We start from the raw sequence: 72,089 nt of genomic DNA on the forward strand, positions 1-72,089 counted from the left end.
ATCTGAACCGGCAGTGGACCTTCTCTGGACCTCCCGAAGTCCACAACCAGTTCCTTAGTCTTTGAGGTGTTGAGTTGCAGGTGGTTTGTGTCACCTCCACCTGTATAAGATAAAGCCATAAATATGTGAGTCTGAGTCTCCTATCAAAAGTTACAGCTATTTATATGAAGTTGTACAAAAACGCTTTATTTCGTCAAGACAGTGCGTTTCTCACTGTTACGAATGGGAAACTCGCCCGAAACAAAGTATAGGTTTTCATTATGTGAATAACTTGAAAATCTTAGCTCAAACAGCTGCAAAACCTGTTTGCCCAGCACGGGGATATTGAATTCTATAAGATGTATATGAAGTTGTACAAAAACGCTTTATTTCGTGAGGACAGTGCGTTTCTTGCGATTTCAATTCATTTGAATGGGGAACTCGCATGAAACAAAGTATACGTTTTCATTATGTGAAAAACTGGAAAATCTTAGCTCAAACAGCTGCAAAACCCAGCACGGGGATATTGAATTCTATAAGATAAAGCCATAAATATGTGAGTCTGAGCCTTCTATCAAAAGTTACAGCCAACTTCATGAAGTTGTACAAAAAGGCTTTATTTAGTTGCATTTAGTTGTTTTCTTGATAGCCGCCCGGGCTTCGCTGTCGTCGCCACTGCAAAATCGGTCATTACAGCGGCACGCCAGACGGGCTGTAAACTACAGATGGACCAGCAGGACCAGTCCTATATGTTTGCAAGTCTGACACGTTCTCACTCAGAGGAGCTGCTGCAAGGCCTCCAGCTCTTGCGGCAGGATCACGAACTATGTGACATTGTGCTGCGTGTGGGTGATGCCAAGATCCATGCCCACAAAGTAGTGCTGGCCAGCATCAGTCCTTATTTCAAGGCCATGTTTACGTGTAACCTGTCAGAAAAGGAGACCTCTGAGGTGGAGTTCCAGTGCATTGATGAAGCTGCCTTGCAGGCTATAGTGGAGTATGCTTATACCGGGACGGTGTTTATCTCCCAGGAGACAGTGGAATCTTTGCTACCCGCTGCCAACTTACTCCAGGTTAAGCTTGTACTTAAGGAGTGTTGTTCCTTCTTAGAGAGCCAGCTGGACGCTGGAAACTGTATAGGCATTTCCCGCTTTGCAGAGACTTACGGCTGTCATGACCTGTGCTTGGCCGCAACGAAGTTCATCTGTGAGAACTTTGAGGAAGTCTGTCAAACGGAGGAGTTTTTTGAACTGACGAGAGCCGAGTTGGATGAAATTGTGTCCAATGATTGCCTTAAGGTAGTCACAGAGGAGACTGTATTTTATGCCCTCGAATCATGGATCAAATATGATGTAACTGAGAGACAGCAGCATCTGGCTCAACTGCTGCACTGTGTTCGCCTTCCGCTGCTCAGCGTCAAATTCCTCACTCGCCTATATGAAGCCAACCATCTTATACGAGATGACCACGCCTGCAAGCATCTGCTCAATGAGGCCCTCAAATATCACTTTATGCCTGAACACCGGCTGTCCTATCAGACTGTGTTGTCTGCACGACCCAGGTGTGTCCCAAAGGTGCTGCTTGCAGTAGGAGGCAAGGCTGGACTGTTTGCCACATTGGAAAGCACGGAAATGTATTTCCCTCAGACGGATTCATGGATAGGACTGGCCCCTCTCAGTGTACCCAGATATGAATTTGGAGTGGCGGTGCTGGACCACAAAGTTTATGTTGTGGGAGGCATCGCCACACATATGAGGCAGGGCATTAGCTATCGGAGGCACGAGAGCACAGTCGAAAGCTGGGACCCCGAAACCAACACGTGGTCTTCAGTGGAGCGTATGGCAGAGTGTCGCAGCACTCTCGGTGTAGTGGTCCTGGCCGGAGAGCTGTATGCCCTGGGAGGCTATGACGGCCAGTATTACCTCCAGTCTGTGGAGAAGTATGTCTCGAAGCTGAAGGAGTGGCAGCCTGTGGCACCCATGACGAAGTCTCGCAGCTGCTTTGCTACCGCTGTCCTAGATGGGATGGTGTATGCTATTGGAGGCTATGGCCCAACACATATGAACGGCGTGGAGCTCCACGCTGTCATACCGCTCCTTGCTGGGAAATGGGCTACCATTTCCCAGCAAGGGATGGGATGCCTGGGATGCCTGGGATGCCTGGGAAATGGTAGCCCCCATGGCAGATAAGAGGATCAACTTCGGAGTAGGTGTGATGCTTGGATTTATATTTCTGACTATTACATGCATTTGAATGGGGAACTCGCACGAAACAAAGTATAGGTTTTCATTATGTGAATAACTTAACATCTTAGCTCACACAGCTCAGAACTGAAGAAGCTTCTCGGATGAGAGGTGAAACGTCTTCAAGTAACTTAAAGAAGTCCAGACGCTTTTCTTTGCAAGCTCCTTTGACTACGATGACCTGGATGACTGAGAACCTTCACAGACAGTGGGGCATAACAAATAACTGAAGACACCTAAACTGGGAGAACTAAAAAAATAACAGACCTGGGAGCATACGACAACGGGATGAGAAGCAGAGAGACGCAGACGCAGACGCAGACGAGGAACAGGACACCGTGGAACACAGACTGACACGGCGTAATACAGACAAACCGGCAACAGGCAGGAGAACACACAGGGCTTAAATACACACACCAGTAATCAGGGGATGAGAGACAGGAGGGCAACACAGCTGGGAGGAATCGGAGCTGACGGGACAGGGGAAATGTAAACTGAACACACTCACATCACACAGAGACCTTCACAATAAAGCAGGAAACTCAAACACAGGGAACCAAACAAGACACAGAACTAAACAGACAGCTTCACAAACAGACGGGTTGACAACATAGACAGACAGAGACACAGATGCAAGACTCAAAGGCAGACCGAATATAACACATAGAACTCAAACAATCATCATCATCATCATGAAAATGATAACAAACTAAAAGCGCTGGGTCACCGACCCAGGACCATGACAATAACAAACTAAAAGCGCTGGGTCACCGGCCCAGGACCATGACAGTACCCCCCCTCAAGGGCTGGCTCCAGACAGCCCAGCAGAAACACAAAAACGGACCAAAACAAAACAGAAAACAACCCGACCAGGGTGGGCGGAGGGGGCCCAGGACGGAGGGACAGAGTCCAAAAAGGCCCAGATGGCCAAGTTCAGGGGGCCGACAGCGCAGGAGGCCAAAACAGTGCAGTTCCGGAGGCCGACCATGCGAATGGCAGCAGCAGTGGGGCTGCACTGGCAGCGGCGGGAATGCAAGCCTGGAGGCCGGCCACGCCGTAGGCAGTGGCGTGGAAACAGTTCCGGGGGCCGACCGTGCGGACGGCAACGGCGAGGAAACAGTTCTGGGGGCCGACCGTGCGGACGGCAACTGTGAGGAAGCAGTTCTGGGGTCCGATCGTGTGGACGGCAACAGCGGCGGGAATGCAAGCCTGGAGGCCGGCCACGCGGAAGGCAATGGCGGCAACAGAAGTCCGGAGGGCGGCCATGGTGGCGATGATGCCCAACAAGCGGCCTGGCAGATGACCGACGATGTGGAGGTGGTATAAGGGGACCCGAAGGCTCCGTGGCACCTGCAGCACCAGGCGAAGCGGAGGTTGGACCAGACAAGGCAGAGGCTGAAGCCGAAGCTGGGCCAGGCGACGCTGAAGCGAATGCGGAGGCTGAATCAGGCGAGGCTGAAGCCGGACCAGGTGAAGACGAAGCTGATGCAGAGGCCACTGCAGGTGATGCGGGAGCCGGACCAGACGAGGATGAAGACACGGAGGCTGGACCAGACGAGGATGAAGCAGTGGCTGGACCAGACGACTCTGAAGTGGATGCGGAGGCTGCACCAAGCGAGGCTGAAGCGGATGCGGAGGCTGGACCAGGCGAGGCTGAAGCGGATGCGGAGGCTGGACCAGGTGAAGCAGATGAAGCTAAAGCAGACGCTGGACCAGGCGAAGCAGATGAAGCTAAAGCAGACGCTGGACCAGGCGAAGCAGATGAAGCTAAAGCAGACGCTGGACCAGGCGAAGCTGAAGCAGACGCTGGACCAGGCGAAGCTGAAGCTGAGGCAGAGGCTGGACCAGGCGAAGCTGAGCCAGAGGCTGGACCAGGCGACGTTGATGATGCTAATGAAGAGACTGCTGCAGGCAACGCTGATGATGCTGAAGCTGGACCAGGCGTGGGTGATGCTGAAGCTGGACCAGGCGAGGATGAAGCCGGAGCCGGACCAGGCGTGGAAGCTGGAGACGAAGGCGCTGCAGCAGGCGGCGGCATGGATGAAACTGCGTCTGCAAGCAAGGATGAGGCTGCTGGTGGAGCAGCTGGTGGCTGGACGGGCTCCTCGGGCCCTCCAGCTGACGATGCAAAAGGCTGGACGGGCTCCTCGGGCCCTCCAGCGAGAACAGTCTCAGGACCAGTGGGCACAGGGGCCCCTGGAACACACAGGACAAAACCAGCAGGTGCGGGGACCTCTGGCAGGAACAGATGGGAACCAGCAGGCACAAGGGCCTCTGGCAGGAACAGATCAGAACCAGCAGGCACACGGGCCTCTGGCAGGGACAGATCAGAACCAGCAGGCACACGGGCCTCTGGCAGGGACAGGACAGGACCAGCAGGCGCACGGGCCTCTGGCAGGGGCAGGACAGGACCAGCAGGCGCACGGGCCTCTGGCAGGAACAGATCAGAACCAGCAGGCGCACGAGCCTCTGGCAGGGACAGGACAGAACCAGCAGGCTCACGGGCCTCTGGCAGGGACAGGACAGGACCAGCAGGCGCACGGGCCTCTGGCAGGGACAGAACAGGACCAGCAGGCGCACGGGCCTCTGGCAGGAACAGGACAGAACCAGCAGGCGCACGGGCCTCTGGCAGGCACAGGACAGAACCAGCAGCTGCATGGGCCTCTGGCAGTGGATGAGGCTGCTGGTGGAGCAGCAGCCTCATCCACTGCTGTGCCTGCTGGTTCAGAACAGGACCAGCAGGCGCACGGGCCTCTGGCAGGGGCAGGACAGAACCAGCAGGCGCACGGACCTCTGGCAGGGGCAGGACAGGACAGGACCAGCAGGCGCACGGGCCTCTGGCAGGGGCAGGACAGAACCAGCAGGCGCACGGGCCTCTGGCAGGGACAGGACAGGACAGGACCAGCAGGCGCACGGGCCTCTGGCAGGGGCAGGACAGAACCAGCAGGCTCACGGGCCTCTGGCAGGGACAGGACAGAACCAGCAGCCGCACGGGCCTCTGGCAGGCACAGGACAGAACCAGCAGCCGCACGGGTCTCGGGCAGGGGCAGGACAGAACCAGCAGCCGCACGGGCCTCTGGCAGGGACAGAACAGGACCAGCAGACACGGTGGCTTCTGGCAAACACATAGCAGGCTGCATGTATTTGCAAGCAGCTGCAAACACATAGCAGCTGCTGGAAGAGTCGATGCCTGAGCATCAAGCATGCTCAGTTAAGAAGCCAGGTTAAGAACCCCTGGTTTCTTAACCTCCAGGGGTCTGGACCTCCAGGGGGTCCAGACCCCTGGCCCCCAGCAGACTGGGGGGTTTCAGCCCCCAGTCTGCTGAGGACTGAAACCCAGCCTCTGGGGGGGCCCTGGAGTGCATCACAGTCTCAAAACTGGTCAGCTGTTGAGGGATGATTACATTATTATTAGATTTCTCTCTGCTTGGAATGGATGGGCGAGGAACAGTGTCTTTCGGGTTGAATTGACTTGTATTGTTTTACAGGTGGAGCAACTGACACAGGATGCAGGGCTAGTGGCTGCTGAACAGGAGGCTGAACTGAGGGTGACTGACATAATGGTTGTGATGACAACGGACCTTCCTGAAGCACTTCCGCACATCCTCCTCAGACACAGTGTGCGCACTGATGTCATCCGCGGTGCGCACAGTGTCCGGTCTCATGGTGTTCGCTGTGTTGAATCTAGCGTAGAATACGTTTAGATCCTCAGAGAGGCCGTGGTCTGCGGTGTGCTGGTTTTCCCTCTAAAGTCTGCGATCGTGTTTAGTCCCTGCCACATACTCCGAGGGTTGTCAAACTGTTGCTCCACCCTGTCCCTGTACTCACGTTTGGCTGCTTTGATCGTCTTCTGGAGTTGGTAATGTGCGTGTTTGTAGTCCGATGTGTTTGTGGAGGCAAAGGCGGTGCTCCGTGCCGCCAGTGCCGCGCGAACATCTCCGTTAATCCAGGGTTTTTGATTTGGGAAGGATTTAACTGTTCTGGATGGGACGACATCTTCCACGCACTTCCTGATAAATCCGCAGACTGAGTCTGTACTCATCAATGTCCCTAGCAGCCACGTGAAACATTTCCCAGTCTGCGTGATCAAAACAGTCCCGCGGCGCAGACTCCGATTGGTCCGTCCAACAGTGCACCGCCCTCCGGGTTGGAGCTTCCTGTTTCAGCTTCTGCCTGTAGGCGGGCAGGAGCAGGATGGAGCGGTGATCTGATTGGCCGAATGGGGCGCGGGGGAGGGCTTTGTACGCATCCCAGAAAGAGGTGTAGCAGTGGTCAAGTAGCCGGTCTCCACGAGTGTTAAAATGGATGTGTTGGTGGAGTTTGGGTGAGACTTTCTTCAGGTTTCCCTTATTAAAGTCCCCGGTCGTGATAAACGCTGCCTCTGGGTGTGCGGTTTCCTCGCTGCTGATCGCGCTGTACAGCTCCCTGAGTGCTCGGTCAGTGTCGGCTTGTGGGGGAATGTAAACAGCCGTAATAATCACTGCTGTAAATTCCCTTGGTAGCCAGAATGGCCGGCACTTAATCATCAGGTACTCCAGGTCCGGTGAGCAGAAGGATTTGACCGGGTGCACGTTCGCATAATCACACCAGCTGTTGTCGATCATGAAACATACACCACCGCCTCTGCTTTTCCCAGTAAAATCCTGTGACCTGTCCGTGCGATGCACGGAGAACCCCGGTAGTTGTATTGCGGAGTCCGGTACCTTGTCCGATAGCCAGGTTTCTGTGAGGCAGATCACGCAGCAGTCCCGCATCTCTCGCTGGAATGAGATCCGTGCCCGAAGCTCGCACAGCTTGTTCTCCAGAGACTGCACATTAGCCAGTAATAAACTGGTCTGTTAGTGCGCCGTCTCAGTCGAACCAGAATGCCAGATCTTCTCCCTCTGTGTCGGCGTTTGCGGCCTCCAGGGCCAGAGAACAAAGGCGTCTCAGGTGAGATGAATGGGGGGTCTACAAACGGAGCGTCCGTGTTATAAGAAAGACCGTCTTTTATGTCCAGTAAGGTTTGTCGGTCGTACACAAGGAGACATGTGCTACTCCCGAAAAAATCAAGGAAAAGTAAAATTAAACACAGAAAAAAGCTGTTGCTTGGGGGAGCTCGCGACGAGGCTGCCATACTCGGTGCCATGCATATGAGAGCATGAGGGCGGGAATGGATGTTTGTATATGTGTGTGCCTGTATGTCTGTGTCTATATGTCAGGTTGGGTATCAGATGCCACCTCTCTGGGGACATCTCAGGCCCTCCAAGGTTTGGAGGCCTATCTCCCCCCACCACCACTTCCCCTGCCAGTGGCGGACTCCCTCAGACATCGGTGCGTTGGTGGTTCTTTGTGTCTGGGGATGGGCATCCAAGTACACAACGGCTCACTCCTTGGCGGCCGCTTATCGGGGCCTGGAGCCTGGGGCTCGCTCGGGCCACTTCGGAGGTGGGGTGCCCACGGCCTCTTGGCCTGGGGCTCGGTCACTCAGGCACGGCTGGCTGCCAGCGGAGCTCACGGGCACGTCACTGCAACCCCCCCCTGGCTTCTGCTCCGCGGCTGCTGAGTGAGCCCTCATCTGGGACTCTCCTCAGCTCTTTCTGGGACAGTGGCGCGGCTGCCCCTCTGTTGGTCTTCCTTGGTCTCTTGTGTTCTGGGGGCCTCTGGATGTCTGGAGTTTTGATCTCCTCCATACCTGCTTCATGCCCTGGAGGACGGGGCTGTGGCCCCCCCACAGCCTCTAGCAGATCATTACATGAAGGAACCTTTTAAAAAAAACAAGCGCGTCCATGCTCACAGGTGTACACACTGGTGATCACACCCACAAAAAAAAAAGAATTCAATATCCCCGTGCTGGGCAAACAGGTTTTGCAGCTGTTTGAGCTAAGATTTTCAAGTTATTCACATAATGAAAACCTATACTTTTTTTCGGGCGAGTTCCCCATTCGAATGCATGTAATAGTCAGAAACGCACTGTCTTGACGAAATAAAGCCTTTTAGCTCAAACAGCTGCAAAGCCTGTTTGCCCAGCACGGGGATATTGAAGTCTATAAGATAAAGCCATAAATATGTGTGTCTGAGTCTTCTATCAAAAGTTACAGCTACAGTTATGAAGTTGTACAAAAACGCTTTCTTTCGTCAACACAGTGCGTTTCTTACGATTACATGCATTCGAATGGGGAACTCGCCTGAAACAAAGTATAGGTTTTCATTACGTGTGTCATGTCATGTCAGAGATGAAGCGTGGAACTCACATTTCTCTGCCTTGACGTACAATCTGTTTTCGAGCAGCCGCTGTAGCACGCTCCTCACATGGATGTGATGTTCCTCGAGCGTTCTGGAAAAAACCAGGATATCATCCAGGTACACAAAAACAAACACGTTCAGGAAATCCCGTAACACGTTATTGACCAGGGCCTGAAAAACCGCCGGGGCGTTGGTTAACCCAAACGGCATCACTACATATTCGAAGTGCCCTAATGGAGTATTGAAGGCGGTCTTCCATTCGTCACCCTCTCGTATGCGAACCAGGTGATAGGCGTTCCGCAGGTCCAGCTTGGTGAAGACTGTGGCTTCCTGGAGTGAGTCGAAAACAGAATTGATTAGCGGGAGGGGATATTTATTCTTAACAGTGATGTCGTTTAAACCCCGGTAATCGATGCACGGTCGGAGCGACCCGTCCTTCTTTCCCACAAAGAAAAAACCCGCAGCGACGGGGGAGGATGACGGCCTGATTCTTCCTGCTGCTAGCGACTCTTGGATGTAATTCACCATAGTTTCTCTTTCGGGACGAGACAGGTTGTACAATCTGCTAGAGGGCAGCGAAGCTCCCAGGAGTAAATCAATGGCGCAGTCATATGGTCAGTGAGGTGGTAGTGAGAGCGCCTCGTCTTTACTGAACACCTGCCGTAAATCGTGATATTCGGGGGGAACGGAAGAGAGGTCTAGTGCTTGTGGCGGGACTGGAATCCGTTCCGCTGAGGCGGGGGGAACGGCTGACCCCAAGCAGTTCGCCAGACAAAACAAACTCCAGCTAGCGATTCTCTTTCCGGCCCAATCAATGTGAGGATTATGCCTCTGTAGCCAGGGGTAACCTAAGATAAGTGGGGTGTCAGGGGAGGGGAAAGTGAAAAAGGACAGCTGCTCCTTGTGGTTTCCTGATGTGACTAACTGTACTGGCGCGGTTTGGTGGGTGATAAAAGCAAACACCTGATTATTCAACGTAGACGCAGGGATGGGCGGTTCGAGCAGAGTAAGAGATACCTCTAACCTCTTAGCCAGTTTCTCATCCATGAGGTTCTGTTCCGCCCCGGAGTCCACCAGCGCGGGGCATGTAAAAGTCTGGTTATTAGTCACGATGGTAACGGACAGTAACAATCGGGGTCTAGTTGTGCTTAAAGTGCCGCCCACCCGTATCCCCGGACTTACCGGTGGGCCGGTTCGTTTGGGCGGACCGGGCAAACAGCGATGCGATGACCGGGCCTCCCGCAGTACAGGCAGTCCCCAGCCCGAAATCGGCGTTCCCTCTCCTCCGGAGAAAGCCGAGAGCATCCGATTTGCATGGGTTCGGGCGGAGGAGGCGATGGAGAACGCGCACATGCAGCCGTGGGTGGGGATGAAGAAACACGAATCCCGGGGCGCAATACGGAGCCCATAGGCTTAAGCCGCCGCTCGGCATCCCTCTCCCGCAGGCGTCTATCGATCCTGCGGGGGAGGGAAGCCAATTCTTCAAAGGATTTCGTTTCCTCGTGGAACGCTAGTTGGTCTTTCATCTGGTCGTTTAGCGAACGTAAAAAGACCCCACGGAGGGCCGAATCGGGCCAACCCACGGCCAACCCCTGGTACGAAACTCGACTATGTACTCAGCAATACTGCGCCGCCCCTGACGGAGCCCCAGCAATTTCTGTGCGTCGTCGTCCTCCGAGACTTGAGGGGAGAACGTCGCCTTGAACTCCTCCAGAAAATAGTCGTAATCGCAACCACGAATGGGGTGAGAGGTTAAATAAGCCTCAGCACATGCTAAAGCTCGTCCCCGTAACAACCCCACAAAGTGGGAAATTTTAGCAGCATTCGTGGGGAAGGCATGCGGCGTACGGCTGAAGAATAAGGAGCACTGGAAAAGGAACCCCCCACAGAGGTCTAACTCCCCGTGGAAGGGCTCCAGCGGCGGAGGTGAAACGTTGTGGTGTACGGGGTCGGGCTGCTTGGCTCGCAGCTGATCCTGAGTGTCACTAAGCTCCTGGTAACGGTCTTGGAGTGATTGGAGCTGCTGATCGTGGCGACCGAGAATAGCGCCCTGTTTGTTAATGGCGGAGCGGAGTGGGTCTGCTGGGTCCATACTGGCCAGTCCGTACTGTCATGAACCAAAGTTCAGCGCACAAGCTGGACCCAGAAGCAGAGCCAACACACACAGGAGTATGAGAAAATAAACTTTATTTTAACTGAAGGTGTCCCGGGAGGGTAGAAGGAAAACACGCGTGAAACTAGAGAAACCAAGGGACCGGGAGATGAGTCGCGCAGGAACGCCGAAAACGGGACTGTGGGAGGCTGCAACAAAAAAAGGAAAAGAATTATTGGGGCGCAGGGAAATAGCAGCATACGTGGGGGAAGAGTATGAGTCTTACAATGACTGGGGCCGTGGGAGCCGGAGGGAGGGGTGAGGGTCCGCGGGGGAGCTCCAGGAAAGTCGAGGTGGCAAGTACTGAAGGCGATCCAAATTCCAGACGGGTGGGTGGACAGGCAGGTGGCTCAAAAAACACGCCGAGTTGTTATCTGAGTGCACAGGACAGAATAAGCGCTAGTTCAGACAGATGAGTTTTCACAATCGCTTTCCCGCAGGTGTACGTTACCGCTGTGAGATGACTACGGACTGGCGTGGAGCAGCAGGCTGGGCTGGATCAAATGGTCCACCTGATGATTGCCTGGGATGGGGTGCAGGTGTGGAGTTAACAGCCACGCCCGTGGGCGTGGGCATCCCATCAGCACCTCAGACGCCGGGCCGCGGACCATGACAACGTGAATAACTTGAAAATCTTAGCTCAAACAGCTGCAAAACCTGTTTGCCCAGCACGGGGACATTGAAGTCTATAAGATAAAGCCATAAATATTTGTGTCTGAGTCTTCTATCAAAAGTTACAGCTATTTATATGAAGTTGTACAAAAAAGCTTTATTTCGTCAAGACAGTGCGTTTCTCACTGTTACAAGCATTTGAATGGGGAACTCGCCCGAAACAAAGTATATGTCATGAATCGCTGTGCGGCAGGCAGGAGTTGGACCCAAAAGGCAAGCACTCAGGCACGAAGTTTAAACACAAACAACTCGGCTTTATTCGCTGGCAGGAGAAAGTCAAACAAAGCAAACTAAACTGGAAACTCACAAACTAAACCCACAGAGAGACACAGGGAGATCCACACAGCATGAGGGACAACGCGACACTGACTCAGAGAAACACAGGGTTTAAATACACTGGGAAGTAACGAGGGGAATGAGACACAAAAGGAGGGCAGAGCTGGGAGAAATCAGGACTGACGAGACAAGCAAAGCAGGACACATTCACATAAGACACGGACCATCAAAGTAAAACAGGAAGTATCATACAGAGACGCAAACTTGACACAGTGGAGACAGCAACTAAGAAACACAGAGACATAAACCATAAGGCAGAGGACTCTAAGAACCGAGAGACACAGAGGGGAACTCAAACATGCAGACACAGACTACACTGTCAGGAGTTGACATTAGTTCAAACACAGATAAGAGAAATGAGACAACTGCAGACCGACTCAGAGAGTAATTAGAAAACGTGCGCACGGGTGAATGTCTCTAAGAAGACACACACACTGAGCGCAGGCTTGGTTCTTTATTTATAGTGAAAGTAAGTTACATAGTACTTCCTCTTTTAACTGTAAAGGGAGAGGTCAGGCATTATCTCAGCTTATCTGACCTTGCACACATACACTGAAAATAACAATGCAGAAGTATATCATGCTTATCTGACATCACACACTGAGGTAAGGAATGCATTATGTTCTCTTTAACAATAAGCTTGGTTATGTGAAAATATATGAACACACAAAATATAAGGCATACTTCGTTAGAATATAAGGCACACTTGATTATATTGTATTATAGAGATTTGGTTATAATGTATAATGTAGAAAATCTCTTAACATTTCCCTCCTGATGTTAATATATTTCACAGGTTTATATCAATGCATAGTCACTTGTTAAATCACATTTTCAACTTGCATGTCATTCAGTGAAGTATTTAAACAACAGCTCCTAATAAGAATAGAAATTCTCCACTCTTTCCTCCATGTTTAGCATATCATACTGGCGAAAGGGATCCTCAACATTTCTCTGGATCAAGACATAATTTCCTAAAGTATGGTTAAACATATTCATCACCATGCGTCTCAGACAAGGGATAATGCAAGCAGCAAAAATGCAAAATAGTAACATCATACTGCAGAGGGCCAACAGTCCTTTAATCAGCAAAGATTTCCAGGAGCCGTTCAGCAACCAGTCCCACCAGCCTTGCTCATCGGTTACGTAGTCCTGTTGCTGAGCGTCTCTCAGTTGTTTCAGAACATTCAAAGCATTTGTCATGTTTAATGAGTGTATGTTGTCAGGTATGTAAGTGCAACATGTCTTGTTAAACAATATGCAGAGACCTCCTTTCTCTGCAAGAATAATGTCTAAAGCTACTCGGTGTTGCATGACAGTGATGCGGATTGCATCAATTTCTTCATTCTGTGATTTGTCAATGCGGGTGGAAGCATTCAAAAACAGTCCAAAACGATAGTCTAAAGTCTCTATTCGTAGTGCGTGCTTTCCTACTCCTGTCCAGGGAAACAGAGCGTGGACTACCTTCTCGCCGGTGTTCCAGAGTTTGAAGTTCTCTGGAACGTCAGTTCCAAGGATTGAATCATGAGGCTTGATTTCTACATCGCGCTTAACTCTGGTCTTGTTGTGCACTGTTATCTTAAAAGTGTGATCTGAAATGAAGATAGGTGCACAGCATCCTGACCAATTGGGTGGCAGCATAAAGTATGCACGCTGTCCGCACAGCCATGCCATACCTTGTACCCAATAAGTACCATTTACCTGTCGATGTAGTTTGACTGTCCCGTATGGTACTGTTCCATAGGTTGTGTTGCAGTTGCTGGTCTGGCCCAGGGGGTGGCGTCCTTGCTCTGCTGCTTGGTAGAAGCACAGAGGATGCTGCTTCTCTGTAGGGGTTATAAAAACAGGGAAAGGGACAGAAGCATTTCTGTTTTTTACTGTCATATCTACCCAGAATTTGTCGTCACAGGTTCCATCCTTCAGGCCTTTTGCCCATGGGAGTGAAGCTCCAATTCTGATTGCATAATGTTGTCTTCCAATGCTGGCGAAACTTGCTGCACATTCACTTTGCCAGTGACTGTTCGTCATGCGACCATATATGGTGGGGTAGACTGAAGTACTAGGCATGTGAGAACAGACATAACAGTCTTTTTCTTCTATTGTATTGTATAGGTATCGGTACCAGGCATTGTTCATCCAAGGGTGAATGTGATCTTGGGTCATTTCGGTCAGATGGGAATTGTCATGGGTCCACCTCTTGAGACGGGGAATAGTTGGTGCTGTTCTGTGGGCTCTTCCAGGTATCAGCCAGAAGAGCATCATCACTAAGATGACGGCCATCAGACAGATCAGGCGGCACATGAACCGTTTCCGTTCAAAGTGACAAGCACTTAAGCATAACAGCTTTGGGGCTGGGGCTGGTGGCTCTTCTTCTCCTAGATTCATTGGGCTGGTTTCCTCTATTTCAGGCGTCCCCGGTGTTGTCATTGGTTCTTCTCTTTGGTGGGATGGGTCACTCTTTATTATGTTTGTTCTTCAGGGCGACCAGGCACACCCGGGCTCCAGGTGAGTAGACCACTGGCGAGAAGGTAAAAGGCGGGATATACCCAATCAGCCTTTCCCTCCACCAGGGGACACCAAAGAGTCGGGGGAACCGGCGTCTTATTGTGGTGCAAACACTTTCTTCACGTGACTTTAATGGATCCACGAAGGTCTTTCAGCTATCTTACAAGCTGTCGGTGTAGTCAGCAACACCTGGAATGGACCCTCCCACCGCGGAGCACTCCAGTTTTTCCGCTGGAGGACTTTAATCAGAATCCAATCACCGGGGTTCAACCTGCAAGAGACTGGAGATGGATCACACGGCAGCTGATTGTTCAAAATCACTTCTTTATTCTCAAACAGTTTTGTCATCCATTCTGCCATTGTTGTTTCGGCAATAGATTTATTAATTGGCTCACTAGTTATGGGGAGAGGGAAGGGTCTGCCATGTACAACCTCAAATGGTGTTAGACCACCTGCTCCCTGAGTTATTCTCATCCATAGCTTAACTAAGCTTAGACATTCAGGCCATGGTTTTTTAGTTTCCTCCATACATTTCCTCAATCTCTGTTTAATTGTGCCGTTAGTTCTCTCGACTAATCCTGCACTTTGTGGATGATAAGAACAGTGATGTTTTATGCTGAAACCTAAAGCTTCAGAAACTTTACTTATTACTTCATTTACAAAATGTGTACCATTATCTGATCTTATCAGAGACGGAATGCCATATGTTGGAATGAAATGGTTGCACAAACATTTTGCTACTGAGATTGCATCTGCTTTTTTCACTGGGTATATTTCTGGCCACTTGGAAAATACATCTATTATCACAAGTGCATACTTGGAGGACTGAGATTCATTTAGTTCAATAAAATCCATGTGGATAGTGTGAAATGGGTGTGGCGGTATAGGAAACCGGCCTCGCTTTGGTCTTAAATTGCCCTGAGCATTGTGTTTTTGGCAAATCATGCATGTTCTAATAAACTCTTTTGCTGAACTTTCAAAATTTTTTGTATAGAATTGTTTATTAAGTATAGAAACCATCCCTCCTGATGACACATGAGTCTTGGAATGTGTCACTAAGGCGGCAGTTTTATGCAAAGATTTTGGAAGAACTGGTTTGCCATTGCACATCATGAGATTGTCTTTTAATTCTGCTCCATCTTTCAACCAAGATTTTTGTTCACTCAGTGATGCTGTCTTTTGTGCATCTGCTAGTATTTGTAATGGTATTAAATCTATGGTTTCTGTTGTTAAAACATCAATGTGTTTTTCTGCAGCTGCTTTGGCTGCTTTGTCAGCAAAGTTATTTCCTTTTGTTATTTCTGTGTCATCTTTCTGATGAGCTGCACATTTGCATAGTGCTAATTCTTTTGGCAATGTTATCACTTCTAATAGCTTTTTTAGAAGGTTTGCATGTTGAACTGGGTTGCCTGAGGAAGTTGTCATTCCTCTGTTTTGCCATATTTTCGCAAAATGGTGAACTGCTGAATAGACATATTGGCTGTCTGTGTGTATATTGACACTTTGACCTTCGTACAGTGTACATGCTCTAATGACCGCGGTCAGTTCTGCGCTTTGAGCAGAGTTTGAGGAACTGAGAGCTTTTGCCTCTACCACTGTATCAACAGTTGTGACCGCGTAACCCACACAATTTCTACCGAAAATGTCTTTTGACGCTGAGCCGTCTACAAAAACATTACTGAAACTGCTCTGGGGGGAACTATGTATATCAGTGCGAGGTTTTGTGTCTTCCTCTAATTTTTTAATGCAACAATGTTGTTCTCCATCCAGAGGGGTCGGCAAAAGTGTGCTTGGGTTCAGCTGGCGACACTTCTCTATTGTTATGTGTGATTGCGAAAGTAAAATCCCCACATAAGAAAGTTGTCTGGCGTGTGTGAGGAAAGAGAGATTTGCTTGGAGCAAAATAGAGGTCACAGCATGTGGGACTTTGATGATCAACTTATGTCCCAGAACAATGTCTGCACATTTTTTAACTGCCTCTGCTGCTGCTGCGCATGCCTGAACACAGGTAGGTAATCCAGCAGCTACAGAGTCAAGTTTGCATGAATAGAAAGCTAATGGGCGTTGTTTTTCTCCAAAAGCTTGAGTTAAGACTGCTTTCATGTACCCTCCTGCACCATCAACATGGAGAATAAAAGGTTTTTCATAGTCTGGTAATGCTAAGACGGTACATGTTTGCAATGCTATTTTTAAATCAATGAAAGCTTTTTCTGCTTCTGGGGTCCACTGTATTTTGTCTTTTAATGCTAGGTCTTTACCATAAATGAGGTTCTGTAGTGGCTGGGCCAGCAGTGCATACTCTGGAATCCAGCATCTACAGAAATTGCACAGACCTAAATAACTCATCATTTGTTGTTTGGTAATTGGCTTAGGAGCATTTTGTACAGCTACTTTTCTGCTGTCTAACAGCTGCCTGCCTTGTCCTGTCAGTTTGTGGCCAAGGTATATCACTTCCTGGCTCCACAACTGCAATTTATGCTGTGAGACTTTATGGCCTTGCTCTGCTAGATGTTGCAAAACTGCCAGTATGTTTGCTTTGCACTCATCCTGTGTATGGCCTGTAATCAATATATCATCTACATACAGCAGGAATTGCACTGGAGCAGGGAGGGAGCAAGATGACATTGATTTTCTCAAAGCCTCTGCATAAAGAGTGGGGCTATTCTGGAATCCCTGAGGCAACCTTGTATAAGTATACTTTTGATTGTCAAAGGTGAATCCGAATAGCTTCTGTGAGTCAGGGTGTAGAGGCACAGAAAAGAAAGCATTGGACAAGTCTATTACAGAGAACCACTGTTCCTTTGGTGTTACTTGATTTAAAATTGTGTGTGGGTTAGCAACCACTGGAGGTATTTGCTCTGTTACCTCGTTTATTGCTCTTAGGTCATGAACTAGGCGATATTTTCCTGTATTAGCCTTTTTTACTGGAAAAATTGGTGTATTACTCGTGGCTTCATTAGTTTTCACGAGAATACCTGCTTTTTGCATGTCTGCTATGACTGGTCCAATTCCTTCTCTCGCCTCTGCACTCAAGGGATATTGTGGTTTCACAGGCCTGTATGTGGTTGTAGTTTTCACCACTACTGGATCTGCTCCTTTTATTAGGCCTACATCTGTGGGTCCTTGAGACCATAATGTTTGTGGTAGCTTTTCTAGTTCAGGGTATGTTTCAAATGTTAACACTTGTCATTCATCTTGTTCTGTTGTGGTTAAGTGTGTAGCCGGCGTGGTGGTTAATGGCCAGCATAAAGTATATCTCATGCAGCCTGTCCTGCGGCCTTTTTGCCAGCCATCACACTCTGTTTTGTCATATCTGTCCATTTCTACAGATCTCAGCACTGTACCCAACTCAGACGTTTGGTCGTTGCGTGCAACAGATACATGAGGGTTCAACATTTTGTTTATGCACTGCACTGCGTCTGTCTGTAACACTGAGCATACTGCATTGCCACTCTGTGTCACATACAGGTGTTGTAGGACTAATTTTTGTGGTCCCAATCTGTGTACTTGCTGATCATAAATTTTGTCTGGGCCTGGGACGTGTTTATACCACAGGGTGTTGTGGTATTTCGCTGGGTCCTGCCTGTGTGAGTGTTCAGGTAAGTACATATTAGCTTTGGCCTCTAGAGGTTCAACTTTTGGTAAATCTAAGGTCCAGTAATAATTTGGCTCACCTAAACCTTCACAAACAAAAATGTCTTCAGTTTGGCTCTGACTGTCAGAGAGTAGGAGTCTGGCTTGCATGCCACTTTCTTCAGGGATAACTCCTATTTTTAATTTTGTTAAAGCATCTCTTCCTAACAGATTCAGCGGACAAGATGGGTCATAGATGCACTGATTTTTGCAGCCACGGCCACTTTCTCTATGTGACATAAAGAGGGGGACAGTTAACTGCTGTTTTGTCACATGTCCTGAGGCTGATTTCACAATTAGAGTGTCTTTTGAAAAAGTTACATTTGGGACTTCTACTGTTAGAACAGATTTACACGCTCCTGTGTCGCAAAGGAATTTTACTGGGACACCATTCACGTGTACTATAACTGTTGGCTTTGCTTCTGATCCTAGCAGTAGTTGTTCGATATTGTAAACTTCCCCTTCATCTGTTTCACTTCCTTCCTCTCGTGCTAGTCATTCATCACGTCGTCTGCGCCTGTCATCGTCACTTTCCTGTTCTTGGCTTACACTTCTACAGTCTCGAGCAAAATGCCCGTTTTTACCACAGTTATAACATTTCATATCTCTTTTGTCTCTTCTTTGTCCTGCTTTTTGCTTTCCCTTACGTGGCTTATAGCCTGTTGTGTTTTTTTGCTGTCCTGAGAAAGCTATAAAGCCTGTCTCTGGGTCAATCACGAAAACTCCTTCTGTTTTTTCTTTCTTTCTTTGTATTTTTACTGCATGTTCCGCGTGCTGCAGAGCGTCGGGCAGTGTTCCCGTATTTTGAGTTACCCACTGTTTGTCTACTTGTGCTTTTATTTTGGGCAGTAGGCCATTCAGAAAAGCATTTTTTAATTGTTGTTGAAAAGCAGACTGTGGATCGGGATCATGATTCAGCCCTGAGTTTTGCCTGAAAACTGGGCGTAGGCGATCCAAATAGTCTGATGCTGTCTCTCCTTCCTTTTGTTTGCACTCTCCTATTTTTCCATAATCTGGCCTTGGGGCTAAATTAACTTCTACTCTGCCGTACAAGTCATTTAGTTCCTGTCCTAACTGAGGAGTGTCTGGTCCTAGCACGTCGCCGTTTTGGTCATTTCCTGTGTATTGGCCTCTGGCTCTAGGAAAACGTAAACCTAATAAATCTTGAAGAACTTGCAGCATTTCATGGCCGTTCAATCCCCAGCCATGTCGAATCAACTCTACTGCGTTTCGCCACGGCTGGAAACCTTCGTTAAGGGGTGGCACATCTTTTAGCACATTCTCTCTGTCCTTATGGGACCAGGGTCGGAATGCATATATCAGAGGCTCTCCATCTATTGGTATGTTTCCTTGGCCGTCTGCGGGCCCACAGGGTTGCCCAAACCTAGGATTTGATAAGGCAACCATTGGAAACTGACCTACAGTTCCTTCTTTTTTGTAGTGATTATGTTTAGTCATAAGATTAAGGTGATGTTTTGCCTCTGCATAGGGATCTGGAAGAAAAGGGTTGTGAGGAGAGATTACAGGAAGTGGTGACGTAGGAATTGGTGCAGCTGCTGCTGCAGTGTGTGTGGGCTGAGGTGCACAAGGGGGGGGGGGGGGGGGGTTTCTTATCATTCGTTGCAGTTTTCTGTTTATCTTTATTTTCTTGTTTTTGGGCACGTTTAGCACTGCGTTTATCATTTCCTGCCTCCCATGCTTTGAAAAGCTGCCATTCTGCTACACGTTTTGCTTTTTTCTTTTGACTTCTTTCTTCATATAGTTCTTTTTGCAAAGCAGCTTTTAAAGCAGTTATTGACTCTGGGTTGCATTTGCCTTGCCAGGCTGGACAATAAATTTTATGTGGATTTCTCCACCTATTTGCACTGACTCTCCCTGCATTTTGACAGTTTTTTTCTAGCCATTCTTCATCTGCTGTTAATTTGACTTTGGTTTTAGAATTACCCATTTTGAACTAATTACGTCAGAACTGTGACACCGTCTTTGGCACAAAGAAGTGGGGGGGTTATCAATAACAGGCTTCTACTTTCCCACTATTTGAGAGAGCGGTTATTGATTTTACGTGATGACGCACAACCGAATTCCCACTTCAACCAATACGTGAGTGTACACAGGAAAACAATTTTCAGGAGCAGTTCGACCGCTTATTGGGTCGTAAATGACAACTCACTCCTGTATTTCAACATAAACAAAGCGCGTTTTTATGATTTTTATTGAGATTTTCCGTATTTTTTATGTAACACCTTCAACCTGTTCCGTTGCAGCCACTCCTAGAGCGACCGGAACTTGTTCCGTTACAGCTGCTTCCCAGAGCAACCGGAACTTTTAACAGCGATTTCTAGAATTTCGCTCTTGCCTGTTTGTCTCTAAGTCCCTTCTGGACTGAGATCTGTCGGCGCTAACCAGGTTTACACACTATTTTAAAGGAAAATCTCAATATCAACGTATTTTAGCGCTTGATGGAGTGCAGTGTTTCATATTCACCTTACTGTGGCGCTGCGTTTTGAATCCGGCGCTCATCGGGTCCTGGAGCCGTGAAGGCCTGTATAAGACGCTGACCGGAGATCGAATTCACGCTCCCGGTTTTTCTTGTTTACTGTGCACAGATTTTTTCCAGCGCAGGCGTCACGACGTCAGGATCCGATGAAGACCGTCTGTGGAAAACTAGACGTTAAAAATAACAGTCAGTTATCCGGCTACGAAGGACCAATTTAATGTCAGGAGTTGACATTAGTTCAAACACAGATAAGAGAAATAAGACAACTGCAGACCGACTCAGAGAGTAATTAGAAAACGTGCGCACGGGTGAATGTCTCTAAGAAGACACACACACTGAGCGCAGGCTTGGTTCTTTATTTATAGTGAAAGTAAGTTACATAGTACTTCCTCTTTTAACTGTAAAGGGAGAGGTCAGGCATTATCTCAGCTTATCTGACCTTGCACACATACACTGAAAATAACAATGCAGAAGTATATCATGCTTATCTGACATCACACACTGAGGTAAGGAATGGATTATGTTCTCTTTAACAATAAGCTTGGTTATGTGAAAATATATGAACACACAAAATATAAGGCATACTTGGTTAGAATATAAGGCACACTTGATTATATTGTATTATAGAGATTTGGTTATAATGTATAATGTAGAAAATCTCTTAACATACACAGAACAGAGGGGACACAGAGAAACATGAAGGGCAAGGGATTGAAACTAGAAACCATAGAATAACTCACACAAGTACAATATTACAAACATCACAAGGAACTAAAAACGCTGGGTCAGGGGACCCAGGACCATGACAGTATAGGTCTTCATTATGTGAATAACTTGAAAATCTTAGCTCAGTTAGAACTGCCTAACTTTCAGCATTACTTCTTAGCCAACAGGCTTCAGTTTATCTCAGGATGGCTAAAACATACCCTCTTAGATGAACCTTGGCTAGATGTAGAACAAGCACTCTGCAATAATCTAGAGATCTCAGACCTACCATTTATCAGCTCAAACATCCAACGACATGAATGCTTTAAAAGCATCAACATCAGCTCTTCTCTGACAGCGTGGTGGGAGTTTCTAAAATTGACGGCGTCTTCATTAATCCCATGCAAACGTACACCTATCTGGAACAACCCTGACATATTACAAAACAATAATATGATAAACTTTTCAGATTGGAGTGGTAAAGGAATCAAATATTTAGAACATATACTAGAAGGAACAGAATTTATTTCATTTGACGGACTAGTTACACAATATGGGATCAACAAGAAAAGATTTTTAGAATATCAACAAATTAAATCCATAGTAAAAAAGAAATTTAAACCGGGTCAAGTTGAACTACAAACACCACCAAGTGTGGTTCAATTTCTTACTCTTAAAACCCCCAAATTACTATCCAAAATATACAGAATGCTTTCTTTTTTTTTTTTTTTTTTTTTTTTTTTCTAAATGACATCAGAAACAGCAGTATGCGACATTACGTGATGGCAGAGCTTCAGTTCATCCTTTGTCATTTTTTTTTTTTTTTTTTTAATAAATAGGACAGGGGGAATGAATGAGAGAGAGAGGGGGAGAGAAAGAAAGAAAACCAAAGGGGAGAAGAGACGGTGAGAAGGGGGGGGAAGAGAGAGAGAAAAAAAAAACTCCTGGGTCACCTGTATGGAGAATAAAAAAAAAACAAACAAACAAAAACAAACAGAGGAGACAGCAAACAACAAAGAGCAACATAATAATAGAGAAAACAAAGCACCATCACAATAAACTAGCTAGTCATAGATATCAGTATTTACTAAGTAATAAACGATATTGTGCAGCACGCAAGATAGACAGCGCACAGTGTGCTTTGAGGCAGCAGCCAAGAAAGCTTTAGTCCGCGTCTGTGAATACCCATGTGTGCATACCTGTGTGGATCAGCATGCTTGCATTCCAAAGGTTTCTCCATGTAATGATCTGCTAGGGAGTGTGGGGGGGCCACAGCCCCGTCCTCCAGGGTGTGAAGCGGGTATGGAGGAGATCAAAACTCCAGACATCCAGAGGCCCCCAGAACACAAGAGACCAAGGAAGACCAACAGAGGGGCAGCCGCGCCACTGTCCCAGTAAGAGCTGAGGAGAGTCCCAGATGAGGGCTCGCCCAGCAGCCGCGGAGCAGAAGTCAGGGGGAGTTGCAGTGACGCGCCCGTGAGCTCCGCCGGCCCCCAGCTGCGCCTGAGTGACCGAGCCCTAGGCCGAGAGGCCGGGGGCACCCCACCTCCAAAGGGGCCCGAGCGAGCCCCAGGCCCCAGGCCCCGACAAGCGGCCGCCAAGGAGTGAGCCGGTGTGCACCCGGACGCCCACCCCCAGACACAAAGAACCACCAACACACCGACACCTGAGGGAGTCCGCCACCGGCAGGGGAAGTGGTGGTGGGTGGAGATAGGCCTCCAAACCTTGGAGGGCCTGAGGTGTCCCCAGAGAGGTGGCGTCTGATACCCAACCTGACATATAGACACAGACATACAGGCACACACAGACACAAACATCCATTCCCACCCTCATGCTCTCATATGCACTCACTCCACACTCAACCAACGTGGAGACAGACATAAAGAGACGCTGTACACACAATCACACTCCCCAAGCGTACTCTACAAACCGGGTCTAGGTACCCTTGCCCCTGGAGGGGGGAATTGCACCCAGACCCAGGTGGTGTTACCCTTTTCCCTGCGGTGGGGAGAGGCAGACCACCCCGACTCCGCAGCAGCAGGGAGGCCCCACACCCCAGACCGCAGTCGGACGGCCAACTCCTCCTACTAGCCCTCCCGCTCCAGCAGGCCGCAGAGAATGGGGGTGGGAGAAGACTCCAAACCTCCCTCCACCCGCTCATTGTAGTGTTGATGCATATGTGTTCTAAGGTGCAATTAAAACCCAGGAGGGCATGGAGCTACCTGCCAAGGAGCAGCAGGTAAGCGCATAGTCCCTCCTGCTAACCCTCAATGACTAAGTGTATTTAAAATTGAGAGGTGGGCAACGACGTCAGGGGTGAGGTATACACCCTGATGGTGATTGGACTCCGTGATTGTGCCCACCCCCAAGATCCTATATGTATGTGTAATGAGAGTGTGAATAATGTGAATGTCTAAGTTGTGGGATAAAATTGAGGCAGAGGCAGCCAGAAGGGGACGGGGGGGGGGGGGGGGGGTAGCCTCCTCTGCACCCTGGTGACATACCCCCACTCCAAGGCCCTGCATGTGTGGGTGGTTGTGGAGGAGCGGGAAGAGGGAGGCAGCTGGAGATGGGGAGGGAAGGAAGGGAGGGGCAAGTGACCCCTCCCTGGGGCCAGCTCCCCCGCTGACCCCAGTAGGCACTCCCACCCTCCGCGACCCGCCAGGGAAGGGGGGCCCAGGCCCATCAGACCGGGGCCCAGTGCAGTAGCGCCCCCCGGCTCCACAGAGCCCTGGACAGTCCACCCAACCCCACCACAGAGAAAACTGCACCCACCCCACCAACCACACATCTTCCAGACTACATAAGACGGTAAACGCCCAGGCTGAGATCTTCCTCCACCTCTCCTGTATCTCCCCCTCCTGCAGAGAGTTCCTGAGAGAAGAAAGCTCCTGCAAGATGTGACCATCCCCCCCACCAGTTGAAGAGCCCCCCAGGCGGCTCGATGCACCGGCGGCACCCTGCTCCAGGGCCGGGCCCCCATGCACCCACCCGCCCACAACCCCGGCAACACACCAACCAGGACCCGAGCCCCCGAGGCCCGGCCCGGGCCCCAGCCCAGAGACGGAGCGCCCCCAAAACCTCACGCCCATCCCGGACCCACCCAGGGGCAGCCAGGTTGCCAGGTCAGTAACCCACGTCCGTCAGCACAGACCCTCCCCTAGCCCCGCTGCACGCAGCCGCGAGGAAACAGTCACCTGAGAGCCAACAGAGCCCTCAACCGGACGTGACCGCTACCCCGGGTTGAGCCCCCCAAGGAAGATGCCTCCGGGGAACCCCCCGACGCCCTAAGCCTGTCCCTACCCCCACACCAATCACAACAGTGAAGGCGGGACCAAACTATGACCCCCCACCCCCACTAGGTGATGGAGCTGATAAAAGGGGCCCAGAGCAATTGATCTAATGTGGTGGCAGAGGCTGTGTCAAGACTAATGTAATCTAATAGATAATTTCTATATTGGTTAGAATTAAGATTATTTTTATTTTTCCAGTTCATGAGGACTGTTTTCTTGGCTATGCATAGGGCAGTGAAGATCATATGGGCTATATTCTTTTCTGAAGTGACATTATCTAAGCTGCCCAACAAACACACTAAGGGGGAGGTTGGAATGTTACATTTCAGACACTTTGATAAGTCTTCACATATCTCGCGCCAAAACTTTTGCACTGGTGGACAGAACCAAAGAGCGTGGATGTAATTGTCTGGTGTATTGCCTTGACAGTGTGAGCAGTTGTTGGAAGATGTAAAGCCCATCTTGAACATCCGATGACCTGTATAGTGCACTCTATGAAGTATTTTGTATTGTATTAATTGCAGACTGGGATTTTTAATTAATTTAAAAGTTTTTAAGCAAATCTGAGACCAGAAGTTTTGGTCTAGGTTGACTGATAAATCTGCTTCCCACTTTGCAGTAGGAAGGGATATTGATTCATCTAATTTAGAAAGTGTTCTGTATATTTTAGATAATAATTTGGGGGATTTAAGAGTAAGAAAATGTGCCGCACTTAGTGGTGTTTGTAATTCAACTTGACTGAGGTTAAATTTCTTTTTTACTATGGATTTAATTTGTTGATATTCTAAAAACCTTGTCTTGTTGATCCCATATTGTTCAACTAGTCTGTCAAATGGAATAAATTCTGTTCCCTCTAATATATGTTCTAAGTATTTAATTCCTTTACAACTCCATTCTGGGAAATTAATCATATTATTGTTTTGTAATATGTCAGGGTTATTCCAGATAGGTGTACGTTTGCATGGGATTAATGAAGACTCCGTTATTTTTAGAAACTCCCACCATGCTGTTAGAGAAAAGCTGATGTTGATACGTTTAAAGCATTCATGTCTTTTGATGTTTGAGCTAATAAATGGTAGGTCTGAAATCTCTAGATCCTTGCATAGTGCCTGTTCAACATCTAGCCAGGGCTCAACTAAGAAGGTATGTTTTAACCATTCTGAGATGAACTGAAGCCTGTTGGCTAAGAAGTATTGGTGAAAATTAGGCAGATCTAATCCTCCTCTATCCTTGGTTCTTTGTAGCGTTTTTAAGCTAATACGCGGGGGTTTATCTTTCCAAAGGAATTTGGAAATATATGAATCCAGAGATCTGAACCAATCTTGTGATGGTTTGTTAGGGATCATCAAAAATAAGTAATTTATTTTTGGCAAGATCATCATTTTTATAGTGGCGACCCTTCCCATGAGTGATATGGGTAAAGATTTCCATCTAGTCAGATCGCCTTCTACTTTCTTTAGAAGTGGGATGTGGTTTAGTTTAGTTAAGTCTGAAAGCTTAGGAGAGATATTAATACCTAAATATTTAATATTTCCGGATTGCAGTGGGGCAGAGGAAGAATTATGGAAGGAGCAGTTAATGGGGAGAACTGTAGATTTTGGCCAGTTAATTGAATAATCTGAAACTCTTGAAAACCAGTTTATTAAAGTAATTACCTCAGAGAGGTTGGTTTGTGTGTTTTGCAGAAAAAGCAACACATCATCCGCATAGAGAATGCTTTCTAAAACAGATGAATCAATATCACTTCCTATTGCAAAATGGGAAGCGGATTTATCAGTTAACTTAGACCTAAACTTCTGGTCTCAGATTTGCTTAAAAACCTTTCATCAACTATTCTCCTCTTTGCCTGACTTAAATGTCTACTCTCTTTTTCTGGGGGGTGACTTTAACTGCTGGTTAGACCCAGCCCTGGATCGCTCATCCACTAAGAGCAATGTTTTAAGCAAATCTGCATCTGTCATTCATGCCTTTCTATCAGAATATGGAGTGTGTGATGTTTGGCGTACTCTAAATCCTCATAAAAGAGATTACTCCTATTTTTCACATGTGCACCATACATATTCAAGAATTGATTACTTTATCATTGACACTAATTGTCTGCAGCAGGTCCACTCCTGTGCCTACCATAGCATAGTTATTTCAGATCACGCCCCTCTTACTTTGTCTCCGTCTCTTCCACATCCTCCTGTTAAAGCTGCACAATGGCGTTTCAACTCGACCCTCCTGTCGGATGAAAATTTTGTAAAGTTTATCCAGGATGAGATACGCTTTTACTTTGCCACCAACTCTTCCCCAGAGACTTCCAGCCTTGTCATATGGGATGCCTTTAAGGCGTATATCAGAGGCCAGATTATTGCTTATTCGGCAAGAATCAAAAAACAGTCCACCCATGAAAGGAACAAGTTAATGCAACAAATTAAGGAGACTGATGAACAGTATGCTCTCAAACAGAGTCATGAAATATTTAAAAAGCGTGTAGAACTTAAAACAAGACTTCACCTACTCACAACGTACTCGACTGAACGTTTACTCTTACATGACAAATCCAAATTTTATATGCATGGTGACAAACCTGATAAATTACTGGAGAACCTTCTAAAAGGTTCTCGGGCAAGGCAAAGTATTCTTAAAATTCGACAACAAGATGGCAACATAGTCACAGATCATGGAAAAATCAATGAAGTGTTCAGGGATTTTTACTCACAGCTTTACACCTCAGAGTCCCAAACTGACTGTAATGCAATTAATGAGTTTTTAGCTAAACTTGACATTCCTGAAATTCCACCAGAACTTAAAACAAGGCTGGATGAACCCATCTCCCAGTTAGAAGTTTCCTTGGCTATAGCTTCGATGCACTCTGGTAAGTGTCCAGGTCCGGATGGCTTTCCGCCAGAATTTTTCAAACACTTCTCTTCATTACTGTCCACGCAGCTTAGTGCAACCCTCACGGACTGCAAGGAACAAGGATCTCTTCCTCGATCATTCTATGAAGCCTGTATTACACTTATTAAAAAGAAAGGAAAAGATCCGTTGGAATGCGCCTCCTATAGACCCATTTCTCTACTGAACACAGACGCTAAAATATTAGCCAAGATACTTGCCCGTAGACTAGAAATAGTTCTTCCAAAAATTATTTCGAAAGACCAGACAGGCTTCATTAAAGGTCGTCATTCATATTTTAACATAAGGAGGCTATTTAACATAGTCTACTCCAGCTCTACAGACTCTGATGAATGTGTGGTCTCGCTTGACGCTGAAAAGGCCTTTGATCGAGTTGAGTTTGATTATCTCTTTGCAGTCCTTGATAGATTTGGCTTTGGAGCGAAATTTACTTCATGGATCAAATTACTCTATTCTCAACCATCTGCTACAATACGAACTAACCTCCAATTGTCAAAACCCTTCAAACTTCACAGAGGCACACGCCAGGGATGTCCTCTCAGCCCCCTGCTTTTTGATCTGGCCATAGAACCCCTTGCCATTGCGTTCCGCAGTTGCAAAGAGGTACACGGCATTTGGAGAAACAATACAGAACATAAGGTCTCGCTCTATGCAGATGATCTTAGCCTCACTACCATCTGCATTGAATCTGCTTAGTCAATTTGGTCAGATTTCAGGGTATAAACTGAACCTTAATAAAAGTGAGCTCTTCCCACTGAGTAGCAAAGCCAGTATGTTAGACTTCACCTGCTTGCCCTTCAGAGTTGAAATGACAAAAATTACATATTTGGGAATCACAGTGACAAAAAAACATAAAAACCTTTTCACAGAAAATGTGAGTGCTTTGCTGAACCAAGTGAAGCGGTCCCTTACCCACTGGACACCACTCTCTATGTCTCTGGTAGGACGTATCAATTCAATTAAAATGACCATTCTACCCAAATTTCTATACCTTTTCCAGGCCATACCCATTTTCATTCCCAACATTTTTTTCAATAAGCTGGACTCTGTCATCTCATCTTATCTATGGCAGGGTAAACGCCCAAGGCTCAATAAGATGCATCTTCAAAAATCTAAAATTGAGGGTGGGTTTGCACTTCCCAACTTTCGTTTTTATTATTGAGCTGCTAACATACGATGTTTGATGTTTTGGTATTTTTACCATAATCGGAGTGGTTGTCCTGACTGGGTCACTATGGAATTGCATAGTGACAACAGTATATCCTTACCAGCTGCACTTTGTTCTCCACTCCCATCCTCTTCATTCAACTTCATTCCCAACCCTGTAGTGGTGCACTCATTAAAATATGGGGCCAGTTTAGGAAATATTTTAAACTTTGTGACTTCTCCCTCCTCAGCCCCATTGCATCTAACCATTTCTTTAAACCTTCTACCCAGGACAGTGGGTTTGCGGAATGGCACAGAAGTGGAATAACTTGCTTTAAGGACCTATTCATAGCCAACAAACTAGCATCATTTGAACAACTTGCTAATAAATATATTCTTCCACCATCACACTTTTTCAGATACTTGCAAGTCAGGCACTTTATTTGTTCCCAGATTTCAGGCTCAAGCCTGAGCCTACACTACTAGAAACTATTCTACAACTCAATCCAACCAATAGAGGGCTGATTTCCTTGCTTTACAATAAAATGTTAAATTTGACACATACCTCTTCATCCAAGCTCAAGACAATGTGGGAAGAGGACTTAAACATGACAATCTCTGATGAAACATGGGCCTCTATACTCAAACATGTCAACACTACATCACTATGTGCCCGCCATTGTTTAATCCAGTTCAAAGTGGTGCATAGAGCCCATTTCTCAAAATCCAGATTATCCCGTATCTACCCTGAAATCACTCCATACTGTGACAGATGCAAAACTGCTGAAGCCTCACTGGTCCACATGTACTGGTCTTGTCCCAATCTCACTCAGTTCTGGTCAGAGGTTTTTCGTACCCTGTCCGGAATTCTCAGTGTGACGCTGGCCCCCGGCCCCCTTCTTGCTCTGTTTGGCATCAGTGGGAATGAGGTGCTTCTACCGGCCTCTAAAAAACAGGCATTATCATTCTGTTCCCTGTTGGCCAGAAGGGCAATCCTACTGAGGTGGCGGGACGCTGCCCCTCCCACTCACAAACAGTGGTTATATGACCTCATGGCCTGTCTAAAACTGGAAAAGATAAGACACTCACTTCAGAACTCCACTGGGAAATTTCAAGACATGTGGGGACCCTTTCTTGATGCTTTTCAAAATCTATAAGAATTTTTCAGCGAACTCTTAAGTCAGGTGTGGAAATACAGTGTGCGGGTGCAGGCAGTGACCTGGGTGGGAATGAATGGGATTGTTTTGCAGGGATTATGTTACTTTGGGATATATTATACATTTGTTTATATTATTTTTTTTTCTCTTTCTTTCCCTTTTTCCTTTTTTTTTTTTCTTTCTTTTATTTCACAGCCGAAGATACATTTTTGGACTCATTTCACAGCTTAAATGTACTACTTAACCTCAATGTACAGATCATCTGTAATCCTTCTCTTTTTTTTCTGTCTATATGTATAATATATATGTTGATGTTTATGTGTACAAAAGGAAACCTCTTAATAAAAAAGACATTGTTTAAAAAAAAAACCTTTCATCTAATTAGAAATCCCAGTCTTCAATTAATTCAATACAAAATATTACATAGAGTGCACTATACAGGTCATCGGATGTTCAAGATGGGCTTTACGTCTACCAACAACTGCTCACACTGCCAATCAAATTCACCGGACAATTATATCCACACTCTGAACTGGTTCTGTCCACCAGTTCAGAAGTTTTGGCGCGAGATATGTGAAGACTTATCGAAGTGTCTGAAATGTAACACTCCAACTTCCCCCTTAGTGTGTTTGTTGGGCAGCTTAGATAATGTCACTTCAGAAAATAATATCGCCCATATGGTTTTCACTGCCCTATGCATAGCCAAGAAAACAGTCCTCATGAACTGGAAAAATAAAAATAATCTTAACTCTAACCAATATAGAAATTATCTATTAGATTACATTAGTCTTGATACAGCCTCTGCCACCACATCAGATCAATTGCTCTGGGCTCCTTTGATCAGCTCCATCATCTAGTGGGGGTGGGGGGTCATAGTTTGGTCCCGCCTTCACTGTTGTGATTGGTGTGGGGGTAGGGACAGGCTTAGGGCGTCGGGGGGTTCCCCGGAGGCATCTTCCTTGGGGGGCTCAACCCGGGGTAGCGGTCATGTCCGGTTGGGGGCTCTGTTGGCTCTCAGGTGACTGTTTCCTCGCGGCTGCGTGCAGCGGGGCTAGGGGAGGGTCTGTGCTGACGGACGTGGGTTACTGACCTGGTAGCCTGGCTGCCCCTGGGTGGGTCCGGGATGGGCGTGAGGTTCTGGGGGCGCTCCGTCTCTGGGCTGGGACCCGGACCGGGCCTCGAGGGCTTGGGTCCTGGTTGGTGTGTTGCCGGGGTTGTGGGCGGGTGGGTGCATGGGGGCCCAGCCCTGGAGCAGGGTGCCGCCGGTGCATCGAGCCACCTGGGGGGCTCTTCAACTGGTGGGGGAGATTGTCACATCTTGCAGGAGCTTTCCTCTCCTCAGGAGCTCCCTCTGCAGGAGGGGAAGATACAGGAGAGGTGGAGGAAGATCTCAGCCTGGGTGTTTATTGCCTTATGTAGTCTGGAAGATGAGTGGATGGTGGGGTGGGTGCAGTTTTCTCTGTGGTGGGGTTGGGTGGACTGTCCCGGGCTCTGTGGGGCCGGGAGGCGCTGCTGCACTGGGCCCCGGTCTGGATGGGCCTGGACCCCCTTTCCCTGGCGGGTCGCGGAGTATGGGGGTGCCTACTGGGGTCAGTGGGGGAGCTGGCCCCAGGGAGGGGTCACTTGCCCCTCCCTTCCTTCCCTCCCCATCTCCAGCTGCCTCCCTCTTCCCGCTCCACCACAACCACCCACACATGCAGGACCTTGGAGTAGGGGTATGTCACCAGGGTGCAGAGGAGGCTAACCCCCCTGTCCCCTTCTGGCTGCCTCTGCCTCAATTTTATCCCACAACTTAGACATTCACATTACTCACACTCTCATTACACATACATGTAGGATCTTGGGGCTGGGCACGATACACGGAATCCAAAGTACCATCAGGGTGTACACCTCACCCCTGGCGTCGTTGCCCACCTCTCAATTTTAAATACACGTAGACATTGAGGGCTAGCAGGAGGGACCATGCGCTTACCTGCTGCTCTCTGGCAGGTAGCTCCATGCCCTCCTGGGTTTTAAATGCACCTTAGAACACACATGCATCAACACTACAATGAGCGGGTGGAGGGAGGTTTGGAGTCTTCTCTCACCCCCATTCTCTGCGACCTGCTGGACCGGGGGGGCTAGGAGGAGGAGTTGGCCGTCCAACTGCGGTCTGGAGTGTGGGGCCTTCCTGCTGCTGCGGAGTTGGGGCGGTCTGCCTCCCCCCACCGCAGGGAAAAGGGTAACACCACCTGGGTCTGGGTGCAGTTCCCCCCTCCAGGGGCAAGGGTACCTAGACCCGGTTTGTAGAGTACGCTTGGGGAGTGTGATCGTGTGTACAGCGTCTCTTTATGTCTGTCTCCACGTTGGTTGAGTGTGGAGTAAGTGCATATGAGAGCATGAGGGTGGGAATGGATGTTTGTATCTGTGTGTGCCTGTATGTCTGTGTCTATATGTCAGGTTGGGTGTCAGGCGCCACCTCTCTGGGGACATCTCAGGCCCTCCAAGGTTTGGAGGCCTATCTCCCCCCACCACCACTTCCCCTGCCAGTGGCGGACTCCCTCAGACATCGGTGCGTTGGTGGTTCTTTGTGTCCGGGGATGGGCGTCCAGGTACACACCGGCTCACTCCTTGGCAGCCGCTTATCGGGGCCTGGAGCCTGGGGCTCGCTCGGGCCACTTCGGAGGTGGGGTGCCCCCAGCCTCTCGGCCTGGGGCTTGGTCACTCAGGCACGGCTGGCTGCCGGCGGAGCTCGCGGGCACGTCACTGCAACTCCCCCTGGCTTCTGCTCCACGGATGCTGAGTGAGCCCTCATCTGGGACTCTCCTCAGCTCTTTCTGGGATAGTGGCGCGGCTGCCCCTCTGTTGGTCTTCCTTGGTCTCTTGTGTTCTGGGGGCCTCTGGATGTCTGGAGTTTTGATCTCCTCCATACCTGCTTCATGCCCTGGAGGACGGGGCTGTGGCCCCCCCACACCCTCTAGCAGATCATTACATGAAGGAACCTTTAAAAAAAAAAAAAAAAAAAACAAGCGCGTCCATGCTCACAGGTGTACACACGGGTGATCACACCCACAAACTACACCCTTTTTGGCTCCTACCTCAAAGCACACTGTGTTCTATTTATCTTATGTGCTGCACAATAATGTTTAATATTTAGTGTTTACTGTCATATTCCCATATATCATTGTGATGTTGTTTATTCTAGTACTCTTGTTCTCTTCTGCTTATTTTCCTTTTTCTTTCTCAGCAGGTGATCCAGGTGATCAATATATGCATTTTTTTTTCTCTGCCCGTTCTGTTGGTTTATGTTTTTTTGCCCTTCTCCCCCGTCCCTCTTCTCAGCTGTTTCTCTTTCCCTTTCTTTCTCCCCTTCTTTCCCCCAGTCAAGTCTGTCCCATATTCAGTAAGTGAAAATAAAATAAACAATAAAAGGTGAATCAAATGGACCATTACGGCAAGGCTGGGATGGTCAATTTGGTAAAGTAAATCCGTTGGGCATCTTTGTTTGCCTTTAGACAACAATTCTGATGGCAAAAGAGCCAAACGGGACAGGCAAAAAAAAAAAAAAGAGCTGTACCTGGCTACACGGATCAGAAAGCAGCTGTTGAATTTTTCACAGAAAAACAAAATGTGGCTTATTTCAAAATGATCAGAGTTTGTATTGCATTTCATCTGTTTCTTTTATTTCCTTTTCTTTCTTAGATGTTTGAAAGTCTGCATAGTGTGCTGCGCTTTTTAGTCTGCCTTCATTATCTTAATAAATAACAACAGGTGAGCAAGCAGTGTGATTTAATACAGACGTGCCTCCTCAAAAAAAAAAAAAAAAAAAAAAAAGAATAATCAGTAAATCACTGGGATATGATGCTAAGCAGTCAGGTGCTGACAACCCCGCATCTACATAAGACCTGTGTGTTCTGTGCATGTATACTATAGTCCACCTAAATCACTGACAATAGAACATGATGAATAATAATAATGCATGAACAAAAAGTATTATCTCTTTATTTTCTTTCTTCTTTTTTTTTACACTTCCTGCTTCTATATTTTGTAAACCCGACTTCACAAAAGCATGGAAATTCAATAAAATCTTGACAACCAGTAAAAAAAAGAAAAAAAGAAAAAAGAAAATCTTAGCTCAAATAGCTTTAAAACTGTTTGCTCAACATGGGGATATTGAATTCTATAAGATAAAGCCATAAATACGCATATCTGAGTCTCCTATCAAAAGTTAGAGCTGTCTTCATGAAGTTGTATACGCTTTATTTCGCCAATACAGTGTGTTTCTGACTATTACATTCATTTGAATGGAGTTCTCGCACGAAACAAAGTATAGGTTTTCATTATGTGAACAACTTGAAAATCTTAGCTCAAACAGCTGCAACACCTGTTTGCACAGCACGGGGATATTGAAGTCTATAAGATAAAGCCATAAATATGTGTATATGCGTCTTCTATCAAAAGTTACAGCTGTCTTGAATGAAAGCATTATAGCAGCTTACCTCGATCATGTGGTAGAACAGACACATGGGCCACTTACGTGTCCTCCTACGGCAGGAGTAGTTGCCACAAACCTGCAAAACAAAAAGAAATGATCAGGTGACATGAATAGATTTATACAGCCATAAGCAAGAGATTCTTCCTGCCTGTGGGCGTCAAACTAGACCCCCCCCCCCCCTCCTTACTGTAACTATCAAAATTATCATAGTCTAAAACGATCATCTCATATCAAAAATATCATAGTCACATTATCTGACTTTATTAGTTGTAACAATGAGAAACGGTAAACAATTTGGCAAATAAATGACTTATAATTGTGCTTACCTGGTCCAGATGATCCACAGCCCCTTTGCATTTGTTATAATCCAGGATGATGTGGGGCTTTCTCTTCCCAGAGTCCTGGACTTGTAGCTCACGGTGCCTGGTGCTCAATAAGACAACATTTTTTCTTTGCTTGGGGATGTAGGAAACCACAGCCTTGTCCCTGCTGTAGCGACCTGGACGGGAGAGACGATCATCGAATCTTACTGCCCGATTAATTTGCTCAAATCTTTTTTTTGACATGGTAGCAGGAAGCAGAAGAGCCCTGTCTACGGTGTACATTTTAGGACATCGTCAGGTGTCAGGAAAAAAGTTGTCAGGTATCAGTCTCACATGAAAAAATGTCAGGTCTCAGCCTCACACAAAAAAATGTCAGGTCTCAGACTCACACGAAAAAATGTCAGGTCTCAGAATCACATGAAAAAATGTCAGGTCTCAGCCTCACACGAAAAAATGTCAGGTCTCAGTCTCACACAAAAAAAATGTCAGGTCTCAGTCTCACACAAAAAAAATGTCAGGTCTCAGACTCACATGAAAAAATGTCAGGTCTCAGTCTCACACGAAAAAATGTCAGGTCTCAGACTCACACGAAAAAATGTCAGGTCTCAGAATCACACGAAAAAATGTCAGGTCTCAGTCTCACACAAAAAAAATGTCAGGTCTCAGACTCACATGAAAAAATGTCAGGTATCAGTCTAGGGTTGCCAACCGTCCCTTAAAAAACGGAATCGTCCCATATTTAGAAACAAAAGCACACGTCCCGTATTGAGCTAATAAGGGACGCACTTTGTCCCGTAATACAGTGAGAATCAAAAGTAGTCTATAAATGTTAATGGAATTAACACTTTGTTTGAAAACATAATTCCCAGCCCCTCTCCTGCTTTGTGACCAATGAGCTGACAGCACACTTATGACAATTCGAGTATGACAATTCAGATTACCGCTCATCTCATTGGTCGAGGAAAGGTCGCTTACAGAGAAAATACCGGAAGACAACAGATGACCACAACAAGAAGCATGGCCAACAGGGAAACAAACGCCGACACTGCGGTGCAAGTCTCGGACGACAGTACACCTAAAGCTGGGCAGACACTGTGCGATTTTTTTCAGTCACGTTATTCAGCTCCTGCTCAAACTGCACGATTGACTCGCAGGGGTTAGAAGTTGGTATGTCACGATGTACTCTCACACTATACGGCCCGATGCTCTGATGCGACCTGAGTGCTCACACTGTGCCTCCATAACATGAAGCTTATAACAGAAAATCTGTCGCTCGCTCGCTCTCTCTGTCTCTCACTCACACAGACACACCACCACCATCAACTTTGCTAAATTGCTAATGAAAAACATGATCAGGCAGCTGTGATTGAGCAGCAGTGTCGATCCAACTATTTTCATGGTTGTTGTGGTCGTGATAATTTTGTGATGCCACATCGAAAAGGCTCGGATGAGCTTTCCAAAGTTCTACAAGTTGTGCCTCCGTCGCTTGTGTCCAGATCACACGCTGCACAGCTGTGCTGCTCCGTCTTTTTCACCGACGTTTACGTGTTTGCGCGCGAGCAGTGTGAGCCCCTGTGGTGACACCCTCACGAGCGACTGATGATCGGGAGCTGGTCGTGAGGTGTTAATCACTTCTCGTTACCCCACGTATACTACACGATGCACGATGAAGGCCAAAATCGGTCCGATCACTCAAAAATCGGCTCAAAATGGGCCAAAAATCGCACAGTGTAAGCCCAGCGTTAGAGCAGCAATGTTTGTTCCCCTCAGACAAAGGGAAGAATGGGAAAAGGAAAACACCTGGCTGGAAAAAGTTAATATGGGCATGTGCAGTGAATATCAGCGCTATGTGGCCAGAAGTGTGATAATATAACTTATTTTGTGTAATAAACGACTGCAAGGATAGATGATTACAACAAATAGATGACTAATACATAAAAGTAATACATAGATGAATAATGATGAGTTATGATGCGTAATCATGGGAACAAGCGGGTTTACAAACAGGAGCAGCTGATTAGCTTTAGAAAAGCTGAAATAATACCTCAGCTGAAGCCAATTGTACTAAATGCACTAAATGTGCACAGTTACAAGAATATTTTTCTTTCTATTGTTTTCTATTATTTTAAGTTAAGCAGGACAGAGTTCTTTTAAAGAAAGATTTACTTATATTCTCAAAAGTTAAGCATGACAGGCTTCTGTTTAAGAAGGAGACCTGTTTTATTGTGTTAATGTTGTCATTTTGAGCTAAAAATAAATGGCTAAATGATCATTTGTTTCACATGTGTTCATATCACAAAGAATACACATCTACTTAAATCAAATTCAAGTCAAATGGTTAAAAAAAATAATTTCACACACAAAAAAAGAGCTAGAAAATTCACCACACTGGGAAGGGTGAAGACAACTGGGTCGCCCGGCCCTGGCCACGAGGTGTCCCTTATTTATTTTCCAGGGAGTTGGCAACCCTATATCAGTCTCACACGAAAAAATGTCAGGTCTCAGTCTCACACAAAAAAAATGTCAGGTCTCAGACTCACATGAAAAAATGTCAGGTATCAGTCTCACACGAAAAAATGTCAGGTCTCAGTCTCACACGAAAAAATGTCAGGTCTCAGACTCACATGAAAAAATGTCAGGTCTCAGTCTCAGATGGAGGCTGCCATCTTGCAAATTTGGAGTAGTGACTTGAGGTGGAGCGACTGTGTAACGCTTCCGCTCACACACCCGCTGGTGACCGCAAACACGCCCCCTACACTTTTTACGTAGCCCGGCTGCTCGAGTTTGTTTTGCTGGTTTACCACGACTGACGACTCGTTTAATTAAGGTAAATACAACCATGTCACTGCTATAAAAAAAAGACACACAGTTTATCATCTTATAGTTCTAAAATCGCTCTGTTGTTAATTCGTTTGCTAGATTAGCCGCTAGCATACGCACTGTGTTGAAGGCTTGTTGCTAGCTTGTTAGCGATGCTACACACCTGCTACTCTAATAGTCTGTGTTATTGAAGCATTCAGCACTCCTTAGGTTTTGTTATACATTTTAAGACAGCGATGAGATCATCTGCACACTCTACAGAAGCCCAGAGTTACTGTTATTATCAAAAATATAATGCTGTCCTTTGAGATTTTAACATAAGACTGTGAGTGTAATGGATCTAAAACGGTTTAAATCTTCAGAGCGCTCTACATCCTGGTAACATGGAGACTTTAAAAACATCAGCAGAACGTTTCAGTAGTGTAGTCTAATTTGTTCTTTTCATTTAATAATAGAGTCCATATTATATCAACAGCTACATTCACCCTGGAGAGAAACTAGTGAGGGAGACCATCAGGACCAAGCTGGGTTTCCTGGGTCCAGAGGTTTGGAGAAACTTCTTCCCTTTCTTTCATCACAGCTGTCCTGTGCCAGAAGTTCTGTTGACCCACTCAAAAAGGCATCATTTAAGAAACAACAGGAACACTGAAGCTCAAAGGCATTGATCAAGCAGGACTCGTGATCTTCACCAGCAGCTCCCTCACAGGGAAATCTTCAGCACTCCTCCGTAGGCCCGCCCCAGGAGATGGATAAACCCAGCATTTCATCAACACTGTGATGAGACCTTTGGTTTGTGTAATGTCATAAATACTCGGATACTCCCCAAAGGCTCCAGACTTTTATATAAATATATGATATTCAGTCCTGTAAAGTTATATATTTAAAATATATGATCCTCTCTTGTTACTCTGGTATGAATAACTCTGAATCACTTTATGGTAAATAACACATTATCTGCAAAAAACTGTGAAAGAATTCCAGATGACAAGTTTGTAGTTCAACATACTACAACATTCAACATGATGACCTTTGACGTTCATCAGGTTTTATTTAATTGTGTTAGACAAAATCTCATGCTCTTCATGCAGCTGAGTACATCAAGTGTTTAAAACGGAAGGTGTGCAGGTCTGAGATACAAACTGAGGTCCTGTTAATGCTGATATATAGTGACACAGTTACATGAGTGATTAATCCTTTTGACTTTTTGTCTTTAACTTTATCAATAAAACAGCTGCAGCTTTCACTACAGCACATGTGGTACTTTAACCTTTGTACTGTTTTCATCAGTTCATTTTGCAGTTAACATGTGAACATGTTGGATGATCTGTCTGCTGTCACTTGATGGGGCTGAGGTCTGAATCTGAGGGCAGCTCCTGTAATCACAAAGAGAACAGAACCATCAAACTCAGATATAAATTTTATCCCTCAAAATTGAAATAAAGCTGATTCTTCTGTCCTCACACACTCAGGATCTGAAGTTCTTCTCTTACATTTTTTTTCAGTATTACAGTACACTATAGTACTTTAATCCATAGTTCCTGATTAATGAGGAGTTACTGAAGTACAAGCTTTTTAAAAAAAATGTTACTGTCTTTACAGATGTGGCAAGAGACTGAAAACATGCTGTTGTTTGCACATAGGGCTGCCACGATTAGTCGACTAGTCACGATTACGTCGACTATCAAAATCGTCGACGACTGATTTACTAGTCGACGCGTCGTTTGAAGCTTTGTAACATCACAAAAGACGCAGGAATAAGTAGTAGGATTTAGGAGTGTAATAACGGACTGAAACAGAAGATGGCAGCACTGCATATACAAGGATGCCAGCTGCCGTTAAACCCCGAAGAAGAAGAAGCTGTGTCCCAGAATTCATAGCGCAGCCCAGCTCAGTTTCCAACAATGGCGACAGCTAGTTAGTTTTAATGTTACTCTTATTATTCTTTCTGGATCACAAAATAAATGTTTAACATACAGTGGGGCAAAAAAGTATTTAGTCAGCCACCAATTGTGCAAGTTCCCCCACTTAAAATGATGACAGAGGTCAGTAATTTGCACCAGAGGTACACTTCAACTGTGAGAGACAGAATGTGAAAAAAAAATCCATGAATCCACATGGTAGGATTTGTAAAGAATTTATTCGTGAATCAGGGTGGAAAATAAGTATTTGGTCAATAACAAAAATACAACTCAATACTTTGTAACATAACCTTTGTTGGCAATAACAGAGGTCAAACGTTTACTATAGGTCTTTACCAGGTTTGCACACACAGTAGCTGGTATTTTGGCCCATTCCTCCATGCAGATCTTCTCGAGAGCAGTGATGATTTGGGGCTGTCGCCGAGCAACACGGACTTTCAACTCCCGCCACAGATTTTCTATGGGGTTGAGGTCTGGATACTGGCTAGGCCACTCCAGGACTTTCAAATGCTTCTTACGGAGCCACTCCTTTGTTGCCCGGGCGGTGTGTTTTGGATCATTGTCATGTTGGAAGACCCAGCCTCGTTTCATCTTCAAAGTTCTCACTGATGGAAGGAGGTTTTGGCTCAAAATCTCACGATACATGGCCCCATTCATTCTGTCCTTAACACGGATCAGTCGTCCTGTCCCCTTGGCAGAAAAACAGCCCCATAGCATGATGTTTCCACCCCCATGCTTCACAGTAGGTATGGTGTTCTTGGGATGCAACTCAGTATTCTTCTTCCTCCAAACACGACGAGTTGAGTTTATACCAAAAAGTTCTACTTTGGTTTCATCTGACCACATGACATTCTCCCAATCCTCTGCTGTATCATCCATGTGCTCTCTGGCAAACTTCAGACGGGCCTGGACATGCACTGGCTTCAGCAGCGGAACACGTCTGGCACTGCGGGATTTGATTCCCTGCCGTTGTAGTGTGTTACTGATGGTGACCTTTGTTACTGTGGTCCCAGCTCTCTGCAGGTCATTCACCAGGTCCCCCCGTGTGGTTCTGGGATCTTTGCTCACCGTTCTCATGATCATTTTGACCCCACGGGATGAGATCTTGCGTGGAGCCCCAGATCGAGGGAGATTATCAGTGGTCTTGTATGTCTTCCATTTTCTGATGATTGCTCCCACAGTTGATTTTTCACACCAAGCTGCTTGCCTATTGTAGATTCACTCTTCCCAGTCTGGTGCAGGTCTACAATACTTTTCCTGGTGTCCTTCGAAAGCTCTTTGGTCTTGGCCATGGCGGCGTTTGGAGTCTGACTGTTTGAGGCTGTGGACAGGCGTCTTTTATACAGATGATGAGTTCAAACAGGTGCCATTCATACAGGTAACGAGTGGGGACAGAAAAGCTTCTTACAGAAGACGTTACAGGTCTGTGAGAGCCAGAGATTTTCCTTGTTTGAGGTGACCAAATACTTATTTTCCACCCTAATTTACGAATAAATTCTTTACAAATCCTACCATGTGGATTCATGGATTTTTTTTTCACATTCTGTCTCTCACTGTTGAAGTGTACCTCTGGTGCAAATTACTGACCTCTGTCATCATTTTAAGTGGGGGAACTTGCACAATCGGTGGCTGACTAAATACTTTTTTGCCCCACTGTATTTTCAGGCGAGAATGTAGCTGTGTAAACCTCAAATATCTGCTCAGTTTATCAAGATACCACATATTTTCAAAAGTGCTCCGACGTTTTCAGAGAAGTCTGTTACTAGCTCGATAGCTAGCCGGGGGCAAGGCTTACCTGCAAATCGCTTTCAAACCCACTGCCGTCTTTTGCTACTCAGGTCAATATATATAAGTCACTTAGATAACTTCAAAATGTTATTGTTTGGCTTTTTTAGTATTTTATTTGTTCCTGAGAAAATCGGTTTGGCTGAGATTAAAGTTATAGTTTTTACACAGCTGAATAAACAACTGATTATCAGAAGTGTGAGATGCTCAAGAATATACTCCGGTGTCCTGTTATATTTTAGATAGCAAGGAGTTTATTAAACTTCACCGAAACAATCTGCAAATTTCATTAAAATTTAATAAACGATCATCTTGTCTTTATTTTTAGTTAGCACATACCGTAAACACTTAAAGCTGTCAGCTAATGATGGTTATATAAGAGCAGATGCATGCTGGTGCAATAAGCTGTACTTTTACGTCCAATGGATGATGATCTGATTAGTCGACTAATCGCAAAAATAATCGGTGACTAGTCGACTATCAAAATAATCGTTTGTGGCAGCCCTATTTGCACATCTTTAATATTCAGCTCTGCACAGGAGCTGAAGCAGGATGCAGCCTGTTGCTTTTACAGTATAATACTTGTAATAAAAGTACAGTAACAGTAATTAGTGACTGAGTAGCCCGGGGCCTTTCTCTTGATTTCTTTAGTAAATGCATTCACCTGCACAGATTAGCTAAACGAACCCTGACATCTTAGCTAGGTCTCAGGACTGGCTAAACTTCAAGTCTATGAAGTTTAGCCACACTAGAGGGATTTCCAGCATGAGCTACCTGAATAAAATCACCCCAAAGAATCTGATTTAATCTGAACTTTTTTTTTCTGGTCACACCAGAACGGAAGGGTGGACATTCCCCTTCAAGACTTTCTGCTAGAGGACAGAATTCCTGGATTCATCAATTACTGCAAATTCTTCAGGTCCTGAAGCAGCCAAGCAGCCCCAGACCATCGTACTACCACCATCATTTGACTATTGATCTGATGTTCTGTTTATGAAATGCTGTGTAGTTTTACGGCAGATGCAACAGGACTCAAACCTTCTAATATCAGAATTTTTTGATCATCTGATACTTTGAAGTATGACAAAATGCAAAAAACTAACAACAAAAAGAGGGCTTCTTTCACAGCACCTCTAATTTTTCATGTGTCTGAGCGAACACACAAACTCCGTGAGCGATCACTTGGACCACTGTGAGCAACAGCAGATGTGTGCTGGTGATGGGATTTCCGGCTCTTTTTAGAGAACTGGCTCTTCAGGTTGTTTTGTTGCTTTAATTAATTTATTATTGACAATAATATAAAATTAGAAAAGGAAGAAGGACAGATGCAACAACATTGTCATCCCCTATATAGCTGGTGTATCAGAAAAACTCAGGAGAGTTTTCTCCAAGCATGACATCCCGGTGCATTTCAGACCCAGCGACACGCTCAGACAAAAACTGGTTCACCCGAAAGACAAAACGCCAAAACACAGACTTAACAATGTGGTGTATGCTGTACAGTGCAGCGAGGAATGCTCACATTGGAGAGACCAAAACAGCCACTTCACAAGCGCATGGCACAACACAGAAGAGCCACCTCCACAGGACAAGACTCAGCAGTCCCATCTGCACCTTAAGGATAAAGGACACTCTTTCAAGGATGCCAACGTTCACATTTTGGACAGACAGAACAGATGGTTTGAAAGAGGAGTGAAAGAAGCCATTTATGTCCACTGTGAGCGACCATCTTTGAACAGAGGCGGTGGTTTACGACACCAACTGTCTGCCATCTATAATCCAGTTTTGAGTTCCCTCCCCAGACACCTTAAAGCCCACTCACATCCTGGGCCATCTGACCTGATGATAAGGTGAGGCCAGGTCTCACAATGAGCTCACCTGAAACCCTGGCTGATTGGGACCCACACCCATTTTCACACCTTGGCTCATGTGATTAGAGGATCATCAGGGGGTCTCCGCCATTTGACCTTAGAACTGAAGAAGCTTCTCGGATGAGAGGTGAAACGTCTTCAAGCAACTTAAAGAAGTCCAGACGCTTTTCTTTGCAAGCTCTTCCCATATGGAAAAGATATATATAAATCTTATAAAGTTTTTATCTGTCTTGTGTGAAACTTGTATGAAAAGCATATAAGAGTGAAAACAGATATAAGATCCCTTGAAAAATTATATAATGAAACTTGTATGTTTTGGATACTTACTAAAACAATGTATGAAAGTAATGAGAAAGTGGCCACTTTCATGAGTAATCACATATAAGTTTTTACTATTTCTTTTCCATATGGGCTAGATCACTTAAATTACACAATTGAAAGCATATGTGTATTGTTTGTGTATTTATACACAAGCACTCATATATATTCAAATAATTAAAAAAAAATGTTCATTTACCTGTTACTACCACACACCAAATCTGGTTGTTGGTACTTGCTGGCTTGTGTAGCCACTAGTTAACAAAAGCTCAACACTGCACCTAGCATCCTGGAGCACTTCTGTTGTGTTTTGTACGTGTTTTGGAGTTTTTACGTGCTTCTGAGTTTTTACATGTTTTGGGGTTTGTACGTGCTTTGTCTCTAGGGGCCACCGTAAATATACTTTTATTTATTCACTCCACATAAAATGTAATAAATAAATCATAGAATACGACAACCAACTATTCACAGTTCAACTTTTAACTATTTAAATTTTCAGCTTTTTCCTTTTAAACAAATTTTAAGTGAAACAACACAAAACACTGCAAGCCACAATTAAATATAAATTCAAATATGAAAACAAAAAGAAGATGCACATTCTCTGTCATATGGACCTGCATGAATAAACTTTCTGCATCCTTTATCATCCACAACTGAAAATAGTTGTGGATGATTACTATACCTTTCTAATGTGACGTTGTTGTCCCTGGCTCTCTTTCTCTCGCTCTCCCTCCAGCTCCTGTGCTACTGCAAGTGTAACTACCGCCCCTCCCCCCTCTGCCCAGCGCAAAGCACTCAGCTGTTCTGCATCAAATTTGATGCCACACAAATTATTTGTGCCACCCCAAAAAATAATTTCTGTCCACTATGAGATAAAGGAGAACAACAGCCTGATACCTGCGGGCCTGACAACAGGAGATGTATCACTGCTGTAACACCTGCAACATTCAGCAGTTGCCTCATTGTTCTGACACACACAACAAAACTATTGACTACACTACACACTAACTACAAAAGATTTGCGCTAAACATCTCAAAACACCGCGGTCACTCCTAAAACTTCCGCCCTTCCTAAACAACTAAATGCCATGTTGCCATATCATTTTTTGATTGGTCGACATGGTACTTTTTTCGACCAATAGGAAAGTTTGGGGGTTTTTTGGTGTTGTTTTTGCTCACAGGTGGAGAGTGCTTTCCAGCATTTTCCTTATAAAACGCCTTTTTTACATTTCTTCCCGCAGTAAATATAAACAACGATAGTATTCAAGAAGAAAACCAAACATTACATATATTTTTATCATAACTCTGGTTTTATGTGGCCTATCAACACAATTTAAAAAATTGTATAAAGTCCACACTTTTTCTGTCAATTGTTCCGTCTGTCCTGCTCACATCTCCAATGGTCGTACACGTTGTCATTAACGTGGCTTCACTCCACATCAGCCACGCTGCTTTGCTAGCTAAAGCACCGGTGTCGGCACATAAGGACGCTGTCATAGCCTGTCAACAACGTCGATTAGCTGTGTAATGTGAATCGCATTATTGGCTGGACTATGGGATAAGGTGGTATCGTTCTAATCCCATACGGGAGCAGCCAGTCGCTTACTGACTAACACTGCAAAACAGAATTGTTAAAGTATTAATTTTAATTTCAATTCAGGTTAGATTTTTTTTTGTGCACAACGCAGATTTTCTGTGCGCAGAGACCGTGCCAGCAGAGCACAATTTCGCACACGCGCAGTTTAAAGGGAACATTGACTATAGGTACTCACAGTGTGCTTGTATAATTTTTTCTTATGTCTGATTTTGGTACATTTTTAGTTACCCTCCGCTTTAGGAGGAGAACCGCCCAGCTAGTATGATCTCTCATAACTGCTCTAGATTTTCAAAAGGAAATGGCCAGGACAGAAACAGTTGTGGCCGGTTATTTAAAGGGTTTTGGGGTAGATAAAAATCAGAAGTGGCTGTAGTTGGATGGCATAAGTAAGTGGCTGTCTATTGTTTGGGTAGCTGACTGCACTCAAACGGGAAAATTTGCCTGTTAGCTGTAATATTCAGGTTTGTAAAGCACTTTACAAACTCTACAAAAGCACTTTATATAATTCTATTTTTTCCTAGTGTTCATTTGTTTGTTTTTGTTTCTAGAAAAAAGAACTAGATTGAGAGACTGCATCTTAGCTCATACAAATGCCCTCATAATTGTAATAAAAAAAACATGAAATTAGTATTTTATTTTGCTTTATCTCATTATCGTATGACTTTCCAGAGAAACAGACAAAAGGTCCCGTTCAGTGGAAGGATTAATTGATATGGTTTGAAAATACCATCTTCTTGCTTTCCTCCTAACCACCACTTATCGTTCCTTATGTTCTTGCCGTGTATGGGTCTTTCTGAAATAGTCTGAGCAAACTTGTGTGCAGCTGAAGAAGCTTATCCTTGATTTAATGAGTAAATTGTTTACTTTTATGCAAACTTTTTTTGTGCTTTTTTGCAGTTTAACACCAGGTTAATGAACTTGCTAGCTAGCTAGTGTTAGCCTAGCTTTCATACCACTGATGCTCTGTGTGCATGTTGCTACTTCTTGGCTTATGTTGCTTAAAAAAAAAAATTACACCACAGTTTTAAAAACCTTCAGTGTCTCAGTGAAATTTATTGTTGTTGGTTGTTGGCTGAATGAGCTTAGCAGCTACTAGATAAGCAGTGTTGGGAAGGTTACTTTTAAAATGTATTCCAATACAGAATACAGAATACATGCCCCAAAATGTATTCTGTAACGTATTCCGTTACGATACTCAATGACAGTAACGTATTCTGAATACTTTGGATTACTTACTATATTATCATGCTTTTTACAACAACGTGAATTGCTGTGATTTATTACTATTACTGAAGGTCCGCGACTCCGAACTGTAGTAAAGGGACCTCTGACTAATACTGGGTCCCTGTCGGCTCGTAGCCGAAAAATAGCTTTACTTTGTTGTGTGGGTCAACTTTTCTTGCGAGAGACAGAGAGAGGCGTTGAAAGGCTGCTCCAACGGAACTTATTGTTTTCGGAGGAAAACACGAACACGGTGTACAGTCGAGTCTCAATAGCTTACTTACAACTGGGCTCGTCAGGCACTCTTCTTGGCTGAAGTGGTTATTATTATATTTACATGCTTCCAGCTCCCGTTTTTCCTCGATGACAACTCGTACCTTATTCCATTCCCCTTTTTCTCCCTCCTCGCGCTCACAGACCCATAACGTGTATTGGCAGTCCATTCTCCCTGCAACACGGACTACACTGCCCACGATGCTACATTCTTTAGAGCTATGCTTGTAGCATTCTGCCTGTTAGCTTAGCACAACAACAACAACAACAAGGAAAAGGCGCTCTCTCACCCAGGAAGCACACAGTCGCAGAGAGAGAGAGCGTCGCCCTGTAACCATGGCAACCGTAATGCTGCCGCCTGGAACAACGGAACGTAGTTGTTAAACAAAACCCAAACAGTCCTGACCCGCCACAAAATGAAACAGGAAAGTACCGCAGTGTAATCCATTTATTTCAACAAAGTAAATGTATTCTGAATACCACCTTTTTAAACGGTAACTGTAACGGAATACAGTTACTCATATTTTGTATTTTAAATACGTAACGGCGGTACATGTATTCCGTTACTCCCCAACACTGTAGATAAGAGCAACAACAAAATGTTCCCAGAAGGTGCAGCTGTTAGCAGGGTCGTTTTCAATCAACACACACTGTTAAGTGGTAAAATCGACCCAGACTATTTAGTATATTCTTATTCTCTGCATTTATTTTAATGCTTTGTGACTGCTTTTCAATATCTGTGGCCTCTGTTAATGTCAAAATTAGGCATTCTTTAGTAACACAAGCAAACTGTCGTTACATTTCATCAACCAACATTTCTGTTTAATTACATTTACAGAATGTAATTGTAATTTACAGAATGTAATTAAACACTGTGTAGGGTTCATGGTGCTACACAGTGCTCGTGTCCTTGGCGTGAATCATGACAACTCCAACTCCAAATTTGTACAGTGGCTCCGCTTCCGTGACAAACTCCGTTCCCAACACCTAGTGAGAAAACACATTAGTTGATCTAGCAAGCTATGCAAGTTTTCACTAGCAAACCTGTACTGATGTGAAAGATCTAAGCTCCAAATTCAGGGGAAGGATGCTCCGAAGTATGTATTTTGAGGCAATGACGTCATGGCGACACGACGAAGGCTGTCCGAATTCAAAGAGTACTCAAATGTGGCGACAAATGCGTCCTACTTTGCCCTGAATTTTAAGGATGGGTCCAATGTATCCTTCGTGTCCTACTATATCCCAGGATTCATTGCGGGCCATCTGTCGCATACATTTCGAACCAGAAGAAGAATTTTTGAGCAGAATAATGGCGGGTGAATTGGGTGTGACAGTGGGAGAGGAATTCACATTCATTTTGCGAGTTCGCGAGCCAAAAATGACCACCTCTTTACTGGTGTGAAGAATTCTGCCACTGTGGCTTGGAGGCAGTGGCAGAATTGCCCAGGGCGCCAAACACTCCCTCGCCCTGGGCGAACACTCCCTCTGGCGCCCCCCCAACACACACACACACAGACAAAACATATTAAGGATTGTACATTAACATAAAGATGTTGTACACTCACACCTATATGAAGAGAGAGAGAGTATGCATAGTTTTCAAACGGCTATCAAACAGCCATCATAATTCGTCATACAATGAGAACAGGACAAATCAACAATTGACAATGACTAATTAATATTAAGATCTGTAACATAATGTATTGTTTGGAGTTTAGTCTGTTACTGTTACTATTTTTACCATTTCTTCTTGGAGCAACTGTAACGCACATAATTTCCTTAGGGATTAATAAAGTATTCTGATTCTGTTTCTGATTGTTTCAGGATGACCTGCCATTATCCAATGACACATCTGCTTACCTGTGTCTTTTGCTCGTTTCTCTTCCTCTTCTTTTCTCTTTTTTCTAAACTGAGGACCTGATGGCTGAACTTTTCTTGTCCATCTTCCATTGGTTTTAATTTTGCACTCTAGTATGAACACCCATCCCTCAACCCAAGGATCGATCAACACAACATGATCTAACACACCTGCACCTTAGTTCACAGATTCACTTTGTCTATTATGCATTTCTGAGATTTCACACAACCCAGGATTCAAATCATGAATACATAATGAGCTTGGATTTACAACATTATAAATGACAAGCGCTCTATTTGGAAGCAGCGGCCCCCCTCCCCTTTCAACGGGTTGTGTGTGAGACTTTAAATCATCAAACTGTAAATTTTAAATTGTTATTGATCCCTTTATCCCTAGTCCTAAAGTGTATATTTATTTTCTTACTCTTCTTATATATATTGTTTGTTTACTTGCACTGCTGTAACTGGAGCCTCGTCGTCTCGTCTCTCTATATACTGGACTGTAGCGGAGATGACAATAAAGTTTACTTTGACTTCAGCAGCGAGCAGGTGCACCGAGGGCTCTCACGCTCACTTTTCGTGTATAGAATTTCGAAAAAACATTGGTGCAAATTATAAGTCTGTATTATAATGTCTGGTGTTTTCGTGTTTGTTGGTTTGTTTTTATTTTGTTTTATTTTGCGAGTTGGTTATTAGATGCTGCTCCAGCCGGTCAGAGAATCCCCCGCCGCCCCGCCCTCTCCTCTCTGCGCCACAAGCAGCAGGCGCACCTCGCAAACGAAGGGCACCCTTACTCCCAGGAAATGGGTGAGAGAAAACCGATCGGTGCCTATGTCATTCCCAATATGCACTGGCTGACGTCGGGGCAGCATGAGTACGAGTATTTTCTTCTTTTTTTTTCCTTGCCGATGCCCGTGATGCCGCCCCCCACCACGATGCCGCCCCGGGCAACCGCCCGTGTCGCCCGTATCTAAAACCCCTAATGTGTATTGTAATTGGTCCAGCCCAGAGTTGATCATGACCAATTGGCTAATCCACCACCTTTCATTGTTTATACGTTACAAAAAAAAAATAAACATAAAAATGCGGTCAGCTGGTGGGTAACAGGCAACGACAGCGCGTTTCTCACTGATACATGCATTTGAATGGAGTTCTCGCCTGAAACAAAAATTTAGATTTTCATTTTTTGAATAACTTGAAAATCTTATCTCAAACAGCTGCAAAACCTGTTTGCCCAGCACGGGGATTGTCATGGCTATTGAACGGACTCACGCGCAGACAGTTCTTTCGCAGAGAACAAAAGGAGATTTATTCACAACAGGGATCACCTTAATGCTATATATATGTACAGTGAGTTGGGAGGGGGGTCCAGGGCTCCAGGGAGAGAAGGGGAGGGGGGGGGGGGGGGGAATCCACACACACGCTTCCTCTTCCACACAATCACCGCCACAGCTCCTCCGCACACACGCACTCCTCTTCAGCTGCACTCGCTCCAAAACTCCACACACGCTGCCCCACTTGTATGGAGCGCCAGGACTGCCATAATGAATTAATTAAATACACCATTAAATAATTAATTAAATGTGGCAATAATTAAAATGGGAATTAATTAATTAAATAAATAGTTATGACACATGTAATTAATTAATTATTGACACATGTATTTCACATTTTAATTATTGACACATTTAATTAATTATTGACACATTTAATTGATTATTTAATGATATATTTATTTATTTCATTTTGGCAGTCCTGGCGCCTGGCTCTCATCTTGAAATAATTTTATCTGTCAGCCTCACCCATCAAACTCAGGGGGCGGGGTTAACGCTGCCCATGCAGCTTCTCTAACATTTGATTGGTTGCCGTGCAAAGTAAGTCAAAACAGGTCGATCCTAGATAATCGATTGCTTGTGTAGACTTGGGGCAGCCAGGTATCCCAGAATGCAGATCAAATCACAGGCAGCAATGGTGGTGGTGTAGTTTTAAAATACCCCGTTTTTCTGTCACCAACTACACTTTTAACAGTGTTTTAGCCGCGAATGTCGCGACGTATGTCTGGTCAGGTTGTCAACATAGAACATGTTTGCAAAAGTGCTCAGATGTTTTCAGAGATTTCACTAGCTCTGCTAACAATTAGCATGCAGAGTGCACCCAGGGGGTTACGTTAACCATTGCAACTTCATATCTTGTGCGTGTTTTTTTTTTTTTATTATGACAGCGAATGCACACCTGCGGACTACTTATGTGTAGCCCCGGTTATATAGCTTGTCATATTGCAGCCACAGAAATGATTTTGTCCATGAAACCATAAAGCTGCACTTTCTTTTTGCCTTATAGTCTGATTTGTCATAACTTTTCCATTTTGTGGTAAGCTTTTCTTTGGCTGTCACTTCTTCACCCTGACCTGTCTTGTTTGGCTCAGCAGAACTAAAATATATATCCTGCTGCTTTTATACACACACACACACACATAACGGTCAGCGATTCTCTGCGCGATCAACCTCTCACATGTTTAAGCTTGCTGCAGGAGATTTCACTTATCATGTTTGCATAGTAAGCTAACGATTGATAAGACGATGTCAGAGGAATTGGTGCGCAAATTATCATCGCTCACCAATCAGTACTGTCGCTCTCTATACACAGTTCGCGCGATTGCAAAGTAAAAGCAAAAAACAAGCGCAAATTCAAACGCGATTTCAATATGTCACATATTGACAGTGGCTCATCGATGCCAATGACATAATTACCCAGCTACATTTCCGAAAGAATGCAAAAGCATTGACATATATTTTTCCTTCCTACAATAGCCCAACGGGCAGGCCAGAGATAGATTTTGGTAGCCCGACTGGAAAAATCGCTAGCCCCGGGACGTTGGGCTAGCGATTTTGCGAGCCCTGTATCTGATTGAGGAATCACTCATCTTTGGAAAAGAGAGTTTATTACAGAGAAATGGCTCTTTCCATAATAAAAACTATACTATACGCTTCTTCTGGGCTATATTCTCAGCAGCATATTGTAGCGGGTCAGGGCTGTTCGGGGTTCTGTTTGTACAGTTATGTTTTGTTTATGTTGCCATAGTGACGGGTGACGCCCTCTCGCTGCGACGGTGTGTCCTTCCGGGGTCAGAGGGCGCCCTGTGTGTTGATGTTGTTGTTGCTGTGCTGTTGCCGCGCTGAGCAGTTAGCTAGCGGCAGTGTTCTTCTGCAGATGTCAATAAACGGCTGTGCTCCCTGGCTAGCTCATGGGAAGCAAGACCAAACGACACCTCCGTCTCCTCCTTGTCTAAGCTCGCCACATTGGTGTCAGAAGTGGGATGATGGTTCTGACCCGAGTGACTTTTCCCCCGCGGGTCGTGACCGGCCGGTGCGCCAAAAGAAGGCACCTGGACATTTGCAGGACTTTGTGTGGGGTAATGGGGTCGTCGGGGATGACTGACCCCTTAGGTGGGGGCTATGTAGCGGGTCAGGGCTGTTCGGGGTTCTGTTTGTACAGTTATGTTTTGTTTATGTTGCCATAGTGACGGGTGACGCCCTCTCGCTGCGACGGTGTGTCCTTCCGGGGTCAGAGTGCGCCCTGTGTGTTGTTGTTGCTGCGCGGTTGCCGCGCTGAGCAGTTAGCTAGCGCAGCGTTCGTCTGCAAATATCAATAAACAGCTGTGCTCCCTGACTAGCTCACGGGAAGCAAGACCAAACGACACCTCCAAGGCTGGACTGGGACAAAAAATCGGCCCGGGCATTTTGACTAGAGACCGGCCCACCAGGATAAAGATTGAAAATGTGACGTCATTCAGGGGTAAAACCGCAAAGGATTCTGGGAACTTGTGGCAAGAGGTACTAGCGCATGCAGGCTTTCAATTGAACTCAGTTACACAGCGATAAAAAGAAACACAAAAAATGGCAAAAAGCTGTTGTATTATTAACTGCAACAGCCGGTCGCATGACAGCCACGGGAAGCCGATCGGTTTTTTTTAATCGGATTATGTCGTTGAAGAGAAATGTTTTAAGCCATGTTTCCGAAGTAAGAGCCAACGGATGGTCTGGATATACCAAATATAACTTCTCAGAACTCTCCAGCTCACATGTTAGTCTGCTCCAAGCATTCCCACAAAGGTCAGAGTTTTTAGTCGTTAATGCGTCATTTTTCTTAACATAATTGGTGATATAGGTTACAAGCAAGTCTGGCGCTTAACAGAAATTGTCGCGCTATGCTCCTTTGTTTATTGTGCATAAATAGTAAATTGTCCTGACACAATATTGCGTTTCGCTTCTGTTATTACCATGGTACATTGACAAAAACACATACTTTTATTCACAGGATAAAACAGTTGTTTTGTATCACTAATTGTCCAGTGCGATTACAGCATACAGTATTATTGTCACTGCTACATTTCTGTAATGAACCAGAAATTATTTCCACTACTAATTAATTACCGTTGAGCTCAAAGGTTATATTACTAAACGGTTAACGAATGTGTATTCATGACGACGATTTGCGAGACTGGTAAACTTACCTTTGTTCGTACGATGGTCTTTCGTTCTACACGGTGCGTTTCAAGGTCCTGCACCCATCCGTGGGTAAACTGTACCTGGGCTTGTTGCAGTGACCTGAAGTTACTAAACTTCATGAGTGTATGCACTCACTCCAAGAACCGTATAATTATAAATCTGAGCGTGGTGAAAGTTGGGCAGCACACTGACGTCTTTTGTCCCTCTGTGTGCTCGTAAGGGTCTGACCCTTTCACTCCTTTGATTTTTTTCCTCGTATCTTTTCTTTGTCTTTTCGTCGAGTCTGTCTTTGTACGGACCGGCATTGTTCTCCTTTTGTTTTGTACATTCCTTTTTTGTGCGGCAAAGAAAAAACAAGAAGGTATTGGAACCGGAGAATGAACGTTTTGCGGTGCTGCAAATGCTTGCATTTGATGCGGTACTTGGATTGTTTTGCCACGATTTCCCGGCATGCGATGCGCGAAAATCACGTGATTGCTAAACAAGGGGGCGGGTGCAGTCGGCCTCCTCGGCTGTAATTGGTCCAGCCCAGAGTCGATCATGACCAATTGGCCAATCCAGCACCTTTCATTATATATACCCTTCCTAAAAAAAAAAATCCATCGGCCCATAAAAACAAAAAATCGCCAGCGGCCCACCGGGCAAATGCCCGGTATGCCCGATGGCCAGTCCAGCTATGGACACCTCCATCTCCACCTTGTCTGAGCTTGCCACAATATTAAACATATCAGGTCCCCATAAGGAGAATCATGTGCTAACGGCTGTCTAAATGACTCGAGTAAAGTTTGTAGCATGCATGCTTGTTGTTTTTGTCTGCTTCCACTTGTCTTTGCACTAGGATGATGTCGGCGTAAACGTGCAGTCATATTCGTTGTGTTCCCACTAGTGCTGTCAGCGTTAATCTCATTGAAATGACGTTAACGCCACAACACGGCAAATCTCCGTTAACGAGCTACCCCTGATCGCCCCGTGCGTGGGGCTAGACGGCCAACACGTTAACGAGCTAAATGCGCTAACACACTAGTTCCCACCCATGTAATTGAGCATTGCGTGGCACATCCAACATACTGTTTTACTTTAGTCCATGACTCGCTTACCTTCAGGGTCATACCTCACATGAAAACCAAAATAATTCCAAACGCCAGATCTGAATGAGGGTGGGGGAGGTTCAATTTGCCATGTTGCAAGGAGAGCTTAACTTCTGTCTCGCTAGCTTGCCCTGCGCTCTTCCTTCTGATGATGCTGTCTGTGTTGAGCGCTCAGTGGATCTGCACTCGACAGTGCAGCCTAGGCGGAGTAGTTGAACGTAGATTCACTGAGCGCTCAACACAGACAGCATCGTCAGAAGGAAAGTTGATAAAATAAATTACAAATTTTGTATGGTTCGATACATATGCGTACAGAACCGAAAGCACTGTATCGAACGGTTCAATATCGATACGAGTATCGTTGCACCCCTAATGAATACGTATATCTGAGTCTTCTATCAAAAGTTACAGGTATTTATATGAAGTTGTACAAAAACGCTTTCTTTTGTCAAGACAGTGCGTTTCTTGCGATTTCAATGCATTTGAATGGGGAACTCGCCCGAAACAAAGTATAGGTTTTCATTATGTGAATAACTTGAAAATCTTAGCTCAAACAGCTGCAAAACCTGTTTGCCCAGCAAAGGGATATTGAAGTCTATAAGATAAAGGCATAAATATGTGTGTCTGAGCCGTGTATCAAAAGTTACAGCTAACTTCATGAAGTTGTACAAAAAGGTTTTATTTCGTCAAGACAGTGTGTTTCTAACTATTACATGCGCCGATATCATGCACATTTTACCAGGGCCAGTATTGTTAGATGATGCCATCCTGTGCTACTGGCTCAGGCCATACAAATTACACCAGGGACAGTGCTTACTGTGAGGCCATCTTCACCCCGCCAGGGCCTCTTCTGCTCGTTGATGCCATCCACATTAGACCTGGGCCTGTGGTTCTGACCGATATCATGCATATTTCACCAAGGCCAGTGGTGTTCGCTAAGGCCATTCATATTACAGCAGGGAGTGTGGTGCTGGCCAATACCATCCACATTTCACCAGGGCCAGTGTTGTTGGCTGAGGCCATTCACATTACATCACTGCCAGTGCTTCCTGTGATGCCATCATAACCACACCAGGGCCTGTGGTTCTGGCTGAGGCCATCCACATTACACCTGGGCCTGTGCTACTCGTTGATGCCATCCACATTACACAAGGGCATGTGATACTGGCTGATGCCATCCACATTACACCCGGGACAGTACTTCCTGTGAGGCCATCTTCACCACACCAGGGCCTCTGCTGCTGGTTGATGCCATCCACATTACACCTGGGCCTGTGCTGCTGGTTGATGACATCCACATTACACAAGGGTCTGTCCTACTGGCTGATGCCATCCACATTACACCAGGGCCTGTGTTGGTGGTTGATCCCATCCACAATATACAAAGGCCTTTGATACTGACTGATGCCATCCACATTACACCAGGGCCAGTGCTCCCTTTAAGGCCATCTTCACCACACCAGGGCCTGCATTGCTGGCAGAGGCCATCCACATTACACCAGGGTCTGTGCTACTGGCTAAGGCCAACTATATTTCACCAGGGCCTGTGGTACTCGTTGATGCCATCCACATTACACAAGGGCATGTGATACTGGCTGAGGCCATACACATTAAACCCGGGACAGTGCTTCCTGTGAGGCCATCTTCACAACACCGGGGCCTGTGCCCTGATACCATCCACATTTCACCAGTGCTTGTGTTGCTGGCTGATGCGTTCCACAATATGCAAGGGCCTGTGCTACTGGCTGAAGACATTCACATTACACCAGGGCCTGTGGTGCTGGCCAATATCATCCACATTTCACCAGGGCCTGTGGTGCTTGCCAATATCATTCGCATTTCACCAGGGCCACTGTTTCTGACTGAGGCCATACACATTACACCAGGGACAGTGCTTCCTGTGAGGCCATATTCACCACACCAGGGCCTCTGCTGCTGGCTGATGCCATCCACATTACACCTGGGCCTGTGATGTCGGCTTCAACCATTCACATTACACCAGGGACAGTGCTTCCGGTGAGGCCATCTTCACCCCACCAGGGCCTCTGCTGCTCGTTGATGCCATCCACATTACACCTAGTCCTGTGGTGCTGACCGATATCATGCACATTTCACCAGGGCCTGTGGTCATGGCTGAGGCCAACTACATTTCACCAGGGCCTGTATTGGTGGCTGATCCCATCCACAATATACAAAGGCCTGTGCTATTGGCTGATGCCATCCACATTACACCAGGGCCAGTGCTCCCTGTGAGGCCATCTTCACCACACCAGGGCCCACGTTGCTGGCTGAGGCAATCCACATTACACCAGGGCCTGTGCTACTGGCTGAGTCCAACTACATTTCACTAGGGCTTGTGTTGCTTGCTAATGACATCCACATTACACCCGGGACAGTACTTCCTGTGAGGCCATCTTCACCCCACCAGAGCCTCTGCCGCTCGTTGATGCCATCCACATTTCACCAGGGCCAGTGGTGTTGACTAAGGGCATTCACATTACACAAGGGCCAGTGGTGCTGACCAATACCATCCATATTTCACCAGGGACAGTGTTGTTAGATTAGGCCATCCACATTACAACAGGGCCTGTGCTACTGGCTGATGTCATCCACATTACACCAGGGCCAGTGCTCCCTGTGAGGCCATCTTCACCACACCAGGGCCTGCGTTGCTGGCTGAGGCCATCCGCATTGAACCAGGGCCAATGCTCCCTGTTAGGCCATATTCACCACACCAGGGCCTGCGTTGCTGGTTGAGGCCATATTCATCACACCCGGGCATGTGCTGCTGGCTGATACCATGCACATTTCACCAGGGCCTGCAGTGCTGGCTCTTGCCATCCACATAAAAACAGGGCCTGTGCTACTGGCTGAGGCCAACTACATTTCACCAGGGCCTGTGCTACTCGTTGATGCCATCCACATTACACCAGGGCCTTTGGTGCTGGCCAATACCATCCACATTTCACCAGGGCCAGTGTTGTTTGCTGAGGCCATCCACATTACACCACTGCCATTGCTTCCTGTGAGGCTATCATCACCACACTAGGGCCTGGGGTCATCTCTGAGGCCATCCACATTACACCAGGGTGTGTGGTGCTGACCAATATCATCCATATTTCACCAGGGACAGTGTTGTTAGATGAGGCCATCCACATTACAGCATGGCGTGTGCTACTGGCTGAGGACATTTACATTTTATCAGGGCCCGTGGTCATGGCTGAGGCCAACTACATTTCACCAGGGCCTGTGTTGGTGGCTGATCCCATCCACAATATACAAAGGCCAGTGCTACTGGCTGATGCCATCAACACTGCACCAGGGCCACTGCTCCCTGTGAGGCCATATTCACCACAAAAGGGCCTGTGCTTCTGGCTGATACCATCCACATTTTACCAGGGCCTGCGTTGCTGGCTCATGCCATCCATATTACACCAGGGTCAGTGTTGTTGGCCGAGGCCATCCACATTACACCACTGCCAGTGCTTCTTGTGAGGACATCACCACCACACCAGGGCCTGTGGTGCTGGCTGAGGCCATCCAAATTACACCAGGGCCTTGCGATTCTTGCCGATACCTAACACATTTCACCAGGGCCTTTGCTCCCAGTGAGGCCGTCTTCACCACATCAGGGCCTGTGCTTTCTGTCTGAGACCATCTTCACCAGACCAGGGTCTGTGCTAGTGCCTCATGCCATCAACATAACACCAGATCCAGTGCTACCAGTGAGAACATCTTCACCAGACCAGGGTCTGTGCTTCTGACCGATGAAATCAACATTATATCAGGGCCACTGCTTCCTGTGAGGCCATCTTCATCACACCAGGGCCTGTACTGCTTTCTGAGGCCATCTACATTTCACCAGAACCTGCGTTGCTGGCTGATGCCATCCATTTTACTTGCTGGCTTAGACCAACTAAATTTCACGACGGCCTGTGTTACTCGTTGATGCCATCCACATTTCATCAGAGCCAGTGCTCTCTGTGAGGCCATCTTCACAACACCAGGGCCTCTGCTGCTCGTTGATGACATCCACAATACACAAGGGTCTGTCCTACTGGCTGATGCCATCCACATTACACCAGGGCCTGTGTTGGTGGTTGATCCCATCCACAATATACAAAGGCCTTTGATACTGACTGATGCCATCCACATTACACCAGGGCCAGTGCTCCCTTTGAGGCCATCTTCACCACACCAGGGCCTGCATTGCTGGCAGAGGCCATCCACATTGCACCAGGGCCAATGCTCCCTGTGAGGCCATATTCACCACACCAGGGCCTGTGCTGCTGGCTGATACCATCTGCATTTCACCAGGGCCTGCGTTGCTGACTCATGCCATCCACATTACACCAGGGCCTGTGCTACTGGCTAAGGCCAACTACATTTCACCAAGGCCTGTGGTACTCGTTGATGCCATCCACATTACAGAAGGTCATGTGATACTGGCTGATTCCATCCACATTACACCCAGGCCAGTGGGGTTGGCTGAGGCCATACACATTACACCCGGGACAGTGCTTCCTGTGAGGCAATCTTCACCACACCAGAGCCTTTGTTGCTGGCTGAGGCCATCCACATTACACCAGGGCCTGTGCTACTGGCTGAGTCCAACTACATTTCACTAGGGCTTGTGTTGCTTGCTGATGACATCCACAATACACAAGGGCATGTGATACTGGCTGATGCCATCCACATTACACCAGGGCCACTGCTCCCTGTGAGGCCATCTTCACCACACCAGGGCCTTTGTTGCTGGCTGAGGCCATCCACATTACACCAGGGCCTGTGCTACTAGCTGAGTCCAAGCACATTTCACCAGGGCCTGTGGTCATGGCTGATGCCATCCACATTACACCAAGGGCCAGTGGTGTTGGCTGAGGACATTCACATTACACCAGGGCCTGTGGTGCTGGCCAATACCATACACATTACACCAGGGCCTTTGATGCCGGCTTCTACCATCTACATTACACCAGAGACAGTACTTCCTGTGAGGCCATCTTCACCCCACCAGAGCCTCTGCCGCTCGTTGATGCCATCCACATTTCACCAGGGCCAGTGGTGTTGACTAAGGGCATTCACATTTCACCAGGGACAGTGTTGTTAGATGAGGCCATCCACATTACAACATGGCCTGTGCTAGGGGCTGAGGAAATTTACATTTTACCAGGGCCAGTGGTCATGGCTGAGGCCATCCACATTACATCAGGGCCAGTGCTCCCTTTGAGGCCATCTTCACCACACCAGGGCCTGCATTGCTGGCAGAGGCCATTCACATTGCACCAGGGCCAATGCTCCCTGTGAGGCCATATTCACCACACCAGGGCCTGTGCTGCTGGCTGATATGATCTGCATTTCACCAGGGCCTGTGTTGTTTGCTGAGGCCATCCACATTACACCACTGCCAGTGCTTCCTGTGAGGACATCATCACCACACTAGGGCCTGTGGTCCTCTCTGAGGCCATCCACATTACACCTGGGCCTGTGTTGCTGGCTGATGCGATCCACAATACACAAGGGCCTGTGCTACTGGCTAAGGCCATTCACATTTCACCAGGGCCAGTGGTGTTGTCTGAGGACATTCACATTACACCTGGGCTAGCGGTGTTGGCAGAGGACATTCACATTACACCAGGGCTAGTGGTGCTGGCCAATACCATCTACATTTCACCAGGGCCAGTGTTGTTGGGTGAGGCCATCCACATTACACCAGGGCCTGTGCTACTAGCTGAGTCCAAGCACATTTCACTAGGGCTTGTGTTGCTTGCTGATGACATCCACAATACAGAAGGGCATGTGATACTGGCTGATTCCATCCACATTACACCCAGGCCAGTGGGGTTGGCTGAGGCCATACACATTACACCCGGGACAGTGCTTCCTGTGAGGCCATCTTCACCACACCAGAGCCTTTGTTGCTGGCTGAGGCCATCCACATTACACCAGGGCCTGTGCTACTGGCTGAGTCCAACTACATTTCACTAGGGCTTGTGTTGCTTGCTGATGACATCCACAATACACAAGGGCATGTGATACTGGCTGATGCCATCCACATTACACCAGGGCCAGTGCTCCCTGTGAGGCCATCTTCACCACACCAGGGCCAGTGGTGTTGGCTGAGGACATTCACATTACACCAGGGCCTGTGGTGCTGGCCAATACCATACACATTACACCAGGGCCTTTGATGCCGGCTTCTACCATCTACATTACACCAAAGACAGTACTTCCTGTGAGGCCATCTTCACCCCACCAGAGCCTCTGCCGCTCGTTGATGCCATCCACATTTCACCAGGGCCAGTGGTGTTGACTAAGGGCATTCACATTTCACCAGGGACAGTGTTGTTAGATGAGACCATCCACATTACAACATGGCCTGTGCTACTGGCTTAGGAAATTTACATTTTACCAGGGCTAGTGGTGCTGGCCAATACCATCCACATTTCACCAGGGCCAGTGTTGTTTGCTGAGGCCATCCACATTACACCACTGCCAGTGCTTCCTGTGAGGCCATCATCACCACACTAGGGCCTGTGGTCCTCTCTGAGGCCATCCACATTACACCTGGGCCTGTGTTGCTGGCTGATGCGATCCACAATACACAAGGGCCTGTGCTACTGGCTAAGGCCATTCACATTTCACCAGGGCCAGTGGTGTTGTCTGAGGACATTCACATTACACCTGGGCTAGTGGTGTTGGCAGAGGACATTCACATTACACCAGGGCTAGTGGTGCTGGCCAATACCATCTACATTTCACCAGGGCCAGTGTTGTTGGGTGAGGCCATACACATTACACCACTGCCAGTGCTTCATGTGAGGCCATCATCACCACACCAGGGTGTGTGGTGCTGAATTAGGCCATCCACATTTAACAAGGCCCTTTGGTGCTGTCCGAAACCATCCACATTTCACCAGGGCTTGTGTTGCTGGCTGATGACATCCACAATACAAAAGGGTCTGTGCTTACTGGCTAAGGTCATTCACATTACACCAGGGTCTGTGGTGTTGACTGAGGATATCCACATTACAACCAGGGCCAGTGTAGTTGGCTGATGCCATAAACATTACACCAGGGCCTGTGGTACTGGCTTAGGACATTTACATTTCACCAGGGCCTGTGGTCATGGCTGAGGCCAACTACATTTCACCAGGGCCTGTATTGGTGGCTGATCCCAACCACAATATACTGTACAAAGGCCTGTGCTACTGGCTGATGCCATCCACATTACACCAGGGCCAGTGATCCCTGTGAGGCCATCTTCACCACACCAGGGCCTTTGTTGCTGGCTGAGGCCATCCACATTACACCAGGGCCTGTGCTACTAGCTGAGTCCAAGCACATTTCACTAGGGCTTGTGTTGCTTGCTGATGACATCCACAATACACAAGGGCATGTGATACTAGCTGATGCAGTCCACATTACACCAGGGCCAGTGCTCCCTGTGAGGCCATCTTGACCACACCAGGGCTTGCGTTGCTGGCTGAGGCCATCCACATTTCACCAGGGCCAATGCTACCTGTTAGGCCATATTCACCACACCAGGGCCTTTGTTGCTTGCTGATGACATCCACAATACACAAGGGCCTGTGCTACTAGCTGAGTCCAAGCACATTTCACCAGGGCCTGTGGTCATGGCTGATGCCATCCACATTACACCAAGGGCCAGTGGTGTTGGCTGAGGACATTCACATTACACCAGGGCCTGTGGTGCTGGCCAATACCACACACATTACACCAGGGCCTTTGATGCCGGCTTCTACCATCTACATTACACCAGAGACAGTACTTCCTGTGAGGCCATCTTCACCCCACCAGGGCCTCTGCCGCTCGTTGATGCCATCCACATTTCACCAGGGCCAGTGGTGTTGACTAAGGGCATTCACATTTTCCAGGGACAGTGTTGTTAGATGAGGCCATCCACATTACAGGGTGAACAGGGTGATCCGAAGGGCCAGCTCTGTTCTAGGATGCCCTCTGGACCCAGTGGAGGTGGTGAGTGACAGGAGAACGGCGGCTAAGCTGTCATCCCTGATGGACAACATCTCCCACCCCATGCAGCAGACTGTGACAGCACTGAGCAGCTCCTTCAGTGGGAGACTGCGGCACCCACGGTGTGGGACGGAGAGATTTCGCAGGTCTTTCCTCCCCACTGCTGTCAGACTCCATAATAAAGACTTTAACTGATCAAGCACACACATCCATACATATGCAATAATACTAAGTGCAATAATCCTTTCTGTCATCGTTGTATTTTTACTCAGTTGTATATAGTATTTGTATTTGTATTCTATGTTTATCTTATTGTATATTTATTTTATTTTATTCTACTGTATATAGTATTTTATTTTATTCTATTCTGTACAGTTGTGTACTGTATTTATTCTTATTGTATTCTAATTTTTGCCTCATAACTTTTGCACTGTCCACTTCCTGCTGTGACAAAACAAATTTCCCACGTGTGGGACTAATAAAGGTTATCTTATTACAACATGGCCTGTGCTACTGGCTGAGGAAATTTACATTTTACCAGGGCTAGTGGTCATGGCTGAGGCCATCCACATTACATCAGGGCCAGTGCTCCCTTTGAGGCCATCTTCACCACACCAGGGCCTGCATTGCTGGCAGAGGCCATTCACATTGCACCAGGGCCAATGCACCCTGTGAGGCCATATTCACCACACCAGGGCCTGTGCTGCTGGCTGATATGATCTGCATTTCACCAGGGCCTGCGTTGCTGGCTCATGCCATCCACATTACACCAGGGCCTGTGCTACTGGCTAAGGCCAACTACATTTCACCAGGGCCTGTGGTACTCGTTGATGCCATCCACATTACACAAGGGCATGTGATACTGGCTGATGCCATCCACATTACACCCAGGCCAGTGGTGTTGGCTGAGGCCATACACATTACACCCGGGACAGTGCTTCCTGTGAGGCCATCTTCACCACACCAGGGCCTGTGCCCTGATACCATCCACATTTCACCAGTTCTTGTGTTGCTGGCTAATGCGTTCCACAATACAAAAGGGCCTGTGCCACTGGCTGAAGACATTCACATTACACCAGAGCCTGTGGTGCTGGCCAATATCATCCACATTTCACCAGGGCCTGTGGTGCTGGCCAATATCATCCACATTTCACCAGGGCCTTTGTTGCTGGCTGAGGCCATCCACATTACACCAGGGCCTGTGCTACTAGCTGAGTCCAAGCACATTTCACCAGGGCCTGTGGTCATGGCTGATGCCATCCACATTACACCAAGGGCCAGTGGTGTTGTCTGAGGACATTCACATTACACCTGGGCTAGTGGTGTTGGCAGAGGACATTCACATTACACCAGGGCCAGTGGTGTTGGCTGAGGACATTCACATTACACCAGGGCCTGTGGTGCTGGCCAATACCATCCACATTTTACCAGGTGCCAGTGTTGTTGGATAAGGCCATACACATTACACCACTGCCAGTGCTTCATGTGACGCCATCATCACCACACCAGGGTGTGTGGTGCTGAATTAGGCCATCCACATTTCACCAGGGCTTGTGTTGCTGGCTAATGACATCCACAATACACAAGGGCCTGTGCTTACTCGCTAAGGCCATTCACATTACACCAGGGCCTGTGGTGTTGACTGAGGACATCCACATTACACCAGGGCCTGTGGTCATGGCTGAGGACATTTACATTTCATCAGGGCCTGTGGTGCTGGCCAATACCATCCACATTACACCACTGCCAGTGCTCCCTGTTAGGCCATATTCACCACACCAGGGCCTGTGCTGCTGGCTGATACCATGGACATTTCACCAGGGCCTGCAGTGCTGGCTGATGCCATCCACATAAAAAGAGTGCCTGTGCTACTGGCTGAGGCCAACTACATTTCACCAGGGCCTGTGCTACTCGTTGATGCCATCCACATTACACAAGGGCCAGTGGTGTTGGCAGAGGACATTCACATTACACCAGGGCCTGTGGTGCTGGCCAATACCATCCACATTTCACCAGGGCCAGTGTTGTTTGCTGAGGCCATCCACATTACACCACTGCCAGTGCTTCCTGTGAGGCCATCATCACCACACTAGGGCCTGTGGTCCTCTCTGAGGCCATCCACATTACACCTGGGCCTGTGTTGCTGGCTGATGCGATCCACAATACACAAGGGCCTGTGCTACTGGCTAAGGCCATTCACATTTCACCAGGGCCAGTGGTGTTGGATGAGGCCATACACATTACACCAGTGCCTGTGGTGCTGGCCAATACCATACACATTACACCAGGGCCTTTGATGCCGGCTTCTACCATCCACATTACACCAGAGACAGTACTTCCTGTGAGGCGATCTTCACCCCACCAGGTCCTCTGCCGTTCGTTGATGCCATCCACATTTCACCAGGGCCAGTGGTGTTGACTAAGACCATTCACATTACACCACGGTGTGTGGTCCTGGCCAATACCATCCATACTTCACCAGGGACAGTGTTGTTAGATGAGACCATCCACATTACAACAGGGCCTGTGCTACTGGCTAAGGACATTTACATTTCACCTGGGCCTGTGCTACTCGTTGATGCCATCCACATTACACAAGGGCATGTGTTCCTGTCTGAAACCATCCACAATACACAAGGGCCTGTGATACTGGCTGATGCCATCCACATTACACCAGGGCCTTTGTTGCTGGCTGAGGCCATACACATTACACCCGGGATAGTGCTTCCTGTGAGGCCATCTTCACCACACCAGGGCCTGTGCCCTGATACCATCCACATTTCACCAGTGCTTGTTTTGCTGGCTGATGCGTTCCACAATACACGAGGGCCTGTGCTACTGGCTGAAGACATTCACATTTCACCAGGGCCTGTGGTGCTGTGCCCTGATATCATGCACACTTCACCAGGGCCTGTGGTACTGGCTTCGGACATTTACATTTCACCTGGGCCTGTGCTACTCGTTGATGCCATCCACATTACACCAGGGCTAGTGGTGTTGGCAGAGGACATTCACATTACACCAGGGCCTGTGGTGCTGGCCAATACCATCCACATTTCACCAGGGCCAGTGTTGTTTGCTGAAGCCATCCACATTACACCACTGCCAGTGCTTCCTGTGAGGCCATCATCACCACACTAGGGCCTGTGGTCCTCTCTGAGGCCATCCACATTACACCTGGGCCTGTGTTGCTGGCTGATGCGATCCACAATACACAAGGGCCTGTGCTACTGGCTAAGGCCATTCACATTTCACCAGGGCCAGTGGTGTTGTCTGAGGACATTCACATTACACCAGTGCCTGTGGTGCTGGCCAATACCATCCACATTTCACCAGGGCCAGTGTTGTTGGATGAGGCCATACACATTACACCACTGCCAGTGCTTCATGTTAGGCCATCATCACCACACCAGGGTGTGTGGTGCTGAATTAGGCCATCCACATTTCACCAGGGCCAGTGTTGTTACATGAGGCCATCCACATTACAACAGGGCCTGATCTACTGGCTGAGGACATTTACATTTCACCAGGGCCTGTGTTGGTGGCTGATCCCATCCACAATATACAAAGGCCTGTGCTACTGGCTGATGCCATCAACATGACACCAGGGCCAGTGCTCCCTGTGAGGTCATCTTCACCACACCAGGGCCTGCGTTGCTGGCTCATGCCATCCACATTACACCAGGGCCTGTGCTACTGGCTAAGGCCAAATACATTTCACCAGGGCCTGTGGTACTCGTTGATGCCATCCACATTACGCAAGGGCATATGATACTGGCTGATGCCATCCACATTACACCCGGGACAGTGCTTCCTGTGAGGCCATCTTCACCACACCAGGGCCTGTGCCCTGATACCATCCACATTTCACCAGTGCTTGTTTTGCTGGCTGATGCGTTCCACAATACACGAGGGCCTGTGCTACTGGCTGAAGACATTCACATTTCACCAGGGCCTGTGGTGCTGTGCCCTGATATCATGCACACTTCACCAGGGCCTGTGGTACTGGCTTCGGACATTTACATTTCACCTGGGCCTGTGCTACTCGTTGATGCCATCCACATTACACCAGGGCTAGTGGTGTTGGCAGAGGACATTCACATTACACCAGGGCCTGTGGTGCTGGCCAATACCATCCACATTTCACCAGGGCCAGTGTTGTTTGCTGAAGCCATCCACATTACACCACTGCCAGTGCTTCCTGTGAGGCCATCATCACCACACTAGGGCCTGTGGTCCTCTCTGAGGCCATCCACATTACACCTGGGCCTGTGTTGCTGGCTGATGCGATCCACAATACACAAGGGCCTGTGCTACTGGCTAAGGCCATTCACATTTCACCAGGGCCAGTGGTGTTGTCTGAGGACATTCACATTACACCAGTGCCTGTGGTGCTGGCCAATACCATCCACATTTCACCAGGGCCAGTGTTGTTGGATGAGGCCATACACATTACACCACTGCCAGTGCTTCATGTTAGGCCATCATCACCACACCAGGGTGTGTGGTGCTGAATTAGGCCATCCACATTTCACCAGGGCCAGTGTTGTTACATGAGGCCATCCACATTACAACAGGGCCTGATCTACTGGCTGAGGACATTTACATTTCACCAGGGCCTGTGTTGGTGGCTGATCCCATCCACAATATACAAAGGCCTGTGCTACTGGCTGATGCCATCAACATGACACCAGGGCCAGTGCTCCCTGTGAGGTCATCTTCACCACACCAGGGCCTGCGTTGCTGGCTCATGCCATCCACATTACACCAGGGCCTGTGCTACTGGCTAAGGCCAAATACATTTCACCAGGGCCTGTGGTACTCGTTGATGCCATCCACATTACGCAAGGGCATATGATACTGGCTGATGCCATCCACATTACACCCGGGACAGTGCTTCCTGTGAGGCCATCTTCACCACACCAGGGCCTGTGCCCTGATACCATCCACATTTCACCAGTTCTTGTGTTGCTGGCTAATGCGTTCCACAATACACAAGGGCCTGTGCTACTGGCTGAAGACATTCACATTACACCAGGGCCTGTGGTGCTGGCAAATATCATCCACATTTGACCAGGGCCTGTGGTGCTGGCCAATATCATCCACATTTCACCAGGGCCACTGTTTCTGGCTGAGGCCATACACATTACACCAAGGACAGTGCTGCCTGTGAGGCCATATTCGCCACACCAGGGAGTGTGCTTTTGGCTGAGGCCATCCACATTACACCTGGGCCTGTGGTGCTGACCGATATCATGCACATTTCACCAGGGCCTGTGGTACTGGCTTAGGACATTTACATTTCACCAGGGCCTGTGGTCATGGCTGAGGCCAACTACATTTCACCAGGGCCTGTATTGGTGGCTGATCCCATCCACAATATACAAAGGCCTGTGCTACTGGCTGATGCCATCCACATTACACCAGGGCCAGTGCTCCCTGTGAGGCCATCTTCACCACACCAGGGCCTTTGTTATTGGCTGAGGCCATCCACATTACACCAGGGCCTGTGCTACTAGCTGAGTCCAAGTACATTTCACTAGGGCTTGTGTTGCTTGCTGATGACATCCACAATACACAAGGGCATGTGATACTTGCTGATGCCATCCACATTACACCAGGGCCAGTGCTCCCTGTGAGGCCATCTTCACCACACCAGGGCTTGCGTTGCTGGCTGAGGCCATCCACATTTCACCAGGGCCAATGCTCCCTGTTAGGCCATATTCACCACACCATGGCCTGTGCTGCTGGCCAATACCATCCACATTTCACCAGGGTCTGCAGTGCTGGCTCATGCCATCCACATAAAAACAGTGCCTGTGCTACTGGCTGAGGCCAACTACATTTCACCAGGGCCTGTGCTACTCGTTGATGCCATCCACATTACACCAGTGCTAGTGGTGCTGTCCGAAACCATCCACAATACACAATGGCCTGTGATACTGGCTGATGCCATCAACATTACACCAGGGCCAGTGGTGTTGGCCGAGGACAATCACATTACACCAGGGCCTGTGGTGCTGGCCAATACCATCCACATTTCACCGGGGCCAGTGTTGTTGGATGAGGCCATCCACATTACACCAATGCCAGTGCTTCCTGTGAGGCCATCATCACCACACTGGAGCCTGTGGTCCTCTCTGAGGCCATCCACATTACACCAGGGCCTGTGGTGCTGGCCAATACCATCCACATTTCACCGGGGCCAGTGTTGTTGGATGAGGCCATCCACATTACACCAATGCCAGTGCTTCCTGTGAGGCCATCATCACCACACCAGGGTGTGTGGTGCTGGCTTAGGCCATCCACATTACACCATGGCCTGTGCTACTTGTTGATACCATCCACATTTCACCAGGGCTTGTGTTGCTGGCTGATGACATCCACAATACACAAGGGCCTGTGCTTACTGGCTAAGGCCATTCACATTACACCAGGGCCTGTGGTGCTGTCCGAAACCCTCTAAATTTCACCAGGGCCTGTGTTGCTGGCTGATGACATCCACAATACACAAGGGCCTGTGCTACTGGCTGAGGATATTTACATTTCACCAGGGCCTGTGGTCATGGCTGATGCCATCCACATTATACCAGGGCCTGTGGTGCTGGCCAATACCATACACATGACACCAGGGCCTTTGATGCCGGCTTCTACCATCCACATTACACCAGAGACAGTACTTCCTGTGAGGCCATCTTCATCCCACCAGGGCCTCTGCCGCTCGTTGATGCCATCCACATTACACCTGGGGCTTTGGGGCTGACTGATATCATGCATATTTCACCAGGGCCAGTGGTGTTGAGTAAGGCCATTCACATTACACCAGGGTGTGTGGCGCTGACCAATATCATCCATATTTCACCAGGGACAGTGTTGTTAGATGAGGCCATCCACATTACAACATGGCGTGTGCTACTGGCTGAGGACATTTACATTTTATCAGGGCCCGTGGTCATGGCTGAGGCCAACTACATTTCACCAGGGCCTGTGTTGGTGGCCGATCCCATCCACAATATACAAAGGCCTGTGCTACTGGCTGATGCCATCAACACTGCACCAGGGCACTGCTCCCTGTGAGGCCATATTCACCACAAAAGGGCCTGTGCTTCTGGCTGATACCATCCTAATTTTACCAGGGCCTGCGTTGCTGGCTCATGCCATCCATATTACACCAGGGTCAGTGTTGTTGGCTGAGGCCATCCACATTACACCACTTCCAGTGCTTCCTGTGATTCCATCACCACCACACCAGGGCCTGTGGTGCTGGCTGAGGCCATCCAAATTACACCAGGGCCTTGCGATTCTTGCCGATACCTAACACATTTCACCAGGGCCTTTGCTCCCAGTGAGGCCGTCTTCACCACATCAGGGCCTGTACTGCTTTCTGAGGCCATATACATTTCACCAGAACCTGCGTTGCTGGCTGATGCCATCCACTTTACACAAGGGCCTGTGTTGCTGACTTAGACCAACTAAATTTCGCCAGGGCCTGTGCTACTCGTTGATGCCATCCACATTTCATCAGAGCCAGTGCTCTCTGTGAGGCCATCTTCACAGCACCAGGCCCTGTGCTTCTTGCTGAGGCCATTCACATTTCACCAGGCCCTGTGTTTCATGGTATAGGCCAAGTACATTTCACTAGGGCCTTTGTTGCTGGCTGATCCATCCACGTATATATACTGTTTTGCCCGAAGGAATGTATAGGTTTTCTTTATGTGTATAACTTGAAAATCTTAGCTGAAACAGCTGCAAAACCTGTTTCCCCAGCACAGGGATATTGAAGTGTATAAGACAAAGCCATAAATATGTGTGTCTGAGTGTTCTATCAAAAGTTACAGCTATTTATATGAAGTTGTACAAAAACGCTTTCTTTTGTCAAGACAGTGCGCTTCTTACGATTACATGCATTTGAATGGGGAACTCGCCCGAAACAAAGTATAGGTTTTCATTATGTAAACAAGTTGAAAATCTTAGCTCAAACAGCTGCAAAACCTGTTTGCCCAGCACGAGGATATTGAATTCTATAAGATAAAGCCATAAATATGTGTGTCTGACTCTTCTATCAAAAGTTGCAGCTAACTTCATGAAGTTGTACAAAAACGCTTTATTTCGTCAAGACAGTGCGTTTCTGACTATTACATGCATTTGAATGGGGACCTCGCCCGAAACAAAATACAGTTTTTCATTTTGTGAATAGCTCAAACTGCTGCAACACTTGTTTGCCCAGCATGAGGATATTGAATTCTATAAGATAAAGCCATAAATATGTGAGTCTGAGTCTTCTATCAAAAGTTACAGCTAACTTCATGAAGTTGTACGGAACGGACGGAAGTGAGAGGTAAGTGATCGAAGTGACGGACAAGGTAAGCGACTCATGTTGTAACTGACGTCAGACGCCAGAGATTTTGGCGGAAAATTAAAGCAAATGGTAGTTTAGATTTGAACAAATTCATTTAAGCTTCAGTATTACCAAATACACTTATCAATTGTCTTATAACTAACACTATTTGTCTAAATAATCTCCAACACCCTGGAGAACAACGAGGAGAGTTTAGAGACTCTCCAACATTCTATTGATCAGTGCTTTCAGGATCTCGTGATGAAGAAGACCCAGTGTGCAGCTTCCCCGGCCAAACCTGAGACGCCGTCGTCGAAAAGACAACGCCCGGCAGATTCCCCCGGCTCAACATCGCCAGCCGGCAAAGATATTGCCGACATACTGGAGTCAATCGACAAGCGATTGTCCAGTTTCTACGCAAGGCTGTCCTTGGTGGAGATTCTTCACCGAGAATTTAAATGATTGCGAGAATCCCTGGAGTACAGCCAGCAGCAGGTGGAAACGCTTGCTGCTGAAAATGCCACGCTAAGGGAGTCGGTGAAATGTCTCACAGATAATGTTACCCAGCTCAATAGAGAAAATAAAAAAATAAAAGAAACAGTTATCGATCTACAAGCTCGTAGCATGCGTGATAATCTGGTATTTTCTGGTATTCCAGAAGCCGCTGGAGAGGACACGGAGACCACGGTAAAAAGCTTCATCAAAACCCACCTGAAGCTGCCGGAGGACACTGTGAAGAACATCGTCTTCGATCGGGTACATCGCCTCGGCCCCATTCAGGCTACGGCCAGGAGACCACGGCCTATCGTGGCCAAATTCGACCACTTCAAACAAAAGCAACATGTGAAAAGCCGCGGCAGGGAATTAAAAGGAACGGACTTCAGCGTGAACGACCAGTTCCCCAAAGAGATCCTGGAACGACGCAGGGTCCTCTTCCCAATCCGACGCGGCTTTATCCAGAAGGGCTCCCGCGCTGTCATCGCTGTGGACCGGCTGTACGTGGACGGACAGCTCCACCGCGACCCCCAACATACTTCAGTCAGACAGCGCACACAGTCGTTTAGGATACACACACTTAAGCCAAGCCTACTCATATTAGTAAATATGCATACACAAAGGCAGACTCAGGGAGCATCTCACCACACATTTTTTCTCTCTCTCCTTCTCTTTATTTATGAACAAGTGATGTATTCTCTCCACCTGTCTAAGCGACGCACACAGCATACATCCCTAGTTATACACAAACATCTATGGGTACACTGAGGTTCATTACATGGAATATAAATGGAGCTGGCTCCAGAGAAAAGAGGTTAAAAATATTTAACCAACTCAAAAAACTACAGGCAGATGTTGTCCTATTACAAGAGACCCACAGACCTCTTAGAGGTTCGAATGAACTTAAAACACCTGAGTTTCCTAATGTGTTCTCAGCTTGTTATAATTCTAGACAAAGGGGAGTAGCAATTTTAATACATAAAAATATTAATTTCATGGTACTCGATACAGTTATAGATCCAGAGGGCAGATTCTTAATCATTAAAATATCTATACTTGATAAAAAGCTATGTATTGCAAGTGTATATGGTCCAAATGTTGATGATCCCTCATTCTTTCACGTTTTTGTCAGTGCACTCTCTGAACACTTAGATGGCACACTTGTTCTTGGAGGCGACCTCAACCTTGGACTAAATGAAGACATGGATAGGCTCAATACAGCGGGAACTCAGTGTAATTGGCAGTCCACAAATATAATCAAACAGTATATGAGCGACTTTGGTCTTTGCGATGCATGGCGCTCCCTTCACCCCACCAGTAAGGAATATACTTTTTTCTCACATGTCCATCACTCCTACTCTCGTCTGGATTATTTTTTGGTCAGCAGCTCACTGCTGAACGACATTTCAGACACTGAGATTCACCCTATAGCTGTCAGCGATCATGGTCCTGTATCTTTAACACTAATGCACAAGAATAATACTACGCCAAGAAAAAACTGGAGATTTAATATATCACTACTTAAAGATGAAGACTTTATTAAATATTTTAAAAAAGAGTGGACTTCATATTTGGACTATAATGACACTCCCGAAACATCAGCTTCTGTTCTATGGGAAGCAGGGAAAGCTGTGATGAGAGGTAAAATAATTTCTTTCTCCATCCATCCATCCATTCGCTTCCGCTTATCCTTTTTCAGGGTCGCGGGGGGCGCTGGAGCCTATCCCAGCTGTCATAGGGCGAGAGGCGGGGTACACCCTGGA

General features: G+C 47.0%; 3 long non-coding RNA genes and 1 pseudogene across 6 annotated transcripts; 2 read left to right on the top strand and 2 right to left on the bottom strand.

Moving 5' to 3' along the window:
* The first annotated feature begins 624 nt into the window (after positions 1–624).
* LOC145423427 (kelch-like protein 28 pseudogene) lies at positions 625–2,168 on the top strand (annotated as a pseudogene). Its single transcript, XR_013904469.1, has one exon. The product of XR_013904469.1 is annotated as a kelch-like protein 28 pseudogene (transcript).
* A 9,816-nt stretch (positions 2,169–11,984) lies between these two features.
* On the bottom strand, positions 11,985–35,607 carry LOC145423477 (uncharacterized). 3 transcript variants are annotated; one of them, XR_013904534.1, is made up of 4 exons: positions 34,245–35,607; positions 33,923–33,994; positions 20,230–21,377; positions 11,985–14,383 (listed from the first exon to the last, which is right to left on the bottom strand). It is a non-coding gene; the product is annotated as an uncharacterized LOC145423477 (long non-coding RNA). The 3 variants fall into 3 exon arrangements; XR_013904533.1 differs by having other exon boundaries at positions 11,985–20,409; positions 21,237–21,377; positions 34,245–35,600; XR_013904532.1 differs by having other exon boundaries at positions 11,985–21,377; positions 34,245–35,598.
* A 1,366-nt stretch (positions 35,608–36,973) lies between these two features.
* LOC145423478 (uncharacterized) lies at positions 36,974–38,327 on the top strand. The gene is made up of 2 exons (XR_013904535.1): positions 36,974–37,068; positions 37,517–38,327. It is a non-coding gene; the product is annotated as an uncharacterized LOC145423478 (long non-coding RNA).
* LOC145423476 (uncharacterized) lies at positions 38,085–46,333 on the bottom strand. The gene is made up of 2 exons (XR_013904531.1): positions 46,057–46,333; positions 38,085–38,434 (listed from the first exon to the last, which is right to left on the bottom strand). It is a non-coding gene; the product is annotated as an uncharacterized LOC145423476 (long non-coding RNA).
* Between the last annotated feature and the right edge of the window lie 25,756 nt (positions 46,334–72,089).

This window comes from Astatotilapia calliptera, chromosome 22 (genome assembly GCF_964374335.1).
Source record: "Astatotilapia calliptera chromosome 22, fAstCal68.1, whole genome shotgun sequence".
Taxonomy (NCBI): domain Eukaryota; kingdom Metazoa; phylum Chordata; class Actinopteri; order Cichliformes; family Cichlidae; genus Astatotilapia; species Astatotilapia calliptera.